The 72,089-nt window shown below is 40.8% G+C and overlaps 2 protein-coding genes across 12 annotated transcripts; one reads left to right on the top strand and one right to left on the bottom strand.

Moving 5' to 3' along the window:
• The first annotated feature begins 22,492 nt into the window (after window positions 1-22,492).
• On the top strand, window positions 22,493-67,568 carry LOC103696442 (ubiquitin carboxyl-terminal hydrolase 12-like). Of its 11 annotated transcripts, none has more exons than XM_026800893.2 (33): window positions 22,493-22,716; window positions 23,011-23,074; window positions 23,257-23,404; window positions 23,491-23,648; window positions 24,654-24,919; window positions 25,012-25,230; window positions 25,305-25,413; window positions 25,502-25,617; window positions 27,348-27,446; window positions 28,781-28,890; window positions 34,200-34,274; window positions 34,851-34,929; window positions 35,022-35,168; window positions 35,252-35,332; window positions 35,424-35,543; window positions 43,166-43,288; window positions 45,684-45,761; window positions 45,887-45,975; window positions 46,058-46,166; window positions 46,560-46,628; window positions 46,715-46,825; window positions 49,519-49,574; window positions 49,690-49,867; window positions 49,959-50,060; window positions 50,142-50,213; window positions 50,457-50,522; window positions 50,891-50,956; window positions 51,166-51,252; window positions 51,846-51,899; window positions 65,591-65,707; window positions 66,475-66,549; window positions 66,641-66,727; window positions 66,967-67,568. In XM_026800893.2, exons 1-33 carry the CDS (start codon window positions 22,687-22,689, stop codon window positions 67,006-67,008), a joined length of 3,402 nt encoding a protein of 1,133 aa, XP_026656694.2. In that variant the 5' UTR covers window positions 22,493-22,686; the 3' UTR covers window positions 67,009-67,568. The 11 variants fall into 11 exon arrangements, 10 of the variants coding, with proteins under 10 accessions (XP_026656694.2, XP_038987969.1, XP_038987968.1 ...); XM_039132041.1 differs by having other exon boundaries at window positions 49,654-49,867; window positions 65,594-65,707; XM_039132040.1 differs by having other exon boundaries at window positions 49,654-49,867.
• On the bottom strand, window positions 38,862-40,345 carry LOC113461213. The gene is made up of 2 exons (XM_026800898.2): window positions 40,143-40,345; window positions 38,862-40,054 (listed from the first exon to the last, which is right to left on the bottom strand). The coding sequence occupies exon 2, from the start codon at window positions 39,972-39,974 to the stop codon at window positions 39,114-39,116; it is 861 nt and encodes a 286-aa protein (XP_026656699.2). The 5' UTR covers window positions 39,975-40,054; window positions 40,143-40,345; the 3' UTR covers window positions 38,862-39,113.
• Window positions 67,569-72,089: the final 4,521 nt, after the last annotated feature.

Raw genomic sequence — 72,089 nt, 5'->3', positions numbered from 1 at the left:
CCAAACTCTGAAATTCTTGAGCTTTTTAAGCAAGTAAAAATCAATGTACCTCTTCTTGATGCAATCAAACAAGTGCCTTCATATGCAAAATTTTTGAAAGATTTGTGCACTGTCAAGCATCGTTTAAATGTCAAGAAGAAGGCATTTCTGGCTGAAAATGTGAGTGCAATTTTACAGCATAACATTCTTGCTAAATATAAGGATCCAGGTTGCCCAACTATCTCGTGTATCATTGGCAATTTTAGGATTGAGCGAGCATTGCTAGATTTAGGAGCGAGTGTGAACTTGTTGCCATATAGGTATATGAGCAACTCGGTTTGGGTGAGTTGAAGCCAACAACTGTGACCTTACAATTAGCTGACAGGTCAGTGAAGGTCCCTAGAGGAATTATCGAAGATGTGTTAGTCCAAGTAGACAAGTTCTATTTTCCTGTTGACTTTATCGTACTGGACACACATCCGGCTTCCAATTCACCATCTCAGATTCCGGTCATCTTAGGACGTCCATTCCTTGCAACTTCTAATGCATTGATCAATTGTAGGAATGGTGTCATGAAGCTTTCTTTTGGCAATATGACCTTGGAATTGAACGTCTTTAGTATAGGCAAACAACCCAGTGATCATGAAGAAAGTAAGGAAGTTGAATGGGTTGAAATCATTGCGGAAGAATATCTGTTAAAAGAAACATTTACTGAATCGGCCGACAATGGTTTGATAGATTGGTGTTCTGAAGGTACTGCTGATGATGTGGTCCCACCTGTTTTAGATAATTCGGATGTTATGATGGTCAATGGGTGGAGATCGAGAATAGAGGAATTTGAAGAGTTGCCACCTCGAGAAGCAAAGATAGTACCATCCCATGAACAAGCACCTAAGCTCAAGTTGAAACCTTTACCGAAGGAACTCTAGTATGCCTTTCTTGGACCCGAGGACACTTTTCCTATAATCATCTCATCTGATCTTGATCATGCCCAAGAAAAAAAATTACTTGGTGTTCTAAAGAATCATAAAGGAGCTTTAGGGTGGTCTATTGCCGACTTGAAGGGGATTAGCCCTTTAATTTGCACGCACCAGATATATTTGGAGGACAATGCCAAAACCACAAGGCAAATGCAATGCAGGTTGAATCCTACGATGAGAGATGTGGTTAAAGCAGAAGTCCTCAAGTTGCTTGATGTGGGTATTATTTACCCAATTTTCGATAGCAAGTGGGTGAGTCCTACTCAAGTCGTGCCCAAGAAAGCAGGTCTGACGGTAGTCAAAAATGAGCAGGGTGAACTAGTTCCAACTCGTGTTCCGACGAGTTGGCGCATGTGTGTTGACTACCGAAAATTGAATTTGGTCACTAGGAAGGATCACTTTTCCCTACCCTTCCTAGGCCAAGTTTTGGAAAGAGTTGCAGGACACAAATTCTATTGTTTTCTCGATGGCTATTCCGGGTACTACCAAATCGAGATTTCACCAGAAGATCAAGAGAAGACTACCTTCACTTGTCCTTTTGGCACATTCGCTTTCTGTCGGATGCCATTCGGGTTGTGTAATGCACCTGCGACATTCCAAAGATGCATGCTCAGCATTTTTGAAGATATGAACGAGAAATTTTTAGAAGTGTTTATGGATGATTTCTCTATTTTTGGCGACTCTTTTGATGATTGCCTCTCACATTTACAAGCAGTCTTAGCTCGATGCATGAAAAAGAATCTGATACAGAATTGGGAGAAATGCCACTTCATGGTGCCAAAGGGAATTGTCCTAGGACATATTGTTTCATCAAAGGGCATGGAAGTTGGTAGAGCTAAGATTGATCTAATCGCCAAGCTACCTACACCTAAGAATGTTAGAGATGTTAGATCATTTTTGGGTCATGCCGGATTTTATAGGAGGTTCATCATGAACTTTAGTGTCATAGCTCGACCATTATGTAACCTCCTATCCCTTGATACACCGTTCAATTGGACCGAAACCTGTCAAGAGGCATTCGAAAAGCTGAAGTCTATGCTTAGTACTGCACCCATCGTGCGACCACCTGATTGGTCATTACCTTTTGAGATCATGTGCGATGCTAGCGACTATGCGATAGGAGCTGTCCTAGGACAACGCAAGGATAATAAGCCATATGTCATCTACTATGCAAGCAAAACCTTAAATGATGCTCAAATGAATTACACCACCACCGAGAAAGAATTGCTTGTAGTAGTATTTACATTAGACAAATTTCGCTCTTATATTCTTGGTGCTCCTATTGTTATCTTTACGGACCATGCAATGCTAAAATATTTATTGGATAAGAAAGAGGCCAAAGCACGCTTAATACGATGGATACTTCTACTCCAAGAATTTGACATCACTATCAAAGATAAAAAGGGAGTAGAGAATATGGTTGCTGACCATTTATCACGGCTAGTTGTTCATGATTTGGTGCCACAGTTGCCCATCAAGGACTCGTTTCCTGAAGAGCAATTGTTTGCACTTTCTACTATGCCATGGTATGCTGATATTGTAAACTTTCTTGTCACGAACCGGATGCCGGAGCATTAGGGATCGAATGATAAGAATAATTTCTTGCGTGAAGTAAGAGTTATTATTATGATGCCCCCTATTTGTTCAAGTATTGCAATGATCAAATCTTTAGAAGATGCATACCGGATCATGAGATGCGAAGTATACTTTCTTTTTGTCATGCCAGTGCTTGCGGAGGACACTTTGTATCTAAGAAAACGGCAGCTAAGGTGTTACAATGTGGTTTTTATTGGCCTACACTATTTAAAGATGCCCACGAGTTCTGTAGGACATGTGACCCATGTCAACGTGTTGGAAGTCTAACTCGTAGGCAAATGATGCCTCTTCAGCCCATTACTGCTATTGAAATTTTTGATATGTGGGGCATCGATTTCATGGGCCCATTCCCACCATCTTTTGGATATGAGTACATTTTAGTTGGTGTTGAGTATGTGTCCAAATGGGTAGAAGCTGTGCCTTGTCGAACAAATGACCACAAACCAGTTTTAAAATTTCTTAAAGAAAACATATTTTCTAGGTTTGGGATGCCCAAGGTTATAATTAGTGATGGGGGAAAACATTTTTGTAATAAGCCTTTTGAGATCCTATTACGAAAGTACGGTATCACTCATAGAATTGCAACTCCTTATCACCCGCAGACTAGTGGCCAAGTAGAGTTAGCCAATCGGAAGATTAAACGAATTTTAGAGAAAACGGTGAATCCATCATGCAAAGACTGGTCTTTAAAACTTTCTGATGCATTGTGGGCTTATCGTACTGCTTATAAAACTATTCTTGGTATGTCTCCGTATCGGCTAGTCTATGGAAAAGCATGTCATCTACCTGTTAAAATAGAGCATAAATCGTATTGGGCCATTAGAAAATTAAACTTTGAATTGTCAGATGCTGGTTTGGCTAGAAAATTACAATTAAGTGAGTTGAATGAAATTCGTCGGGATGCGTATGACAATGCTAGACTTTGTAAAGAACGAATGAAAATTAGGCATGATAAATCAATTTTAAGAAAATCTTTTGAACCTGCACAAAAAGTTCTTTGTTATGACTCTCGCTTACATCTATTTCCTGGAAAGTTACGATCAAGATGGACAGGTCCTTTCATTGTAAAAACTGTTTTTCCACACGGGGCAGTTGAAATTGAGAATCCACAGGATGGCACAATTTTTAAGGTAAATGGACACAGATTAAAACCTTTTCTTGAGAATTTTGCAGATGAAGAGGACTTTTTTTTCTTAGAGGAGCCTTCTTATGACTAAGCATGACGGCCAAGGTATGTGTATATTAGTTAGAATTAATTTTTTTCTTTTATTTCTAGTTTTCTTCTTATTTTGTAGGTCTTCTTTTCTGGAAATCAATAGCTCAAGGTATTCTTCTTCTCTCTATTATTTTCTCTATTGTCTCTCATATATAATTTTTTTGTATCTTTTACATTGAGGACAATGCAATGTTTAAGTTGGGGGGAGGAAAATATTTTGATCAAAAAAAAAAAAAACTTGTTTTTGCATTTGATTTATTCTATTACTTTCTTTTTTGAGCAAATGCACATGTATTTTCGTATTGAGTTTGTGCAACTATTAAGGCAAGGAACACATGCATACTATGATTGATCAGAGACCTATTATTAGATCCCCACATGTGTACTTAATGATAATAGGAAAGCCTCAGGAGTTCACATTTGTTAACTGCATTTTTGTTAGCCTTATCCATAAAAGAAGTACGAGTATCCTTGTTCGTACCATAAGGTTCAGGATTTGGTTTTCACATAAAGATAGAGGTTGAATATCCCAGTTAGATTACTTAGGTGCCTTATGATCCGACTTTGGTTGACCTATAGTCACGATGCAGTCACATATACATAAAAAAAATAAAATACCTATATGGTTCAGTCTATCTTCTCTTTTCTTGCATAATTATAAAAAAAAACAAAAAAAAAATCCTTATGATGACAAGTCTGGCCTCATGGCGTAGTCTGGTTTGAGTAATTAAGCCCGAGGGGTGTTTCACCTAATGTCTTGAGCCAACTAGATCGGGGGTCATTAGCTGAAAGCTCGCTACATGGATCTTACTAGAGCCTAATGGGGTTGGACTATTGTAATCGTCATATGTATTTAAAAATAAAAATAAGCATGAATAGGGTTGGTCGGACTGAACCTAGTGACATGTGGTAATGACTGGTTTGACTCCATTGTTTTGAACCTCTATGTACCCGGGTTATTTAGTTGGGATTGATAGCTCTTTCTTTACATGCGAACCATTCTTGACAAATTTAGACAACATGTGATATTCTGAAAATTTGATGGATCAAGTTCTAATAAACTGTAGAAAACACTTGTGAACTTGAGTAGTGCACCTAAAACTCAGGCGGTGCCCTATTGTGGTGGAGGTATTAGTACTCTGAGAAAGTCATGCGATTTGATGCACACTACACTTTTATATTTCCTTGCTTTGACAGTTGCCATGCTTGAAAATATATATCAATTAATTACATGTGTATTAGCTTAAGATTTATTTCATATCTTTATTAGAATCTCAGGTCATATAATTCATGATGTTTGTGGGTAACATCCCTGAAAACCCTCACGAGACAACACTCGTCCACTAGGGTAACCTAGGGGTTTAACGGCTTGTTGCACATGCTAAGTGCAATCGTGATTCCTACGAAAGTGAGTGCTTATCTTAATTTTATGCAATTAGTTCTAATAAAATATCAAAGGATCAACCAACACCTTTTGCACTCTCATTTTATTATCTGCTCATTAATTGCTAGAGACTAGCAATAAGCTAGTTGGGGGGTGTGATGAGAGCACAAAAGTGCGATCTATACATCACTTAAATTAGTATTATTGCTAACAAATAATGATAGAAGTGCTATATTAATATTATATTTTTGTGGGGTGCAGGTGATCGGAAATCAAAGCTAAAATGCACATTGGGTCCAAAAATATGCATCACTGCAGGTGACCAGCCAACTGCATGGGTCGACCCCAGTTGCACACTAGAAGGAGGTCAAGTTCAGCCATATACTTCGTCGCAGCTTCATTCTTCTGCAAGCCCAAGCATCTATTCCACGTGTCCGCCCGCGTGGAAGAAACGAGCATCCTCTTCTTTTCCCCATTTCAAAGGCTTTTGGAGTTCATTCATCCCAGCAGTCACCCCCGCATCATCTGCCGCGTCCACGAAGCATCCGAAGCGTCCGAATCTAGTGATCCACCTTCCAAATCTCATCTTCCCCAAGTCCGCTTCTCCCGCGTGCAATCTTCCTGCTCTCAGCATTGGATCTTCCCAGCATCTCGCAGCCGTCCACCTCTTCTTCCGCTTCTCCCGCGAGTGATCCTCCACGTCCAGATCTCACGCGTTGGAGCGTCCCAGCCGTCCGTGATGGTTTCGTGCCTCACCCTCCGCGTCTCATCCCCCAGCAAAGTTCCTTTTCTTCCGCCGATCTCGTCCGCATTCCCAGCTTTCTCCGGTGTTCCCGCGTACAAGATCCAACCATCCCATGCTTCCGAATCGCACGATCTTCAGCCTTCCCCAGATCCCACAGGCGTCCGTGATCCACCTTCCAGATCTCAGATTCCCGCATCCAAGGCCCTTCTACCAACTCCTCCGCATCTCATCCCAGCAAAGAACCAGCTTCTGAGCCCGTGATTTTAGCATCCGTGATCACGCCCCGTCCGCTCATCCCATTGGCCTCACGAGTCACAGCTTCTCCCAGCCGTCTGCGTGCAGCCCATCATCCCGTGATGCATGCGATCGCGATCTTCCGAGTGCGTCCGCAATCTCCCGAGATCCATCCCAGCGTCCGTTTCCACCGCGTGCGAGGAGGGGGGGGAGGCTAGCTTGATATACCTCTCGGCTGGGAAGGGTTAAGGGAGAGCTCTCATTTGAAAACAAAGAAAAAAACAGAGAAGGAGAGAAACAGGGGAGGCCCTGTTTCCGAAAATAAAAAGAAAAAAAAAAGGGGAACGGGAACAGGGGAGATTTTTCATGTTGATGGCCGACTAATCCCTTTGGTCTAGGGTGATGGGAGAACCCTTGACTTGTTACTTTCTTGGAGTAAACTCTAAACTATTGTTCTATTCAATTTAGATCTTTTGATATGTTTTGGTTTCTTGCTTGCCTATGTTGTAGATAGTTCTTTAATGGTTTATATCTATTGATGCATGGATTACTTTATTATTTGATTTGTCGTAGACATAACCGGTACGACGAATGCTTAGAAATTGAGTTTGTGTGTTCAAACAATATATTCCATGATTAGATCTATCCTACATTTGAACTTTTAAATCAGAAACCGTAGAGTTTATATCTTGAATGTATTATTGTCAAGGGGGATTCCGGATCTCTAACCATCTCTTTATTATCAAACTTAATCTCCTGTTTCCAGGAGGGGTCAATTCCATCTCGACTCACAACTGACTACATAAGTACTTGACTGCACCTAGTGACCTTCCGTCACTGAATTAGAAATTTAGATAGTCTGGTACCAAAGTACAGTGAGTTGCTTGCTAGTCACAGGTTGCGATCTCAGGTCAGAGGGCCAAACTTATACCCATATCCACTTGGAACATCTCTTGACAGTAGAGCATTCCAGAATTGGTCACATTCAGTAAAATGTACTCCTACACTTCACCTGTGTGGCATACCAATGTCTCCACACTCCTTGGTTAAGAGGACAACCAACGTATATGTCACACAATGACCTAATCTCGATAATGCTGTCGTCCCAATAACAACATATCATTTGGTCGCGAACCAGTTTAAGGACTCAAAGATAAATCCTCCTTCATCATAACATAAGTCCTAAGGACTTCATCATATAAGAGTTCATTTGAAGATGAAATGATGAATAATGCCAAATAACACTTTATTAATTTGTCAATTCATTTACAAAATTCAATCATCAATATGCTGAAGATTGACATTTATGATACAAATTCCAACACTATTCATTTGGATCCTTATGGTGCAGATTGGCTGTAGTAGGTTTATTGTGGGAGTAGAGGTGCATCTAGATGGAATCTATCGGTCTTGATAAATTAAGAGAGATCCTATGTGATTTATGAGACTGAGTTCGTAAATCCTTGGCCAAGATAGTTTTTGGAAAAAAGTTTTTGAATCTCGAACTAGAGTCGAATAAATCTTTATATATGATAGATGATAGAGTTTGACGAGTTATCTATGACCTCTATCCTGTCGGAATCTACGATAGAGGGACTGTATCATACGTTAACTACATCTAGATGTTCATCTATTCCATTCTGTTGGGTAGTCACTACATGCTGCTAGGTGTTACTGGTGGATTATGAGACTCAAAGGCGTTCACTTGATGATCAGTGAACCCGAATGAGAAAAGTTGGAATTGTTCTAATCCATTGAAAGAAGTTTCAATGATATTATGATAGGGATCATAATATATCTCACTAGCAGACAGAATAAAATCTATGAGGTCATACACAATAAAAAATCTGATCGATCTAATGATTGGATTGTGATTTGGAATCACGATAGTTTGTAATTGTCAATTTGATTGATAATTGGTTTAACCCACTAAGAGTTAGTGAGTTGGAGAAGGAATTAATTGCAATTAGATTGCAATTTGATTGAATTAATTGGACTTAATTAATTGGGCTCGATCTTATATGATAAGATTCAAGAGTCCTAGTTGGAGTAGGACTCCTAGAGTTCTAATAAGATTAGAACTTCAAATTATTAGAGTCCTCCTTGGATAAGGATTTCTAAAGTCCTAATTGGATTAGGATTCCTAAAGTCCTAATTAATTTTGATCTAATAGATGAAGATGACTCCTAACTAGATTAGAATTGAAGAGTTCAATTGTGTCATGATCCAATTAGGTCATAATTAGATTAGAACTCTTACGGATAAGTTTTGGAGGCCACCTAATCCTCTTTAGAAGAGGATTCAACCATCCTAACTTAAATCAGCCGCACGCCCCTCCTAATTGGGATAGGGCGTGGAGCTCCTCCTAGTTTTTAGGAGGCTCCATGCCTAGGCTGAATGAAGAGGGGTTGGGGCGTGGCTCCTCCTAATTTTAAGGAGGAGGCCACGCCTAGAGCATCCATATAAAAAGGGACAAAGGGGCCGACCCCTAGTAGCCTTTCTTTTCATGTTGGCGGCCCTCCTCCTCTCCCCTTCTTCCTTCCACCGCAAGTAAGGGAAAAAGGCAGCAAGGCGTGGTCTTTCTTCCCTCTTGATTCCTTCTTCCATGGCAAAGAAAAGGAAAGAAAGTATTTTTTCCTTCTCCTTCTTCCTCCTCTTGAGAGCAATCAAGAGTTGATTGCTTAGAGAAGTTCTTACCATCAAAAGGGATCTCTGCAAGGGAGCTAGCACCCCGGTGAGATCACAACCTCGATTTATCCAGATTTTTGTGTGGATACCCATAGAGGTCAGACACTTGTGCGCCTTCAAGCGAACCCGACTTTCACGATCATCAGATAGCGGTGAAGATTTACCTACTCAAAGGTAAAGATATGATCTTTACTATTGCTTTTATGATAGTTTTTAAATTAATCAAGTTTTAATTTTAATCTTTCCTTTGAATTCATAACTTTTTGAGTTTATGAACTCAGAATTTTTATGAATTCTATCTTCTCTAGGACATTTATGTGATGAACGACCCCGCACGCGTATTTCTGCTGCGATCATCGCAATGCATGCGGGGGTAACCCGACATGAAGTACAAAGTCGACTCTAGCTTAGCAAGAGTCGACCTCGAACAAAAGCAAGTCGACCCCTAAATAGCCACAGAGAAGAGATAGAGAACTAAAAAATTATTACATTGGCGAGTCGACCCATGAAATTCACAATACGACTCCAGTCAACTAGAGTTGATCCCAAATATAGATGAATCGACCATATAATAGTCACAGTGGAAAGATAGAAAGTAGTAAAACTTAGTCCATTGAAGAGTTGCCTCTGAAAGCAATGAGTGGACCCTAGTTATCTGCTAAGTCAACCTCTGAACTGAGAGAGCTATTTCACAAGTGCTACAAATGAAAGATAGAGTGCAAAAAAATAGAATAAAGTTCAAGACGACTCAAGTCGACTTCTCTACACCTGACAACAGTAACAACTAGCTTTTCTATGAATCAGAATGGTTGTTTTCTTCTCACAACGACTCTATTATCTGTCTAACGGCTAGGTAAGTGTTCCAACTATCTCTAAAGAGTATAAATATATGCAAACACCAAAGAACAAGAAGAGCACAAGCATTATAATGATAATCCACTAGAGCTAAAAAAAGCATAAAGAGAGAGCTAAAAAGCAAAATGTGGTTTTTGAAGCGCGATTGATGCAAATTCTTCAAAGGGCAGGCTCAAATTTCTGATCCGGTCTGATCCTCCGGTGTGGAGTGATTGATTAAAACCCCATTTGATTTTGATGAGCTCAAAGCATTTGAGTATATCTTGTGATTACTAATGAATTCAATTGAGTGTTTCAGTGAAAATCCTATCCAAGTGTCTCTAGATTTGGTTCATAGTATTTTGGATAAGTTAAGAAGTCTGCTGAACCAAAGTCTGAGACTCGAGTCGACTTCCGAGTATCACGAGTCAACTCCAAGCGTATCAAGTTCACTGGCACGAGCTCGAGTCGACTCCAGACTAGTACGAGTCGACTCCGACTGAGAACAGAAAGAAGAACAGAAAGGCTCATCTCAGAACCTATCAACGAGTCGACTCCTGAAGTGCGCGAGTCGACTCGAATGATCAACGAGTCGACTCCAGGGTAGAAAGAGTCGACTCCAAGAGGTACACAAAGAAAAGTCAGAGAGCAGTTTTCGAGTCTGAGATTCGAGTCGACTCCCAGACAGCTCGAGTCGACTCCAAGACAAACTTCACGTCAAAAGGCAGAAGACCAACTTTCGGAAACTGAGAGCCGAGTCGACTCCAAGGAAGTTCGAGTCGACTCCAAGACTGGATGAGCCAAAAGACAGAGAATCGGGAGTTCGGGCTCTGAGATTCGAGTCGACTCTAAGGACAGTCGAGTCGACTCGAGTGGACAAAATTCAAAATTGGATCCACGGACTTCAGTGGATGAGCCGACTCCAAAATTGCCAGGTCAGCTCCAGAAGTTGGCGAGTCGACTCCGGGTCAAGACGAGTCGACTCCCAGTCGTGACGGCAACTTTAATTCAAATTGGAACAGTTGCCGAGTCGACTCCGGAAAAGCTTGAGTCGACTCCCGCTACAGCCGAGTCGACTCCTGATCGCGCGAGTCGACTCCAACCCACCAACGGTCATATTGTCAGGCTGCGCAGAGTGTGCAGAACGGGCAGAAAAAGCAGTGTAACGGCTAGTTTCCGTGGGAGTTGGCTTAAATAGCCACAGAAGACTGTAGCAAGGCAGAGAACATTCATTCCACTCCAACTAATCAAGGATTCAAGCTCTGCAACGTGCTCTTCAACGAAAAAGGGAAGATCTGCATTTACAGCTCCACCTACATCTTCCCAGCAATTAAAAGCCTTCTCCTCCAGCATTCAAGTCGACTACACATTCGAGAGGAGACCGGAGTTCAAGAAGCCATTCCTCTACTTCAGCTTAAAAGCGTTTGAGGGCTTCTAAACTCCTCTTTTGATTATATTGTTTTACATCTGCTTTTGAGAAGCTTACTTTCCTTTCTTTCTATAACTTGTATTACTTGGTTCAATCGGGGGATTGAATCAAGGGGATTAAGGTTGGTTGGTGAGCCAAGTTAAAACCAACGTGTGTAAGGGTTTGATTGTGAGCCCGGGAAAACAATCGGGGTTGGTTCTAGTCGGTGAGCCTGGGAAAACCGACCGAGTTCGTTGTGAGCTCGTAAAACAACAAGTTTGGTTGTGAGCTTGCAAAACAACCAGCTGTAATCCAAGGGGGTTATAGTGAATTCCCAAGAGAGACTTGGGGAGTGGACGTAGGAGCAAGGGGTAGCTCCGAACCACTATAAAACTCTGTGTTTGCATTGGATTGTCTCTTCTCTTCTTCCTCTCACATCACTCACAGCACTTAGCATTAATTAAATAACTTGCAATAGTTTTTAATTAATCATCCTTAAAGTTTTAAATATCTAAATTAATTTAAAACCCAATTCACCCCCCCTCTTGGGTTGTCTATCTGGGCAACAAGTGGTATCAGAGCCAAAAACTCTTCCACTCAAGAGTTAAAAGATCAAAATGACAACCCCATTTGGATCTTCTCACATTGAGGGTCAGTCCACCCAAAGACCCCCTTTCTTCAATGGATCCGACTACTCATACTGGAAGGCTAGGATGAGAATATTCGTCCAAGCCCAAGACTATGAGATGTGGACCATTGTAGTGAATGGCCCATACATCCCATCCACATATGTAGAGGGTGTTAAGGTACCCAAATTAGAAAAGGATTGGGATGAACATGACATGAGGAAGGCACAATTAAACTCTAAAGCTATGAATGTGTTTTATTGTGCCTTAGATAGAAATGAATTCAATAGGGTCTCTACTTGCAACTCTGCAAAAGAGATCTGGGATAGACTTGAAGTGACCCATGAGGGCACGAATCAAGTTAAAGAATCCAAAATTAATATATTGGTTCATAAGTATGAACTATTTAAAATGGATTCTAATGAGACAATCACTAGCATGTTCACTAGGTTTACTGACATTGTCAATGGCCTAAAAAGCCTTGGCAAGAGCTATACTAACAGTGATCTTGTCAGGAAAATACTTCGCTGTCTACCAAGGTCATGGGAAGCCAAGGTGACGGCAATCCAAGAAGCTAAAGACTTGAACAAGCTTCCACTCGAAGAGCTCCTTGGATCCCTAATGACTCACGAGCTAACCATGAAGCAACACAGCGAAGAAGAGTCCTCCCATAAGAAAAAGGTAATAGCACTTAAATCTACTTCATCTAACAAGGACTTGTCCTGCAGTAGCAGCAGTGAAGAAGAAGAACATGAGGAAGATGATGGTGAGGCTCTTCTTGTGCGCAAGTTCAAGAGATTCATCAACCACAAGAAGTCCTATCATCAAAGGAGAGGCCCCTCAAATTTCTACCGCAAGGACAAAGGTAAGGAAAGGGAAAACGAGGGGATTGGGTGTTACGAGTGCAAGAAGCCGGGTCACATAAGAGCAGAGTGCCCCTTACTGAAGAAGGAGAGTAAGTACAAGAAGAAGAAGGCTCTTGTCACTACACTATCCGACTCCGACTCATCATCCTCCTCATCAGATGATGAACAAGAAGAGAAGGCCAATTTCTGCTTCATGGCCAACGAAAACGAGGTAACTTCCGATACGCATCTTGATTTTTCTTTTGATGAACTTTATGATGCATTTAATGAGTTAATGGTAGAATATAAGACTATAAATCTTAAGAATAAAGAACTGAAAATAGCTAATCAATCATACCTACATAAATACGATAAATTAGTTAAGGATAAGGACTTAATCACCAAAGAAAATATTGAACTTAAAACAAGCAACCAACTTTTAACTCAAAAGACTAACACCTTAACTAAAGATAATGAAAAACTAACTAAGGAATTTTCAGAACTTAAAAAACATAAACAAACCTTAGATAAGGATCTTACAAAAGAACTTAATGATCTAAAAGCAGAAAATCAAACACTAACTAAAGAACTTAACAAATACAAACCCTTAGTTGAAAAATTTACATATAGTTCTGAAAAATTAAACATGATACTAAATAGTCAACGAGCAGTGTTTAATAATGCGGGTTTAGGGTATAAACCAAGAAATAAACAAAAACTTCTTAGTAACTTCTTTGTTAAAGCTGGAGAAACTAAAACTAAGAAAATAACCTGTTTTTGTTGTGGAACTATAGGACATAAGGCAAATGCATGTGACTATAGGAAAAGTAAAACAAAAAGGAAAATTAAAAGGGTATGGGTTCCAAAAGGAACCAACTTGACTAACCATGAAGGACCCAAGAAAACTTGGGTACCTAAGATGACATGATTTGCTTGTGTAGGAGTGTCTTGCAGCCAAGGTCAACAAAAACCGCTGGTATTTGGATAGTGGCTGCTCAAGGCACATGACGGGTGATAAAGATCAATTTTTCACCCTTGAAGCTAAGAAGGGAGGTGCTGTGACTTTTGGAGACAACAACCAAGGTCATATCATTGGTATTGGTAAAGTTCAAATCACCCCTTCTACTTTTATAGATAATGTTAGATATGTTGATGGTCTTAAGCATAACTTGTTAAGCATTAGTCAATTATGTGATATAGGATATGATGTTATGTTTAAACCATCACTATGTATTATAACAAATCCTAATGATAATAGTTTAGTTTTTAAAGGGATTAGACGTGGTAATGTATATGTTGTAGACCTAGATGATCTTGCAAAATATAACCAATATTTAGTTGTTAATGAAACTAAAGAAAATGATGCTAGTTGGTTATGGCACCGTAAGTTAGGTCATGCAAGCATGGACACAATAACTAAACTAGTTAAAAGAGACTCCGTGATAGGTTTGCCAAAATTAAAATTTGAAAAGAACAAAATATGTGAAGCATGTCAATTTGGCAAACAATCTAGGAACTCTTTTAAATCCATAAAATGTGTCTCTACCTCTAGGCCTCTAGAATTATTACACATGGACCTATTTGGTCCAACTAGAACAACAAGCCTAGGTGGAAATAAATATGGTCTAGTTATAGTAGATGATTACTCTAGGTACACATGGGTCATGTTCCTAGCACATAAGGATCAAGCATTTTCTGTTTTTAAGAAGTTCCATAAGGAAGTAACAAATGCTAGAGAGTCTTCAGTCATAGCCATTAGAAGTGACCATGGTACCGAATTCGAAAATCAATCATTTGATGAATTTTGTAGTAAAAAGGGGATAACCCATAATTTCTCAGCACCTAGGACACCACAACAAAATGGAGTTGTGGAAAGGAAGAATAGAACACTAGAGGAAATGGCTAGAACTATGTTATGTGAAAGTAACCTCCCTAAGTACTTTTGGGGAGAAGCCATTAATACCTCTTGTCACATATTAAATAGAGTTCTATTGAGACCCATTATAAAGAAAACACCTTATGAACTGTGGAAAAACAGAAAACCAAAGGTTAATTATCTTCATGTTTTTGGATGTAGGTGTTTTGTGCATAATAATGGGAAAGACAATCTAGGGAAATTTGACCCTAAATCTGATGAAGGAATATTCTTAGGTTATTCTACAACTAGTAAAGCCTATAGAGTATTTAATAAAAGAATCTTAGTCATAGAAGAATCTATACATGTAGTATTTGATGACTCTAGTGACATCTCCTCTAGTAAGAAAGTTAATTTTGATGATGATGTTGAAATACTTGAGGAAAAGATAGATGAGATGGGATTACAAAATGATAATCAAAAGTTGATTGAAGGAGAATCATCAAGCCAAGAGGCTATTGTGGATCATGGGCTAACAAAAGCTTGGAGGTATGCTCATGGGCATCCTAAGGAACTCATTCATGATGATCCATCTCAACCGGTTAGGACTAGAGCTTCACTAAGAAATCTAAATAACCATCTAGCTTTTGTTTCACACTTTGAGCCCAAACATATAGAAGAAGCCGAAAATGATGTAAATTGGATAAATGCAATGCAAGAAGAACTAAACCAATTTACTAGAAACAAAGTATGGGATCTAGTAGAGAGGCCTTCTGAATATCCAATTATAGGTACAAAATGGATATATAAAAATAAGCTAGATGAAAATGGAATTGTTATAAGGAATAAGGCTAGACTAGTGGCAAAGGGTTATAATCAAGAAGAAGGCATAGATTTTGATGAAACCTTTGCTCTCGTAGCTAGACTTGAGGCTATTAGACTATTATTAGCATATGCATGCTCTAAGGATTTCAAACTATTTCAAATGGATGTAAAAAGTGCATTTTTAAATGGGAATATAAATTAGGAAGTGTATGTAGAACAACCTCCTGGTTTTGAAAATTATCAATACCCTAATCATGTGTATAAACTGAACAAAGCACTTTATGGATTAAAACAAGCACCTAGAGCATGGTATGAGAGACTTAGTAAATTCCTATTAGAACATGAATTCTCTAGGGGAAATGTAGACACAACATTATTTTTGAAAAAGCAAAACAAAGATATGTTATTAGTACAGATTTATGTTGATGATATCATTTTCGGTGCTACTAACAATCGCCTCTGCGAAGAGTTTGCTGATTTGATGCAGAGTGAGTTTGAGATGAGCATGATGGGAGAGCTGAACTACTTCCTCGGGCTTCAAATCAAACAATCTGAAGGAGGCATCTTCATCAATCAAGCAAAATATGTCAAGGAGATGCTCAAGAAGTTTGATATGGAAGGAAACAAATCAATCAGCACCCCCATGAGCTCATCATGCAAATTAGATCAAGATGAATCAGGTAAATCTGTAGATCAAAAACTTTATAGAGGTGTGATAGGATCTTTACTATATCTTACTGCAAGTAGACCTGATATTATGTTTAGTGTTTGCATGTGTGCTAGATATCAGGCTAATCCTAAAGAATCACATCTAGCTGCAGTTAAGAGAATTTTTAAATACTTAATAGGAACTAAGAACATTGGGCTATGGTACTCTAAAGAATCTAGCCTAAACTTAATAGGGTACACAGATTCAGACTTTGCTGGATGTAAGCTTGATAGAAAAAGTACCAGCGGGTCGTGTCAGTTTCTAGGAGAAAACCTAATCTCATGGTTTAGCAAGAAACAAAACTCGGTTGCATTATCCACTGCTGAAGCTGAATATGTGGCAGCCGGGAGTTGTTGTGCTCAAATCTTGTGGATTAAACAACAATTAGAAGATTATGGCATTAAACAAGATAAAATTCCCATTAATTGTGATAATACAAGTGCCATAAATCTAACTAAAAATCCAATTCAACATTCAAGAACTAAACACATTGAGATAAGACATCACTTCATAAGAGATCATGTATTGAATGGTGATGTGACACTCCAATTTGTTTGTACTGATAATCAATTAGCAGATATTTTTACAAAACCCCTAAGTGAAGAGAGGTTTAGCGTGCTTAGGAGGGGATTAGGAGTGATTGATCCATCCTAGTGGGAGTTTCCACTAGATTAATTGATTTTGATGATTAGAATGCGGTTAAAATAGAGTTTACATTCAATGATCATCAAATCAGATCCCAATTAGGTGATTTTCCCTCATTTGGCACGGTTATAGCATGACTTTTAGGTGCGTGCCAAGGTTAGAGACGACTCGAGTAAGTTTCAGAGCCGGCTCCTAAGGGGGAGTCGACTCGCACATTTGCGGGAGTCGACTCGCAAAGATGGCAGCTGAGGGGGAGTCGACTCGCACATTGTCGGGAGTCGACTCGAAGTCTACAGGCGCATAAGGAGAGTCGACTCGCGCATATTCTAGAGTCGACTCGAGGTCGAGTCGACTCGCAGTCGGGATCCGACTTTTTAACCCTAGGTTTGTCGTTTCGCAAACACTTTTCTTTCAAGCCGCCACTGTTCAAAAAGCCCTAGAGCCGACTCCTAGGTCTTCCCCGATCGTCTCCAACCTCTGTTCGGTCGATTTTTCACCGGTTCTTAGGGTTTTCGTCCGTTCCTAGGTCGTCTCCGGTCCGTCCCGAGTCTCCTCCGTCGACCTTTCTCCGTCCTCTAGGTGTTTCTTCCCGTTTAGGTCAAGATGCCTCGTAAGACCGTGGTTAGGAAGAGGTCCCGTCCCGAGGCCGGTCCCGAGCGACGCTCCAAGGCGCGGCACGATCCCGCGAGGCAACCACCTTCGGCTCGTTCCCCGCCTAGGGCGGTTCCCGCGAGGCCATTGGCCGGGAAGGTCGTCTCCACCGGGAGGTATGTCGATTTCGACTTCCTCTCCCGGGAAGGGTTCACCATAGGTGAAAGACTTAGGGTCCAGGGCTTAGAGTTCTTCCTTACATTGGACCTCCCCACATATCCAGGGCTCGTTAGAGAGTTTTACGGTACCGTCCATCGGGGAGATGGGGGTATCGAGGGCACAGTAGCCGGTGTCCCTGTGTTTGTCACGGAGGATTTTATTGGCCACATCCTCCACCTTCCACTAGTTGGGGTGGCTCCCGCACACCCTGAGGATAGAGTTGAGGCCCTTACGGTCGTCTTAGGGCATCCACCTCAGTCCCCCCTAGACGAGGTATCTGCTAGCTCACTTCCTGTTGAAGTGAGAATCCTTTTGAGTATTCTGTCCAGGTCTGTCTTCCCTAAGACAGGAAGATTTGATTTTGTAAACGAGAGGGACCTAGCTATTATGTCTTACATTCTTCAGGACACCCCGGTCAACTTCCCCAAACTCATATATCGGTATATGTGTGAGCCCCTAGATAGACCTAGGCTCACCCTCCCATACGGCATGATTTTTACTCTTCTCTTTAGGGAGTACGAGATTTCCATTCCTGAGAGGGAACCCTCTCGTGCATTGCGATGGACAGATCGCTTGTGTACGGGGACCATGCACAGGATGGGGTTTCGGAAGAGAGAGGGGGTATGGGTTAGGAAGTCTACCCTCACCGCTCAGACCACCAGACCTTTACCCAGTCCTGAGCCCGATTCAGACTACCCAGACCTTCCAGACCATCCAGACCTTCCATCCACTCCTCCTGCTCCTACCACCTCCGCCGGACCTTCCTCCTCGGCACCACCCTCTATGGCGGTCCGGATTGATCCTGAGCAGCTCCGGGAGCTGCGACAGGAGATAGTCAGAGAGGTGAGGGATGAGCTGCTTCGGGAGCTCCGAGGTGCGGTGCCTGCTCCCACTCCTGCACCCGTATCTTCTCAGTTGGTCCCTTCCTTGACAGCCGTGACTGACATGACGGCTCATGTACGGGAAGAGATCTACAATGTCCGGAGTTTGGTCCAGGCCCAGTTCCACAGCATGAGTGAGGTCACGAGCTCCACTCGACAGATGCGAGAGGAGATAGGTCGTGACATGCACACCACCACCGAGGGGGCCGAGCGCTTGGCGAATGTACTCATCGACAAGCTGGACGCACTTCAGACATCGGTGACTGGGCTTCAGGCGTCGGTGACAGAGCTCTCCACTACACATAGCAGAGCCACCACGTCTATCATCACACAGCTTGGCCATGTCACAGATGCAGTCACCCTCCTCATGGAGCAGAGCCGATTGAGAGGAGGAGCCACATCCTCGAGAGGAGGAGCCACATCCTCCAGAGGAGGAGATGCATCATCGAGAGGGGGAGATACATCCTCGAGGGGGGGATCTTCATCCTCGAGGAGACCATAGATGTTCTTTTTGCTTTGTTTTGTATTGCTTTGCTTTACGTATTGTATGCTCAAATGTATTCACATTCATATCAATACAATGAGTAGACATCTTATCTTCATTTCTGTGCCATTTGATGATTGGTTGTGCCATTGATTGTGTGTGATTACCTCCTTTTTGGTATGATGACAAAAAGGGGGAGAAATATGTATACAATATGTAAAAGGGGAGAAATATGGATGAAATATGTAAAAGAAATCAATGGAAATCAATAAAAAGACACACAAATTTGTTCTAAGTGGATTCGGTACCTCGAGGCTCATTATCTCTCTTTTGGGGCTCCTAATGGAGTAATCTCCAGAATCTATTCAAGGGATATTCGGAGATTAGCTGAATCCTACTCAAGAACAAATTGACAGATTTTCCCTCTAAAAACAAAAAATTCAGTTCAGAAACTTCAAAGCATTAAAAGGAAATTCAGAGAATCAAAACATAGTTCATGTTGAGGGGGAGAATCTGAATTTTAATCAAGCTAAATCATTAATGACATATAAGCCAAACAATTGATTGCATAATATGAAGGCTTATATAATTCCAAATAAAAGGGGGAGCTTTAACTCCGAAATTTGCTGTTTCACTCCTTTCAAACTTGGATAAATTAAATTATCAGACATTTGAATTCATTTATGGTTTTTGTTTCATTATTTATTGAGCAAGTCATTTTACATATACTCAAAGTTTTGTCATCATCAAAAAGGGGGAGATTGTGGAGTGATTGATTAAAACCCCATTTGATTTTGATGAGCTCAAAGCATTTGAGTATATCTTGTGATTACTAATGAATTTAATTGAGTGTTTCAGTGAAAATCCTGTCCAAGTGTCTCTAGATTTGGTTCATAGTATTTTGGATAAGTTAAGAAGTCTGCTGAACCAAAGTCTGAGACTCGAGTCGACTCCCGAGTATCACGAGTCGACTCCAAGCGTATCAAGTTCACTGGCACGAGCTCGAGTCGACTCCAGACTAGTACGAGTCGACTCCGACTGAGAACAGAAAGAAGAACAGAAAGGCTCATCTCAGAACCTGTCAACGAGTCGAATCCTGAAGTGCGCGAGTCGACTCCAATGATCAACGAGTCGACTCCAGGGTAGAAAGAGTCGACTCCAAGAGGTACACAAAGAAAAGTCAGAGAGCAGTTTTCGAGTCTGAGATTCGAGTCGACTCCCTGACAGCTCGAGTCGACTCCAAGACAAGCTTCACGTCAAAAGGCAGAAGACCAACTTTCGGAAACTGAGAGCCGAGTCGACTCCAAGGAAGTTCGAGTCGACTCCAAGACTGGATGAGCCAAAAGACAGAGAATCGGGAGTTCGGGCTCTGAGATTCGAGTCGACTCCAAGGACAGTCGAGTCGACTCGAGTGGACAAAATTCAAAATTGGATCCACGGACTTCAGTGGATGAGCCGACTCCAAAATTGCCAGGTCAGCTCCAGAAGTTGGCGAGTCGACTCTGGGTCAAGACGAGTCGACTCCCAGTCGTGACGGCAACTTTAATTCAAATTGGAACAGTTGCCGAGTCGACTCCGGAAAAGCTTGAGTCGACTCCCGCTACAGCCGAGTCGACTCCTGATCGCGCGAGTCGACTCCAACCCACCAACGGTCATATTGTCAGGCTGCGCAGAGTGTGCAGAACGGGCAGAAAAAGCAGTGTAACGGCTAGTTTCCGTGGGAGTTGGCTTAAATAGCCACAGAAGACTGTAGCAAGGCAGAGAACATTCATTCCACTCCAACTAATCAAGGATTCAAGCTCTGCAACGTACTCTTCAACGAAAAAGGGAAGATCTGCATTTACAGCTCCACCTACATCTTCCCAGCAATTAAAAGCCTTCTCCTCCAGCATTCAAGTCGACTACACATTCGAGAGGAGACCGGAGTTCAAGAAGCCATTCCTCTACTTCAGCTTAAAAGCGTTTGAGGGCTTCTAAACTCCTCTTTTGATTATATTGTTTTACATCTGCTTTTGAGAAGCTTACTTTCCTTTCTTTCTATAACTTGTATTTACTTGGTTCAATCGGGGGATTGAATCAAGGGGATTAAGGTTGGTTGGTGAGCCAAGTTAAAACCAACGTGTGTAAGGGTTTGATTGTGAGCCCGGAAAAACAATCGGGGTTGGTTCTAGTCGGTGAGCCTGGGAAAACCGACCGAGTTCGTTGTGAGCTCGTAAAACAACAAGTTTGGTTGTGAGCTTGCAAAACAACCAGCTGTAATCCAAGGGGGTTATAGTAAATTCCCAAGAGAGACTTGGGGAGTGGACGTAGGAGCAAGGGGTAGCTCCGAACCACTATAAAACTCTGTGTTTGCATTGGATTGTCTCTTCTCTTCTTCCTCTCACATCACTCACAGCACTTAGCATTAATTAAATAACTTGCAATAGTTTTTAATTAATCATCCTTAAAGTTTTAACTAAATTAATTTAAAACCCAATTCACCCCCCCTCTTGGGTTGTCTATCTGGGCAACACCCGGGCTTAAAAAATGGCTCTGGCGGGCCGCCGGTTTGCGAACAGATGTAGTTCTGTTCTACATCGGACACTCCAGGGGTGGTTCTATATACACCCCCCCTATTGCTAAGGACACCCCCCAAAAACAAAAAAAAATACCCAAACTAACCTTTAGTGTAATTACCATATTGCCCTTGAAATTTTCTTAGTACACCCCCCCTTCCTCCTCCTCCGTTTCGTTTTGAAAAGAAAAAAAAAAACACCCCTCAAACCCCCCCTTAAACCCCTCGATCCATTTACATCGTTTAGGCGATCTTTGAAGGAGATTTAAGCCCCATTCGAAGCATGGACAAGCAACTAGTGATTTGGGACGAAGAATCGGCCGCAAAGGTACGTGTTCCACCTTGTTTCGAAATTTTTTTTTTCACGGTTCGTGCTCCGTTCGGCACTGGATCGCCGAACAAAAGGCTTCTGTTCGGCTGAACAGTGCCGAACAGAAGCCTTCTGTTCGGCAACCCTCAACCGAACAGAAGCATTAAGAGGAAGAAGGCTTCTGTTCGGTTGAGGGTTGCCGAACAGAAGGCTTCTGTTCGGCACTGTTCAGCCGAACAGAAGGCTTCTGTTCGGCGATCCAGTGCCGAACGGAGCACGAACCGTGAAAAAAAAAAATTGCCGGCGGGGGGGGAGCTACCTCGAGGTGGTCGTGGAGGCGCCGGCGAGGTGCTCGTTGCTCGGGAGATGGCCGGGGAGGTGGTTCCGGGAGAAGCCGGCGAGGTGGTCGGAGATCGGGAGAATGCCGGCGACGAGAGGGAGAAGGGGGAACGGGGGGGTTTTGGGCGTTGCCGAGGTGCTTTGGGCGGAACAGTTCAAAGGGAGACGGAGGGGGTTTGGCCGCCGGCGAGGTGCTTGAGGCGAGGTTTTTTGGGCGGAAGGGAGAAGCCGGCGGGTGTTTTGGAGGGGAAGAGCGGGGTGGGGGGGGTTTGGGGGGTGTAGAGAGCAATTTAGGTGAGGGGGTGGGGAGGGTAGGGGGTAATTTAGGAATTTTTAATTTTTTAGGGGTGTCCTTAGCAAATGGGGGGGTGTAGAGAGTATTTAATTTTTTTTTAATTTTTGGGGGGTGTCCTGAGCAATAGGGGGGGTGTATATAGAACCACCCACACTCCAGGTGTCCACCGAGGCCGTCAAATGCCTCAAATACCCCTACTCGGAATAAAACCTCGGGCCCTTTTCCGGAGCCAACTTCTTTCTTCTTTTCGGTGGCGTCGCTCGCTGCTGAGGGCCTTCGCTCTCCCCTTCTTCCCCCCCGCCTCCCCTTCTCTCTGTCTCGTTTTCCGTCCTCCGCCGCTGGTTTCCGCCCTCGCCGCGCCGCCGCCAGTCTCTGCCCTCCGCCGCGCCGCCGCCGCCGTCGCCCCAGATCGGCTTCTCTGCCGCCCCCTCCGCCCGCCCATCCATGACTATGATGACTCCTCCCCCTGTCGATGTACGTATCTCCCAAACTTTCTCCCCTCTTTCTCTCGATTTTTCTCGATTTCGTACTTCGACTGACCCTGCCCCTATCGCTTGGGGATCCCCTGATCGCGCTCTCTGTTCGATTCTCCTCCCTTGTTTTGCTGCGATCACCATCGTTTTCTAGGGTTTCGTGCCGGGTCGGGGCGGGTGAACCGGGCTCGATTGGTATCCATTGTCCCCGGGCTCGATTCTAGGGTTTCGATTGGGTTCTCTGTGGGTGGTTTTGTTGGATCTGAGCTCTGATTTTGTGCTTTGGCTTTCGCAGCAGGAGGACGATGAGATGCTTGTCCCTCACCCGGAGTTTGCTGACGGTCCTCAGCCAATGGAAGGTAAGCTCTAATCCCGGTTTGCTGCGAGCCGAGCTCTTATGGGATCCGTATAGATTCTTTGTTCTGCATGGTTTTGATGCAACATTGACTTTTTTGTACTAATTTTATTTGTTTTTGACAAGTCCTGGTTTTAGGGTTTTGATTTATTATATATGTTTTATTGTTCTCTTTTGCATTAACAGTAGCTCCAACCGAAACTGCTACTACTGCCGAGAATCAGCAAGTGGAGGACCCTCCATCGTCCAGGTTCACTTGGACGATCGAGAATTTCACTAGGCTGAACACCAAGAAGCACTACTCTGACACCTTTATCGTGGGGAGCTACAAATGGTATGTAGATCTTTCTCTTGGCCTTCCCTGTGCTTAATTTATCATGGGGGCTAATGAAAATCTGATTTTTCTGTTGTCTCTGACAGGCGGGTGCTGATTTTCCCTAAGGGAAACAATGTAGACCATTTGTCTATGTACCTGGATGTTGCGGATTCAGCAACCCTGCCATATGGATGGAGCAGATATGCACAGTTCAGCCTGGCTGTGATCAATCAAATTCACAACAAGTATACAATAAGAAAAGGCGCCTTTCTGAAACCCAGTGATTTTGTTGAAATATGGTTTCCTTTAAATTCACATTGCCTACTAGTTCACTCTGGAATTTTCCATCTGCTAAATCATAGAATTGCACACAGTTTTACTGTCCTCACATAATTATATGAATTGTTACGTTTTGCCGTCGGACCGCTACACTGTGCTCAATTGCATCAGCCTTTTTGGTCTTGTAATGGGGTCATCTCTTCGATGCAATGTGCAGAGGCAAAAGCTGTTTTAGAACTGTGCCTTATTTAACCATTATTCTGCACAATATTAGTATTATTATTATTATTTTTGGGCTCATTGTCTTCCAACTTGGAGGCCAAGGAAAGAAAGCAAGTAACCAGGGGCAAGGGAAATCTTTTTTGATTAGACATGTAGCTATTTTAAGACTTACAAGTGATCTTGTTGGTTGGTTGCACTGGACAGCATTGTGTTTAATTTTAGTCTTCTTTTTTGCACATAAGGTATTCTGTTGAGCTATAAATGAAAACTAGAGTATGTACATGCGATTAGTGTGCTAAGATGCTGCAATCCTGTGGAGAGCCGCGGAAATGTGGGGACCTAGTGCTTCACTTTTCACTTAAATAGTAGAATACATGTTACTTCCACGTGTAGTCTCTTTATTCTAACATGAAGTGGTATCTGACCCTAATATGGTTATCCATTTTTTTTCATCCGCTACTTGAAGAAGCATGCTTGTATGTATGAAATTCCAGGCTACATTGCTTGTAGATTGATTTTTCTTTTACCTTGTCTTATGGTTGCAATGCCTTTAATGCTCTTACCTATTGGGTGTTCATGATGTGGCATGCCTTTGTGTGAGCTCTCTAATTGGACTTGGGTTGTAATATGATAGGAGTTTGGATGTTGCATATGTGCTGTTATTGTACTCCAATTGGAAACATCATATAAAAATGTTGCTTCTCTGCCAGATAATCTTATTTATTTGATAAATGGAGATGATGTGGCCTTTTCTTCTTGCTTGCAGACACCCAACACCAATTTAATGCCCGGGAAAGTGATTGGGGCTTCACATCTTTCATGCCTCTAAGTGAACTTTACGACCCAACTAGAGGATATCTCGTGAATGATACGCTTGTTGTGGAAGCCGAGGTTGCAGTTCGCAGGGTGGTTGATTACTGGACTTATGACTCCAAAAAAGAAACAGGTTGTGTTGGTCTCAAGAATCAAGGAGCTACTTGTTACATGAATTCTCTTCTCCAAACTTTGTACCATATTCCGTACTTTAGAAAGGTATGAATTCTAACCTCATGCTTTCATGATTAGCTTGCAGTATGATTTTTCTTATTAAGAAAAAAAATCTGTTTCCGAACTGTGTTCTTCAGGCTGTGTACCATATGCCTACAACTGAAAATGATATGCCGTCAGGAAGCATTCCTTTGGCTCTGCAGAGTCTGTTTTATAAGCTTCAATACAGTGACAGCAGCGTTGCTACAAAAGAGCTGACCAAGTCGTTTGGATGGGATACATATGATTCTTTCATGCAGCATGATGTGCAAGAACTCAATAGGGTTCTTTGTGAGAAATTAGAAGATAAAATGAAGGTTTGACATTTGTACTAGGCTATTACACATCAATACTGGTGTGTACTTGCTAATTAATTATGTCCCTGTCCCAGGGAACTGTTGTGGAGGGCACAATACAACAGTTATTTGAAGGGCACCATATGAATTATATTGAATGCATTAATGTTGACTACAAATCTAGCAGGAAGGAGTCTTTTTATGGTAAATAAATATGGATAAATTGATATCCTCAAGTTTAAACTGCATGTTGTGCTAGATATATGTAAATAATGGACTACATCTTTTGTAGATCTTCAGCTTGATGTCAAAGGTTGTCAGGATGTTTATGCTTCTTTTGATAAATATGTAGAAGTTGAGCGTCTTGAAGGAGATAATAAGTATCATGCCGAACAATATGGTTTACAGGTTAGTTGGTTGTGTCTATTTATTATTGGATCTGGGATTGGGATTAGAGGTCTCAATATCCACTTTTCCCTGTATTAGTTTTAAATCATGCATCCTTGCTGTACTTTGCATCCTGTGGAGTGGATGGACTCATACAATTTATAAATATAAAGACATATGTATATATATTTCTAGTAAAATGGAATATGCAAATGATGTAGTTGAGCTTCATATGATGATCTTGTATGAAAGATGGTGCATCCCTTGCAGTTGGTTTCCTAGCTTCTGGGCTTTCTTGGTTGGAATTTAAATCATGATGGAGCTTTCATCATAGATTCTTGAATTGTGTTAGGCTTTGTTGTACTTATCATTAATGAATAAAAAACTTAAAACACAACTTTCTAAATCTGGACCTGCTTGGTTGTTGATGAACAACTAAAGAATGCTTATTTTAATTTTAAAAAATCAATTCTTCTCTTTGCATTGTAGCATATCCTTTTTTGCTATAACGTATTTATAGTGATTTATTTGGCTGCAATGAACTTGTGTTTTCTAGGACCTCTTTAACATTTTATTTTTTCAAGCTTACAGCCTTGGTTTCTGATTCTTACTTTCATACATATTCTCACTAATAATCAAGTGATGTCTTTGTTATGAATACTTTCTGAATTTTGTTGATAGGGACAAAGTGGTGGGGTAGCCTTTCTAAGATATAATTGAATATGATGTTAGTTGTATAACAGCATCCTGTAATGTACTAGTGCTTAGTGTGAAGCAAAGTTTCTAAATTCGGGTATCTCAACTGTCTTGGTTGATTACTGATTTTGAGATGAACTTGGGTATTGGCTTCTTTTGGTTAAAAGGGAAGCCGAATTGTTTGAACCTGGTGCATACCTCTGCTGTATATAATGATCAACAAGGTTCTCCGTACTGGTGCACACTATTCCTTTTTAGGTATACTATACCTACTAGTACTGAATTAAGACTTTATATGGGAGATGTACCGAGTCTCTATATGCCGAATCGACTCTCGTACTGGGCATATTGATGCTGTACTAGCATGGTGCTGGTACGGATCCGGTATTGAGATGGCGAGCTTTGATGACTAAGTTATCAGCGAGCTTTGATGACCGAGTTATTGGAATAGCCTGACATAGTAAAAACAAGATCAACTGATGTTTTATGTATGAATTTTATTCATTAATAATTAAGAGTCCATTAATGTAGTAAAAATGAAGAATAATCTCACTGAATATTGATATCACTTTCTGCTGATATTCTGTGATATAACAATGGATATCTGCTGAAATATTGGAGGCAAACATTTTATCTGTATCATGTCAACGAGTGCCTGACGCTGGTATAAACAAATCTTGGCTGAGATGAAACCATGGAATATGTATATAGATACAAGTCATTCTACATTATTTACATGAACTAGATTGCATGACCTCAAAATTTGTCATTAATGTACAAGCACTCACTGTCCAATTATTTCAACTATTTGCTGTATATCCGTACATGGACAAGAAAAAGAGACCTATAAATGGTATGAAATCCAATGCATTCTCTCCTATAGTTAAATGTGGTCTTTGCCTCTTTTTTTTTTAATTCAACTGCTTTGCTTATTTATTTCCTCCTTGAGTAATATGTTGCAACAGTATTGTTTGTTAAATTCTTATTTTGCAATCGAATATCTTAAGATCTTGAAGAACATTGCTTGAAGTCGAATATTTGTTCGTCTATTTTAGGATGCTAAGAAAGGTGTTCTTTTCATCGATTTTCCCCCTGTTTTGCAACTTCAGCTGAAACGCTTTGAATATGATTTCATGCGAGACACCATGGTCAAGGTTGGTACTAGTAAAATCCTCATGATTGTCCTTCTTTTGGTCACCTTTGAACTTGGTTATGATGTATTTTTCTTGAATTACATGTTTCCTATTATTTGACATTCTTCATGATTTTCTCAAAATGTGAATTAAGACTGAATACGTAGTCATAGAGAAAGGGGAGTGGGAAGATTTGTAATCTTGTTGGTCACAGTTGTTTCTTATTTAACTGCTACTGTAATATTTGCATCACGACTCATCTTTTGCCACATTGTTTATCATGGAAGTCTTAGGCCATATGAAGATTGACAATGGAGTTTAAACAGAACATATGAACAAATGTAAACAAGTCCATTACCTCTCTATTGCTAGCAGAAACAATGAAAGACCTCATATGCATCTTTCAAGAAAAGTGAAAAAAACTGACACAGAAGGCATGCATGTAGCATAAGCATCTTGATGCAATGTATATGCCTCAGTTTATTTCACCTCACGGATGAGTTGCAAGGTGTTCTCGGAGAGCTTTGCCTTGAGGCATTGATCCTCCATTGAACCTTCTTGATAGTTTCACTCAAGGTTCTTGCATTATTTTAGTTGAGATGGTGATAAGGATTAACATGAAATTTTCATATGCAATTCGTGGCAAGAATCTATTTTCCCCAAGCATAGATCATTTCTTGCTATGGGGAAGTTCAGAAGTCAAATTTGTGAAGGGTCGTTTGACAAGTTTAGTTTATTAGATGTAGTGTTGGTTAGAAGGTTGATGAAATTAGAAGCATGATTAACTGTGGTTTCCATTATTTTTTAAACAATAAAGAAAATCTGCTAGTGCAAAGGAACCAATCTTATTTGTGTTCCTGAGGTGCTAATGATATGATTGAAAGCCCTTTTACAGTGCCTGTTTTAGACATTAGCTACATGTGGGGTCCAGATTGTTTTGATCTCTCTGGTACATTCTTATTGCGAAATCTCCCCAATTTGCTTTGTTGGCGGAATAATTATATTTTTCTTACAAAATAATGTAATCTGATATGAAATTCTTGCCTCCTACCATTCTCGTCGGCATTGTGGCATTTTCTAAAGCTTAATGGTCATTATATAATAGTTCTGCTGGTGGGTCAAACTGCTGGGTGGTTGGTTCAATGGTTGCATGCCTTACTATGGCGGTGAGCCGGCCTGAGATATGAAAGATTCATAGATAAAAAGGAATATTTGGTCTATAAAATTGTCATTATTTTATCACTTTAGTTGTGTGAAGTTGACCTTTTCTCTTGAAGGCTTTGCTTGACAATTATCTCCTTTAGATTTTTTCCCCACTGATTGACTGCTTAACTGCCATATATATGTTGATGCAGATAAATGACCGATATGAGTTTCCACTGCAACTAGACCTTGATAGGGATAATGGCAAATATCTTTCTCCAGAAGCGGACAGAAGTGTCCGCAATCTTTATACTCTGCACAGGTAAACTTATATTGGAAATTGATATCTGTTAGAGGTATTCATGAAAATTATGCATCCCCCCTCTCTCTCTACTATTAATGCTATAAGTTTTCATCTAATTGCCACAACCACAACCAACATGCCTGGTCTCATCTGTGATTTTGGCTCTCCATGTATTAGATCCAAATTTATATGTAGACAAACCCCAGATGTAAATACTAATCTCATTTGCTTTGCATATGAAATAGATGTTGCAACAAAGATAAGTTGCTGTGGTATATAGTATTCAACTCATATGTATTACAAGCGTGCTTACATTGCAGTTATATGTAAAAGATACTCTCATTGCATTCAATTCATACTACTTTCTCTCTCTCCCAAGCAAAGACCACTGAACTGAGTACTGAATTGAGCCATCATCAGTAGCAGTACTCTTTGTTCTGACTATTAAAGGATAGTTACCTACATGGTTATAAAAAACACATGTTTAGACATCTAAACAACTGTTTAAACATTTTAGTTGCACTATTCTTATGGCTTTTGCTAAATGAACTATGTGTCTTTACGTGTTGTGTTCTTGTGCTTTTCATGAATTTATATTGTGTTAGTGAAGGAATTCTGGTGAGAACTATATGGTTGTAGGATGCTATGTGGAAATTTCATTAGAATAAGAAATTTGGTTAGAAAGAAATATATCTAGGTTTGGATAACACTGGAATAAACAAGCGACATGCTTAATTAAATATTGTGAATGAAGCCACTCTGTCATTTCATATAAGTATTTTCAAGGTGCCCATATCTATTATTGACATTGGGTGCTTATTGATGCCCAAATCCTGCACAACCATATTCTGATGATCTGGAGCTGTGGAGGGCATAGATCAATCCGCTTGGTCCACGGTGGTGGAAATACGAGTGCCAACTGCCGTGGATGGTTACGGAGATTTACACAGAGGAGAAAGGCCCGCTGGGGTGGCTCGAGCCGAGCCTTCTCCGATGCTTAAGTCAGGCAGTGCTTTAGAATAATAACATGAAATAATTAGAGAATAAAAAGCATTAGAGTAGAGTGATCTTTTTGGATCATTAAGCCTTGAGTGCCTGGCTTGGAGTATTAGTGCTCAGCATGGGAGCTTGACTTGGAATGCTCGAGGTGGGAGCTTGGCTTGGAGTGCTCGTCATGTGAGCTTGACACGGGAGTGCGACTTGGGAGCTTGACAAGGGAGCATGATTTGGTGGCTCGACATGGCTTTGGTCTCGATCTACAGTGATTCGCATCCTGGTCTCCAAGGATTTGTGACTGGGAGCTCAGCCTCGGCATAGCTCTAGTTGACAGTCGCTCGTCCAAGTCTTCAGGGGCTCGCGTTTTGGTCTCCAAGGATGCGCGGACTAGAAGCTCGGCATGACTCTGGTCAGCGGTTGCGCATTCCAGTCTCTAGAGCCTCGTGTCCTGATCTCGAAGGATGCATGGACTGGGAGCTCGGCATGGCTCTGGTCGGTTGATGCATGTCCTAGTCTCTAGAAACTTGCATCTTGGTCTCCACGGATGCGTGGACTGGGAACGCGGATTTGGAGCTCGGCCTAAGAGCTCGACATGGCTCTGGTTGGCGGACGCGTCTCGGTTTCTAGGGACTTGCATCTTGGTATCCAAGGATGCATGGATTGGGAGCATAGATTGAGAGCTCGGTATGGCTTTGGTCAGTCGACGTACGTCCCGATCTTCAGGGATTCGCATCCTAGTCTTCGAGGATATGCAGAATGGGAGCACGGACTGAAAGCTGGACCTAGGAGCTCGCAGACATGTGCCTTGGTCTCTAGGGATGCGTGTTTCGGTCTCTTGGAACTCGCATCCTGGTCTCCAAGGATGTGTAGACTGGGAGCACGTCATGGCTCTGGTAGGCGGTTGTGTCTTGTGTGCACGGGGCTCGCATCTCGGGTGGCACAAAAGGGTGGCTTCTAGGGAGTTGCATCTTGATCTCCAAGGATGCAGGTTCTGTAGGCACGACACTTGAATCTTGGGTGGCAGGGAAGGGGGCTTTTAGGGACTTGCATTTTGGTCTCTGAGGGTGTGCAAACTAGGAGCTCGGCATGGCTTTAGTCGGTGGTCGCATGTATCGATCTCCAGAGACTCGCGTCTTGGTCTCCAAGGATGCGTGGATTAGGAGCGCGGACTGGAAGCTTGGCTTGGGAGCTCGAGATGGATTTGGTCTGCTGTTGCACGTCCAGTGTGCACTGTGCTCGCATCTCGGATGGCATGGAAGGGCGGCCTCCAGCGACCTGCGTTCTTGTCTTTGAGAATACGCGGACTGGAAGCTCGACTTGGGAGGTTGGTATGGCTTTGGACGGGGGTCGTGCGTCCCGTTTGCATGGCGCTTGCATCTCAGGTGGCATGGGAGGGCGGCCTCTAGGGACTTGCATCCTAGTCTCCAAGGATGCACGAACTCAGAGCATGGATTTTTGAGCTCGACATGGCTCTAGTCGGCAGATGTATTTCTAGGTCTCTAAGGACTTGCATCTTGGTCTCCAAGGATGCGTGGACTGGGAGCATGGGCTTGGAGCTTGTCCTGCGAGCTCGGTATGGCTCTGGTCGGAGACATGTGTCACGGTCTCTAAAGACTCACATCTTCGTCTCTAAGAATGTGCGGATTGGGAGCCCGGCATGGTTTTGGTTGGCGGACACGCGTCTCGGTCTTCAAGGACTCATGTTCTGGTGTCCGAGGATGCGCAGATTGGAAGCTCGACATGGCTCTAGTTGGTGGACGTGCGTCCCGGTCTCCAGGGACTCGCATTCTGATCTTTGAGGATTTTGAGACTGGAAACTCGATATGAAAGCTCGACATGATTTTGGTAGGTGCACTCACGTCTCGATCTTTAGGGATTTGCATCCCAGCCACTTGGGACTCACATCCTTGTCTTGTCTCCAAGGATGTGCAGACTGGGAGGGCGGACTGTTTATGGCCAACGGACGCATGTCCTGATCTTCAGGGACTCACGTTTTGGTTTCGAGGATGCGCGGATTGAGCGTGCGGATTTGGAGCTTGGCTTGGGAGCTCGTCATGTCTCTGGTCTCAGGGACTCGCATTCTAGTCTTCGAGGATGCGCAGATTGGGAGCGCGGACTAAGAGTGCGGATTTAAAGCTTGGTATGACTCTAGTCGGCGGTCGTGCATCTTAGTCTCTAAGGACTCACATCTTGGTCTCCAAAGATGCGTGGACTGGGAGCGCTGATAGGGAACACGGTCAAAGAGCTCGGCATGGCTTTAGTTGGCGGATGTGCATCCCGGTCTCTAAAGACTCGCATTTTGGTCTCCGAGGATGCATAGACTGGGAGCTTAGCCTGGGAGCTCGGCATGGGAGCTTGGCCTGGAGTGCTCGTCATGGGATCTCGGCATGGGAGTGTGACCCTGTCTTCAGGAACTCATGCCTAGTCTCTAAGGACGTGGTTCCCATACACATGATGTTTGGATTTTGGGTGGCACGAAAAGGTGGCCTCCAAGGATGCGCATCGTGATACCCAAAGATGCGCATCCTGTCTGGAGAGGAGATAGTATGAGGGGACGACGATGGAAGAGGAGTCAGGTGTAGCTATGAGAGCTTCTCGCCATAAGAGCTTGTCACTATGAGTGCTTGAGAACCTCTTCGTAGGAGCTTTTTTTTCGTTTGTGCTTCAGAGCCTCTTGCTATTCCTCTCTCCCCCTTTTTTGAGTTGGCCTTGTTTATATAGAGGAGGGAGTGTAGATCCGTTATGATTTGGAGGTGAAAATGAAGGGATTGCCATAACTTCCTTCCTTATCTGGATTCAAATCTATTGTAATCTCCTTGTTTGAATTCCACCAAGATTTCAAATATTGTCAAATTCAAATCTTTTCGAAATGCTCACCACGTGTCGACCTATGATGGCGGATAAGATTTAGGCCACATCAGTGCCCTTTATTTCTTTGTTATGGGAACAACATTGTGTGACAGCATGACAACCTTAGATGTGAGGATGTCTTATCTAGAAGCCTCTTGCATGTAAACATTGTGCTCCTTGGGTGGTGTGAATCATGGTTATTTTGTCAGTTCATGTGGGAGGTCATGTGATGTGAGTTTGTCATGCATCCATCGTCACTATTGTTGTTGTTGCCATGTGCTATATGATATTTACCCTTTTTGGGCATATGTTTAGTTGACGGCCTAAATAGGCTCCAAACCATTTAAAGTATGTTCAATGCACTTGTAATACAGAGTGTCTAGGTGCCCACTAGCCATCTTGACAAACTTGGTCACCTTTATCCATCAAAAATAACAAATCCAGAATGGATTGGTAGTAGTGTTGCTATATAGATGCATAAATTCATATCATAACTAATGCAAGAAATTCTTTCATCTATAAATGTTACATTAGAGGATATGGAAGAACACATGGGAGCAACGTTGGCGGAACCATCCCAAATCGCCCTGTTGGGGCGTACCGAACCGTACTAGTCGCAAACCAGGATGGTTCCAACCTCTAGATCGAGCAACCGACAGAAGGGGAGAAGGAGAAAGAGCGAGGAAGAGAGAGAGAGGCAGCGGTAGCCGAAAAAGGGGTGGAGCCTTTGTTTCGAAATGAAATAGGGGCTTTCACCCGTTTTTATATATCTTTTGAATTTTTTAAGTGAAGTCAGTAGACACCGCTGGCTTCATTTATTATTATTTTTTTCTGAATTTTTTTAAGTAAAGTAGCTGCCGACTTCACTTAAAAAATTCAAAAAAATATAAAAAAGGGTGGAAGCCCTTGATTTGTTTCGAAGGCCCTCGCTTCCCCTTCCTCACCCCTGTTCTAGCCTTCGCTCTCTCCCTCCCTCCCTCTCTCTCTCTTTTCATCTCTCCCTTTCTCCCTCCCTTTTGGTTTTGCTTGTCGGTTCATGTTGGGACGGTACGGTATACCGGTTTTGCTTGTCGGTTCATGTTGGGACGGCACGACGTGGGGGCATACTGTACCATCTTACTAGCTAACCAGCACGAATGCCGGTTTTTTTATTGGCTTCTTTGCATGAGAGAATGTGCCGACAAAAATATTTAAGAGCTGTTAAAAAATTGTGAATGATATGTTATGTCATGGATTGTGTTTAATGCATAATTATATATTTTTGGTAAGTCTCACATTTGCCTATTCTGATCATTTTGTGCACTGTTAAATTTAATACTTCCAATATATTATTTGTAGACAAATGTTGCTTACTTTATTGTTGGCAATCAGCATGAGTTATTCTGGTCTGTAGCATTCAAGGCATCTGCATATGCTATGTTTATGCATCCTTTTCTGTTATTTGACTTTTGAAAATACATGATAACTTGTGTTTCATGCAGCGTACTCGTTCATAGTGGTGGGGTGCATGGTGGCCATTATTATGCTTTTATTCGACCAACTCTTTCTGATCATTGGTAGGTAGCATGTCCCTGTCAACTGTGTTTGTTTCTTGTACGTACAATACTGTTGCTCATAAGCCTTGTGGAAAACTCCTAAGAGCAGCTTTTGCAGACAGATACTGTTAATTGTATTCTCAAATTCTTCAATGGATCACTTTATGTGGGACACTGATAAAAGCTTTAATGTGTTCCTTCTTTGTTTCTGTATTAAACATACAATTTCTGGCCACTGTGCCACCCTTTTTATTTTTCTAAGTTGTGTTTGTTATAGGTAATCTTCCTATGTTTTGCTTATGAATAATGAAAGTATGTTTGATTAGATGTGATATTTTCTATCTGTTTATGTGCAATGCAGACAATTTTCTTTTGCCTTCTTTTGTTCCTTATAACTTTACATAAAAATAGAAAATTTTAGGTACCTTTCTTGATTGATGTGCCCACCACCAAATACCCCCTTTTTTGCTATAGACATAAGTTGTGCTCTCCTACGAAAAGAGGGAGTGTATTTATTGGTGGTCTAAAACAGTTTGCATTATATTCAAGGGGGTGGACATGACTTGAAGTCGGTAATTGAGAATTCTTTTTCTCCAGGTTTAAGTTTGATGATGAGCGGGTTACAAAAGAAGATATGAAGAGGGCACTAGAGGAGCAATATGGTGGTGAGGAAGAGGTGATTAATTTTGCCATTGCAAATTCAAGTGCTGTATCATGCTTCTTGTATCATTCTGACTTTTCTTTTTTTCCCTTGCTGCCTAATTGCAGTTGCCACAGACAAATCCTGGCTTCAATAACGCTCCATTTAAATTTACAAAGTATTCAAATGCATACATGCTTGTTTACATTCGTGAGAGTGACAAGGAGAAAATAATATGTAATGTAGATGAGAAAGACATTGCTGAACACCTCAGAGTAAGACAATTGTGGAGTGATTAATTCTTGAATGGTTTCATTACTTTGAAGGATTGCACATAATATGCAGTGTCTTTTTCCAGATAAGATTGAAGAAAGAACAAGAAGAGAAAGAACACAAGAAGAAGGAAAAGGCTGAGGCTCACCTTTATACCATCATAAAGGTGTGATATATCTTACCTGACTTTTATGGTTGACCCACATTATCATTTATGCTTTTACTGGTTGTCAATAAGTCTTTTTGAATGTGTTTAGGTTGCTCGTGATGAAGATTTAGCTGAACAGATAGGAAGGGATATATATTTTGACCTGGTGGACCATGATAAAGCTCGCAGCTTTCGTATTCAGAAACAAATGCCTTTCAATGCTTTCAAGGTAATGCTTTCTTGCAATCTACTGCCTCAGATTGAATAAGTTGCTGATGCTGGTTTATCACAATCTTTCACTACTGCATGTGCAAAAGTTGGCAATAATTTCTTATGCCTGCATGCAAAGGATCAGTGTATTTTATTGTGATTTGATGATAGGTCCCAGCCCGAGGAAGAAGAAAGGTGGGCAAAGAAATAGAAAATAATTGATTCAAGACCTCTCTTCAGGTGAGAGAAAACCCATCAAAGCAAAAGCTCTACTTTGGGTGAGAGTAACCCATATAGACCAACAAAACAAAGTGACAAGACACCCTCATGCACACAAACCCCAGGAAATAAAAAAGAACACCATGACCCCCTCTCTCTCTTACTCCCCCTCTCATTTTCTCTCCGTGCACGACCTTTGATGACTAACCCACGAAAGACAACCCACTTTCTCTCTCTCGCCTACAAAAGACAACCCACTCTCTCGCTTCGGAGCCCACGTCCTCCCACGTCCTTGCTTCGGAGCCCATGCATGGCTCTTCCTCTAGCATTCTCCCACTTCTAGCTTCGAACTTCCTCCCACTCCCAACTGTGAACGGCTTTCCACTTCCTGTGTCATGAACTTCCCGCTAGCCACGGAACCCACGTGCATGGCCCGTCATCGTGCTTCCTCTCGCTCCCAGCCCCATCGCAATGTGATCTTCTTCCTCCTGCGAACTTGATGCTGCGTTCCACGTGTCGACCATGCGGTCGACCACTAGGGTTGTCTCATGCGCACTTTCTTCGCGATCTCTTTCTTGAGTCCTCCGATGAAAGTGCCCAGGAGCGCATCCTGTGGCCAGCCCCGGACTCGGTTAGCCAACTTCTCAAACTCCTATTGATACTTCCTCACCGAGCCTTATTGCTGAACACGGGAGAGCTTTTCGTTGAAGTTCACATACTCGTTGGGGCCGAATCGAGCCAACAACTCTCGTTCAAATACCCTCCAAGTGATGATGGCTCTTTCATCCTGGTATGCCCTCCTCAACCACTACCACCAGTGGTTAGCCTTCTCGTCGAGATAGAATGAAGCGGTGGTCACCCGTCGGTTGGCCAGAACTCCTTGGCCGTCGAAATATTGCTCTGCACAGTCCAGCCAGACAATTGGGTCGTCTTCAGTGAACCGTAGGAAGTCCATTCTCGGACGACATTGGACCTCTACGATTTCCTCCCTTCGCTCGAAGCCTCCTTCTCGAGGCGACGGTGGAAGTGACGCGGCCTGCTCTAGCGGTCTTGGTGGCGAGAATGAGATCTGAAGGTGGCGAATGGCCTCCAAGACCTCCGTGAAGCGCCCCTCCACTCGAGTCTTCCAGCTGCGCAACTCCTGCATTGTGCACACTTCGGCTTCAAGGTGCGCTATTCTCTTCTTGTTCGATATAGCCTGGCTCTGATACCAGATGATAGGTCCCAGCCCGAGGAAAAAGAAAGGTGGGTGAAGGAATAGAAAATAATTGATTCAAGACCTCTCTTCGGGTGAGAGAAAACCCATCAAAGAAAAGCTCTACTTTGGGTGAGAGTAACCCATACAGACCAACAAAACAAAGTGACAAGACACCCTCATGCACACAAACTCCAGGAAATAAAAAAGAATACCACGACCCCCGCTCTCTCTCTTACTCCCCTTTTCATTTCGTCTCCTTGCACGACCGTTGATAACTGACCCACGAAAGACAACCCACTCTCTCTCTCGTCCACGAAAGACAACCCACTCTCTCTCTCACCCAAGAAAGACAACCCACTCTCTCTCTCTCGCTTTGGAGCCCACGTCCTCCCACGTCCTCGCTTCGAAGCCCATGCATGGCTCTTCCTTTAGCGTTCTCCCACTTCTAGCTTCGAACTTTCTCTCACTCCCAACACTGAACGGCTTCCCACTCCTTGTGTCACGAACTTCCCGCTAGCCACGGACCCACGTGCATGGCCTGTTGTCGTGCTTCCTCCAGCTCCCAACCCCATCGCTACGTGATCTTCCTCCTGCGAACCCAGTGCTGTGTTCCGCGGTCGATGACTACCAAATAGCGGGATCCATCATTTGACTACAACAATTTATCATTACCTGTTATCTTGGCTTTTTGATTTCGGCCTTTGACATTTTCTTGCTCTTCCAATATTGAAATTTTGATGGATTTGCTAATTGGATTAGTTTAGACCATGTGGCTGCATTTTAGATTGAATAATTGACATACAGGACTTCTTTTTCTTTTAAGGATGATAACCACGTTGCTTGTTATGACATTTCAAACCTGCAGTGGATGTGGGATTCCTATTGAATTCATAACCTTTTGACTGGCTGTTCTAATGCTTTCAAAATTTCGAGCCCCCAGTGTTATGGGATTCTTGTTTTGATTGGTAATTCTCTTTATGCAAGATGATCAATGTTCTCATTGACCAGCTTCAAAATGAATTGCAAAGTTAAATTGATGTTTAGGTTTTGATTGCATTGCAGACTAATAATTTTGTATGCTTTTCTTCCTTTTCTCTAGTTAAGTCTCAAATGGGTGAGGCCAAATGAAGCTAATTTGGGACTTAGTTCATTCGCTACAATAGGAATACAGTGCATCCGGTCAAAATTAGAAGAAAAGAAACATTTTGCGCATGCTCAGATTAATATTGAGTAATTGTGCATTTAAGAATGCACTAATTCTAGAATGTAGGACACTATTAATTGCACATATAGCATTTAAAGTGGTAATTGAGGTAGATAATGCCAGATGCAAACGAAAAGCTCACGAGTCATGAGAAGAATACATATTTTCTTTGATTTTCAAGAAATGAAACTACTGTTGTTTGATTTAGACAAAACCCGGCATATTTCATATGAGAGAATATTTTCAATTGAACCAATCATGTTTCTCTTGATGGCCATAAAGTTTTTGAATAATTGATAGTGAACAAATCAATCCTCTTGGGTATGGTGGGCCAAATCAGAATCTAGATACAACACATTGTTGACAAGAGTATAACCAAGGTCCGCCGTACCGGTACCGGTCGGCGTACCGGTGGCCGGCCGGACCGGTACGTACCGGTCCGGACCGGTCCGTACCGGCCGGTACCGCGAGCCAAACATTTTGATTTTTTTTTTAATATTGTCTCTGTTGGATCTTAAATTAAGTGAAGATTGATGTTTTTTTATTGCTTTTTTTATGATTTTTAATGTTTTTATATTTAAATTCAGGGTTCAAATTTGAAACATAGATGATGCATGTTATGTTTTCCTCCCGTTCCAAATAATAAAATGATACACATAAAATATCTTCAAATTAAGATACAATCATTTACATACATTTAAAGTACTCTAGGATATCTAAAATCGGGACGAGTGCCGATGGCTCTCGTAGATATCCGGATCATAAGTATAATCAGGAGGAGGCAAATCAACCCAATCAGAAGGAACGCGCGCCAGGTTATAAGAACTGTCGGATCTCTCGCTCACGCTCTGGCTCTGAGAGGTGTCTTCTGATTGTGTAGGGGCCCATCCAAATATGGCGGAAACAAAATCCAATGCATCATATCCATATTCGTCAGGCTGAGGCTGTGGATAATAGAATCCGTATCCTTATGTTGTCGGATCTGCAGTCGTATTCTGTCTTCCTGAACAACCTCGAGGAGCCCGTCTTCTATATCCAATGATATCCTCACGAAATCTATCAGGTGGTCGACCGTGGTCCGTATCCTGTGTAGCATCCGTAAATTGGGACTCACCGGTGAAATAAAGACCACCCTCCGGCTGTGTCTCATGAGTACCATACTGTCCTCCGCTCCCTCCATGGTTAGAAGATCCATCATCACCAGAACCTTCATCGCTGCTAGTCCAAGTCTCTTCCTCGACACTCTCCATTGGGACCCTTTGTTTTTCTTTCCTGGCCCTCTCTGTCTGGCTCCCCTGTGCCTGCGACTGATCAGCTCTGAGAGTGCGTGGAATATTGCGCTCAGCCCATTGCTTTGGATCGACCCCAGCTTCGGTGGCTATGAAGGTAGCCGGTCGTGGAGGCGATCCTGGCTCGTCAAGCTCGGGCTCCTGCTGCTGGCCTACAAGCCAGCCGAGTAGTGGATCATCGTTATCAGCGGTGAAGGTTCCGTAAATCGGATCTGTATACTTGAGCTCCACTTCCTCTTGTATGCACTTTAGTCTCAACCGCAAATTGTAATGCACATAAACAAGGTTGTTGAGGCGCTTTTGCGTCAAACGGTTTCTTTGTTTGCTGTGGATAAGGGCGAAGGTGGACCAATTGCGCTCACATTCACTAGAGAAAATTGTTTGGGAGAGGATTCGGATAGCTATCCGCTTTAGATTTCTCACAGATCCGCCAAAATGCACCCACCATTTAGTTGCAAAAATATTTATGAAAATTACATGTATGATAGTTCCATAATAGTAACTAAAAGACATCAGGTGAATGTTTTCCTGATGTGTCATATACCTGAATTCATATTGTGTTTGCTGACGACAGCCGCTCGTTGGCCAAAACTGTAGCTGCCTTCTCTAAATAATTTGCTCTATGAAAAATAAGCATAAGAAAACCATGTTAATAATTGAAGATGCCGATATACTTACACATGCCGGTAATTACTAAATCATAATTACCTCTTCAAGACATAGGGCCGCTTTTTCTGGATCATGCTCCATCTTGTAAATCACATTACGCAAAGCATCCAGAAGTGTTTCATCCATACTAATTCCATCTATACTGTACTGAAACCGGGGGTTTAGGTAGTATGCTGCACATATACGAGACTATCTTAGCATAATTATATAATTACATCACTATAATTGTCACTATAATTATATCATAGCTTAACTGCTAGATGTAATTCCGTACCCATTTGCGCTCCCCACCGTTGCTCAATGATGTTGATGTACGACTGGTCATGTGCTGGATCTGCCTTCATAATCTGATCCTTTGCCTTGACCATCATGTGATACAAAAACCCATCTGGGGGTAGATCTCGCTATGTACGGCCCGCAGCACTTCATATAATGGTTTGATAGCCTTGACTATTGTAGTAGCCCGCTGTCAGAATGGCTGTCTCGTCACCAAGTCTTCTATCTTGGTCCCTTCAGTGCCGGCATAAGAATATCTACTATCATACCACTCGGAACTGGCAAACATCTGACGCAGGGCTCCTCTCTTCTCGAGTATGCTATCAAGTGCGATGAAGTTGGTAGCAAACCGTGTGACTCCTGGTATCAGAATCTCTCCCCCTGCATACTTTCTCATCAGTGAAAGAACCAGTTATGGTTATAAATATACCTGGTAATGCGTTGTGCTGTCTCCACCGTTTGTTGCACCCTACGGATCTTTCCAATGTCCATCAACATAAGATCGATACAATGTGCAGCACATGGGGTTCAGAAAATATGTGGTCGCCGCTCCATCAAGACCTGTCCGACAGCCTTATATTGCGGCCCATTATCAGTGACGACCTGCACGACATTCTCCTCTCCTACCAGATCAATCACATCCTCCATAAGTTTCAGCATGTACGAGGTGTTGTGCACATAAGCCGAAGCATCAACCGACTTGTGGAAGGTCTTAGCATCACAGTATGTCAGGAAGTTGATGATGCTCCGCCTGGTCGGACCGGTCCAACCATCGCACATGATGGTTAGTCCATATATGAGCCACTTGCTCTTGTAGGAGTCAATCCAATTCTCCAGCTCCTTATTGTTGTCAAGAAGCTCACCGTATATGTCCTTCGGGCCTGGAGGAGCTACACCAGGACCGGCAGCTTGTATGGCGGCAATGGCAGACCTGTAGTATGTATTGTCTGCCACATTCGCTGGGATGTGGCTGAAGTGAAACTAGGATCCAATAGCTCGCCACATAGTTTTCTTCTTATTCTTCATCCACATTGTGTCTACCCTCTGCTGCCTTGAATCTCTACTGGGAAGAGCATGCGGATCTACATCATGAATTGTCGCTTCTTATGGAATTTCTCTAGATGACTTCTTTCGGCTACCCAAACTACCCAGCATAGATGCAATCCGGCCACGTTTTTTGCCGACGCCCTCCTTGACTGAAGTTGTCCTCAAGAACTCTGGATCTTGTCTAATGCTCCCAGAACCGCCGCCCGACTCGTATGCAGAGGGCCCAAATCGAGCCCTATGCCTGGCCACCTCCTCTTGCTGCCACTGATCATCCAGGCTTGCATGCATGGCCGCCTGAATATCTGCCTCCTCCTCATCTAGATCCTCGACCTCCTCTGGCTCCCTAGAGTGATAGGAAGGTGGCTCTGCCGCTCAGCGATCGACCTCCGCCCTCTTCTTGGAAGCCATCTCCTTTGCTTCTTTGACCTCAGTGAGATTCTGCCTCATCAGCACACGAATTTCGTTAGGACAATTTGGGCACGTAGCAACCTCACCGGAATTTCCGGCTAAGTGTTGCTTCAACCTGGTTACCCCTCCTCCCTTGAAAATCTTGTCGCAAAACTTGCATTGAAACTGGTGTCGTTGCCCCTCACTTCCAAGTCTTCGCCCATAAGACTAGCCAATATCACGCTTTGCAGGGTTCGTTTTTCTTGATGGCTCCATTTCTATCATAAAAGGACAACTTATCAAAAAATTAAGCTAATAAAGTAAATTTTTGCATTATCTTATTATTTAAGTAATTTATAAACTATTTTTTTAAGTTATTTATTAACAAAATTAATGAAATAACATAGGACAAAAAAACCGCACCTTAAATAGTCTCCGCTGGATTTTTTGGGCAGGACATCCTCCTCAATTTGTGGGCTATCTCTCAAATCTTTCCGTCTCTGATTACTCTTCAGAGGCTCACTCCTGGATTTTAGTTACTCTGGCCTCTAGAGTCTGGCTATCTCTCAAATCTTCTCGTTCGGTTTTTATAACCGAACGAGGCAACGAGCGAGGAAGAAGTGGCCGAGAGGCCACTTCGTTTCGTGCTGTCAACTCAAAAAAAGAAGTGGCCGAGAGGCCATAGCTTTTTTTTTTTTTTTTTTTTGATGGGAAGGAGTGGCCGTGGGCCACTTCTTCCTTAAAACCACGTGCGGCGCGTGGTTTTTTGAAACCACGCCACGCGGTGGTTTCAAAAACCACAGCGCGAGGCGCTGTGGTTCCCACAAAAAAAAAAAAACGTATCGGTTCGCACCGGTACGAGGCCGGTACCAAGCGGTACCGGCCGGTACCGACCGGTACGGGCTCCGTACCGGCCGGTTCGCAGATGAAAATGGAAAAATACCGGAAAATACCGGTTTTCATCTGTTTCCGGTACCGGTCAAGGACTGGACCGGTACGTACCGGCCCATGTCATTATAAAAGCAATTGTTTCTTTTGTTTATATTGTAGAGCAATGCACACTGTTGAGTCAATGGTTCAACCTCCACTTTCTAACTCGAGATCTGGTGTTTCACTCTTTCTGTAAGCATTCACATGACTTTGATGTGTTTAATAAAGTTCCCAGCTGCTTCCTAGTGAACTCTTGGACCTGTAGATTCTGGGGTGTGTGTGTATGCGTGTGTGATTTTAAGGTAACTGATATATTTTTGTTGGAGCATTGTTGTGCAGTAATCAGTCTTCATTGTGTCATAGTTCGTATATTCTCATACCTTTTGGTAGGATTTTTACTTCAAATTTTAAATGGTGCACAGGAGGAGGTGGCGAAAGAATTTGGTATCCCAGTTCAATTTCAGCGTTTTTGGTTGTGGGCTAAGCGGCAGAACCATACCTACCGTCCCAACAGGCCATTGAATCCTCAAGAAGAAGCACAATCTGTAAGTAATTTGTTACTGTTTTCTTTTGTTTTACCAGTATAGGGGCATGTGTAAGGACAGAAATAATCACTTATTTAAAAATAATAATCTACCTTTGTTCAAATATAAGAATAATAATTTGCAACCTAGTTTATTTTATGCATTTTCGACATAATTTATGATACCAAGTGAATGTAAAAGAATACAATGGATGGGAATAAACTTGATTAATTCGATAAGCTTTCTTATGTATGATTAGGTGTGTGTAAACTTGTAGAGTACACCTTCATATAAATAATCATTTTTTTTATTAATTATTCTTGCATTTTATGTTGTCCTGTGTTCACAGTAGGTTATTTCACACAGGAAAAAAAACTAATAGTGATAAAGTAATGATGTTAGTAAATTACTATTGGCAAAATTAATATTAACATTTGAATTGAAAAAAAATTGTTCAATGCATGCATATCATGGCTCCACATATGCTCATGAGTTCTTGTATATAATCCAAACGCTTATACTATGTTCTTGAAGTTTTGTGAAGTGCTGTTGATCTGACCTTGCTACCCACTTATCAATTTCTTTTCCAAGAGACAAAGAAACAATAGAGGTGCACATCGCGTAATTTGATGCTTGTTTATCAAAAACAATAAAATAAATTGTGAATGTGCATCCTACACACCAACCTCTGGTATTAATGAAAAGTGAGGTTATAAAAGATAAAAAGATCATAAATTAATGTTCATAGTAGCTTGAAGTGGTATTAAATGATCATAAATTAATGATCAGAAAAAGATAAAAACAGGAAAGAAAAATAAATTGTATGTTCATGAGATTTACTTAAAAAATGCCATCATGGAATCATTTAATGCCACTGTTTTAAATGATAGGTCAAAAATACTGGCCATTATAATGGTTCAAGAGTCCTCTCAATATGACAAAATGCATTTTAGTAAAAATTTCAATTTACCTATACTTTTATTATAGTAGCCATTATATAAAACAAAAATATAGCTATTCAAAAATAATATTTTTCACTTTTCTAAATACAACAATATTTTAAAACTAAAAAATTATAGATTTTTTTAATTTTGAGATTGATGACCTCATCATGTAGTTTGTTAACCACTATTTTCTGGTATAACAGTTTATATACCTTCTTTTTTTAATATTATTATTTGGGATTGATGACATAATTATGTAATTATTTGTTATTGTTAGCCACTATTTTTTAGTTTAACAGTTTATATGCCTTCTTATTATAATGTTATTATATATGTCATAAAATTTCTCCCAGACATCTGGGATTGCCTGGACTTGAACTGAGAGACTTTTGGGGTGCGTTAGAGTGAGGTGATAACCAACTACACCCTAACATCTACATCATAATATAATAACCAACTACACCTCAAACCCAAGAAAACAAACAAAAAGAAAAAACAACAATTGCCCCAGTCTAACTGGACTGAAATCCGTGCTAAGATTAGGAACCGGGAAGGAATATTCCCTTCCTGTTTTTATGTACAGATTTTTGTCAGAGAAATACTTTGTCATTGGGCAAGATGGGAGAGCATGTTTTTTGGGCTATTTTTTAACCTTCTTCCAGCGGTTTACCAAAGATCGCTCGCTCGGTGTAGTAGCGATGTTCCGAAATGCATTTTGAGCTGCTGCATATGGTCTTATGAGCCCACTAGATGCAGGTAATTCATAGTGGCATGCGGTATATATGATATTTGGGATCCATATAGTTTTTGTTCCATAGATCTTGTTGTCAGTGCAGATTGTTTTTGATGGATATAATTTCGCTTAAATGTCACTGTATATTTGTGACTCAAAACTGCATTCTCTGGTGGTTAATTCTTCTGTTTGTTGGTCAGAATTTGGTTGGTATCCTTAGCATACTGGCATTTTAAGATTTGCATGGCTTTGGAAACCTGCATGTACATTGAATGTGCTTTAATGCTTTCTAATCTTGTGCACTAAAAACTCAGATCATTTTGTAGATGTTGACCAATCTTGCACATCTATCTAATTTAACATAATTCATTTGATATTTAGTTAGGAATGATCCTTGGCAATAGGATTTGCATTTTGAATGTGTATTATGACATTGCAGGCGTCAAGGGGCGATTTGTTTATTCAAGTGGTTTTCTTGTCTTATCTTTCTTGTATATAACATGATGTAATACTTGCTTATCTCTTTTTCTAACCTGCTCTCTCTTCCATAAATAATATAATATCATGGGGCATCTTATTTATTCAAGCAATTTTTCCTCCCTTGTTCTGCATTTCTTGTAATGTGATATCTAGAAATCTCTTTCTTCCTTTTGTTTTCTTCATACTTGATTTTTCCATATGCCTTTTTTTGTCCATTAATCAGCAATTTGGCATCTTACAACGCTCCATTTCTTTGTAGGTTGGACAGTTGAGGGACGTATCCAACAAGGCACATAATGCAGAACTTAAGCTGTTTTTGGAAGTTGAGCTTGGACTGGTAACATTATTGGCTGCTTGTCCATGTTTACTTCTCTAAATTTCTATATTTTTCATATAATACATGTGATAATGACAGACTTCAACCACCTAACCATCCACATCCTTTTTCTTTTGATTGTTTAGGATTTACATCCTCTTTCTCCGCCTGACAAGACCAAAGAAGATATACTACTTTTTTTCAAGCTTTATGACCCTGAGAAAGAACAGCTTCGGTATTCATCTGTTTTTCTTGCCATTAGTTTTATTAATGTGTGTTACATTTTGCTTTAACTTTTTTCTTTTTAACAAAAACAGGTATGTAGGGAGACTATTTGTGAAGGCTTTAGGAAAGCCATCAGAAATACTGACAAAATTGAATGAACTGGCTGGTTATTCACCAAATCAAGAAATTGAACTTTACGAGGTCTGTATTATGTCTGTTGTAAAATTAATTACTTTAAAATTCTCATATACTGCTTAGTTTTTCATTATTTGTTCGTCATAACTAGCTTGTTGCAACTACCATATTCTTAGAGTAAGTACAAACATAAATGCAGAACCAAGATTTGATGAGAAGTGTGTAGTCCAACTCTATATATTGCATATGTATGCAAAAGATTCATGCCTGTTAGCTCTTGGGTTTGTGCATGCCTAGTGCTTTACCATTCCAAAGTGACACCACCTTGTTGGTATGGTCACTGATGCACGCCAGATGGTCAAAAAAATGTTAACTCTTAAACTGAAAATTTTAACAAGAAATGTGTAATCCAGTTCAGAGAGTTCTGAGTCTTTTAACCTTCTCTTTAACATTGTCCAGGAAATAAAGTTTGAGCCAAGTGTTATGTGTGAACATATCGACAAAAACCTTACTTTCCGTTCTAGCCAGGTTTGTCTAGCACATGGATATGATCATTAAAAGATGCTGTTGGTAAAGTGTGCCACTGGCCATTGACTTTTGTTTTCTTCTTATAGCTTGAAGATGGTGACATCATCTGTTACCAGAAATCTCCGGTAGTAGAAAGTGATGACCAATTCCGCTATCCTGATGTTCCTTCTTTTCTTGAATATGTTCGTAATCGGCAGGTATTTTTGCTGAATATAGAACTTTATTAAGAAAATTTCATCATTCTTTTGTAAGGTCCCTTCACACTTCATCACTTATATGCATATCTGAGTTGTCTCATAGTTATTCTTAGAATTTTAAATTGCATATTGTGATACATCATTGACAACAATATTATTTGCATTTGAAGCTGATTGCTAATAAATATATTGAAATATATTCTCAAAAATGACATTCTTCTGGTTACTGTTGTAGAAAGAGCACTACTATTTTTATTTTCTGAGTAAGTTATCTAAATGAATTTACTTTTTCTTTGTATTGTTCAGAAGATAATTTTGGAGCTCAAAAATGAGCAAAGATTGAGGCTTTGTATGAACTTGTAAATTGGCTGTCCCGATATATGATTCGGATAGAAATAATGTATTTATTATTTTGTTCAAACTGCCCTAGCTTGTCCTAGGCTGATGGGCACAAAACTAGTGCGTAGGTATTTGGTTCAGCTTCACCTTACAATGAAGAATCGCAAACCGCTGCAACATCAGTCTCTGCTAGTGGACCTCCTAGCTTTGGATGGATATAATGAATTAAGAACACTGTATGTACAGCAAACTTGAGGATATAAGTTCTAGCTTGAATTTGTTTCTCGATGTCATGCTTGTGACCAACTGTTTAATTATCCTTCCACTTGCTAAACAGGATTCTGGTTTTAGACCATGAGGCAAATAACTGTTGAATCTATATAATTACTCTTTGGAGACTTTGACCTAGGTTTCCCAGTCTGTCGGTACTGCTGCAAGCATCAGTGTTTATGAGTGACTATATGCATGATGTTTATGCACTTTTCTACTCTGATATGTAAAATCTTTAATCTATTTCTGGTCCTTGCCAAGCGCAAGTGATTAAATCACCCCTAGTGCCAGCACTTTCTCTTATGATTTGGGTAGCATAGGCAGATTGATGTTCTTTATCATCATACATCATGTTTTAAATTTTATTAGGAATTTAATGCTTTTTGGTCCATATAGTTCATGTCGCTAATTTTTCTAATAATTTACATGTTTCTTACAAATTATTCTTGTAGCCTTGCTATCTAGTACCTTTAATAGAAGTTCCATTGGTTGTTAATGGGTTGGTTCTTCTGAATACTGCTCAAGGATCTAAGAGTGTTGACAACTTTCCCTCTGGATGATTTTCATAGAAGAAAAGAAAAGAGTGGGGGTTGGGGATGAATATTGACACTTGGTGGAGACTGCCATGTTGTCATACATGTAAATTGGAAAGTGGGGGGCTAAGAAGCTGGCATTGCTGTACTGTATATGGAAATTTGTATGAATATAAGTTGTTGTATGGAATGTATAAAGGTACATAAAGCAGTATTTTGTGACAATATAATCATGAGTTTTATCCATTCTCGTTCGATCACGGCGGGGGAGCAAGTCTCTCTTACATCCTAGTCCCCCGCCTCGCTTCTCTTTAGAAGGCCCTTTGTCTTACTTCGATTTCATTTCTTCGACCAAAACAACTACTTGTGAGGAAAAGTCCCAACATCTAGCTAGGGGGATATGGGTAGACCATAATGAAAACGCAATTTCTGTTTTTCTTCTAGACGAATACGATATTGCGATCTTTTCCTAGAACGCAATTGGTTTTTAAGATCGTAACAAAAAAAAGAAGAAGTAGGACCAAACCGAGAGTTAGCAGCATAGACAAGGATGGATTTGTGAATGAGAAATAAAAGTTGCCTATCTTCATAAGAATTAATGGGTGAATGGAAAATTGCTCAAGTGGGCTCATTCGGGTTGCCATTCAACTCTTTGATTCAAAATTGTTCTGAAAGGTAGCCCCGAGGCCTTCTTGATCAAGTTCTTTGTTCACGCGCATTCCTTGATTCTGGTGACCAATTGAATATGGGAGAAGGTCTTGTTCTATCCTGAGAGAGGGGACAACCAGACAACAGAACTGCTTTTCGATTTCTTCTTTTCACCTTAGACCAACTGCCAGTACAAGGCAAGGAAGACCACGCAGACTCATTCTGCACAGTCTGATCCAACAGTTAGGAATGGGCCAATGAGAAAGCAAACCCACTTATTGAGCTCCAAGACCACGAAACGGAAGCACGCTTGGGGGCCTGGTCAACTGCCCGGCCACCTCTTTAGCTCATCTCTTGTCAACGCTAGCACTTTTTAATAAATGATGCCATTCCCGACTCGCGAAGTGAAGCTCAATCTCTATTCATTAGTTCAGCGCTAAGATGTAGAACTGGATCGTATATGGGTCAAGAGATCTTCAATCTGGAATTCTCTGCTTCAAGTGTTGCTAACAACCTGGTAATTCTATGTGACCTTAGACAGGAGCACTGATTATGGGTTGATCAGATTTTATATGGAATCATTGTTTTCTTGATTTCTTTTCTCCAGATAATATATTTTCTTCAATGACTAACAAGATATAATTATTATAAAAAGATTAACTATCTACAGTTCTTACTTTAGTTGCCGACTTGTAAAATTAGCAATAATTTGGGTTTCCATTTAAACTTATTTTATTTAGTACGTTCTATCTTTACATATTAGACTGCTGCCAAGCTCACACATCTAATATATTAGAAAATACCTTGTTGGAATTTGCTCTTTTTGGAATCTGGCATATGTTGAAATTGTTCCTTTGATGTGATTCTGAACCTTCATGTCTAAGCTTTTTATCTTATCCATAGGTTGTGCATTTTCGGTCATTAGAGAAGCCAAAGGAGGAGGATTTTTGTTTGGAACTGTAAGCATTCAAGACCTATCTGCTAATTTTACATTTGTGAAATTGTAATAATTAAATAAATTCACTTGTTTTAATTCAGTATTCTGATTGGTGGTTTCCTTGTTCTGCCTTCAAGATCAAAGCTTCATACGTATGATGATGTTGTAGAAAGAGTTGCTCGCCATCTTGGTCTGGATGATCCATCAAAAATTCGGCTTACATCTCATAACTGTTACTCTCAGCAGCCTAAACCCCAACCCATCAAGTATCGGGGTGTAGAGCATCTCGCAGACATGCTGGTCCATTATAACCAGGTCTTTCATCATATTTTTTGGGTTAAAGCTAAATCATGTATATATTAATGTTGAAATAAGGGCCTAACATGTATTGCTTTATTTGTGACAGACTTCTGACATATTGTATTATGAAGTGCTGGACATCCCTCTGCCGGAATTGCAAGGCTTAAAAACTCTTAAAGTTGCATTCCATCATGCCACAAAGGATGAGGTAGTTTGCTAATCATGGCTATCATTGTATTATTGATTATATTTAACTCGATGATTTTTTTTAAAACTTGTTGATTTTCAGGTTGTAATTCATAGTATTAGACTACCAAAAAATAGCACTGTGGCTGATGTGATTAATGACCTGAAAACAAAGGTGACAATTGTAATTATTGCACAGTTTTTTTGGTTTTCTTTTCATTCAAATGGGAATTGGGGTTCTATTCACATTATTCTAGCAACAGTGTTTTTATATTAGCATTGTAAAGTCTAAACAACCTTCTTGTAGGCAGTGAAACTTTCCAATATGCATGTATCATACTTAAGTTTTGTATTTGTTCTCATGCCATCTTTGATAAAAATTTGGTGCCTTGACTCCATTTGATTTTGTTTTGAACAGGTTGAACTGTCTCATCCTAATGCTGAACTCCGGTTGCTAGAGGTCTTTTATCACAAGATCTACAAGGTATTATGGTAGCCACGTATACAAGTGCCATAAAGTTCAATTTTCCATCTCGACAAACTTGTATGTCCTCACAAATTGCTTAGGTCAGTCATAAATCAGCTATGATTCTGCTGAGCCTGAGAATCCTATTAGAGAACTGAAAGAGTTGGAAATTAGTTCAACTGAAATTTTATGTTTCTAGTTCCTCTCTGGTGTTGCAACTTTGAGCAGTTCTTTGACAGTTTAAGATGAACAATATTTTAACCTGAATACTTCATATGGCTATTCAAGTTATCTTCAAGCATTTGAGATTGGGGAGAGTACAATGATAACTTCATTAGTTTTTAATTTGATTAGCTGCCCGATCATCGTTGTATACTTCCTTGCAGATCTTTCCACCCAATGAAAAGATAGAAAATATAAATGATCAATACTGGACGTTGCGTGCAGAGGAGGTAAGTCGTATGTCACCATTCTGAGTGAGTTGTTAAACCAGACGTACCTGTTAAAATATAAGTCACCTCTGAATCATATTCTGGATTACCTACTGGCATAGAGAGGCATAGGGTTTTGACCGGAGTATGTTTTGATTCATGATACATGCTTTTATCTAAGTAATCATGTCAATTTTGTTTTAGTTCATATTTTTTGCTCATGCTGACAGGTCCCAGAGGAAGAGAAGAACCTTGGTCCACATGATCGCTTAATTCATGTTTACCACTTCATGAAAGATACCAGTCAGAATCAGATGGTAAGTATTAGAAACTTTTTGGCTTGCTTGTTCATTTCTTTTTTAGTGAAGATTTAAATATTGAAACAAGTGCTTCAGGATCTCAAGGACATAATATGACCTATCGTTAAAATAACTGTAAACAACAAATGCGGTCTGCCAGTTTTTGAGACAAATATCTTTTAAGGGTAGAACCATGCATTGCAAGTCATTTTCATGTTAGTAATAAATGCAAGAAATGCTGAACTGGGCTAAACCACTCGATTCGGCCCCTATTGAGCCAACCCGGTGGGAAATCGGGTCGGTTCCCACCGGGTCGGCTCGAACTTTGGATTTGGTTCCGGCCCCGAACCAGCCGGAATTGGTTCCTTACCGGCCGGAACAGGTCCCAAACCGACCAGAACCGACTAAAAAAGGTCTGAACTAGACCTTACCAGTGCAAACTGGCCTGGAACCTGCCGGAACCGGCCGATTCCCTTCGAACTTGGTTTTGAACCGGGCTCCTTCCCTTTTCTTTGTTCGGTGTTAAAATGATGTTGGGAAGGCCTTCTCGGGCCTTCCCACTTACATTTGTAAGCGGTGGAGAACTTTCTGCCCCTTTCTCTTTCCACCAGGTCAAAAATCACACCGATTCAGCACTTCAGAAGGAAGATCCAAGCTTAAATAAGGTGAGCTTCCTCTCTCCTATCTCATTCTCTCTTTTTTTAGCTTGAAAAAATAACTCAAAAATTGCAAATAAGAAAAGATCATGTCAAAAATTACGATTTGGCCTTTGATTTTATTATATGCTGTAGATCTACGGACGATCTATACGATGACATAAAAATTTTAATTTTCGGATTATATATAATTTTTAAAAATACAATATATATATTTTTGAATTAAAAAATAAAAAAAATATTTTAGAAAATAAAAATAAAAATAGTAAAATTAGAAGCATATTTAGGGGCATGCAAGCTAATCTATAGCAAAATTTGGTGTCTATATATTCAAGTTTTGATGTGTCATGTGCATAGTAGCGTAAGCCTAAATTTGAAAAAAATGAGAAAATAAGTAGCCTTTGATGCATGCTCGAGGGATTGAAAAAATATATATATTATCCATTATTGGGTTTCACATGGATCTGAGCTGAAATTAATTTTTAAAATATTAATATTTAAATAATATTTTTTAATCAAAAATAATTAAAAATATATAAATAATACCAAAAATTATGAAAATTTACTAGTACGTATTACATAATTTAGAAGTAAATTTTAAGTAGAAAATATATATTTTTGAATTTATAATATTTAAACATTTTTAAATTTAAAAATTATTAAAAATATATAAATATATAAAAAATATAAAAAATTACTATTATATATTAGATAAATCAGATATATTTTTTGACAAAAAAATATCTTCATCGTAACGAAATTTTGCTATTTTTAAAAGCATTGATACATCAACGTAGTTGATAAACCTGCAGGAATGAAGCATCAAGAAAAAAAGGAGCTAGAGCGTGACATTAGTTGGGATCATGGGTCAATGCTCTTGAATTGACATCATTGAAAGTGCAACTGGTGCAACATAGAGTTCAAGAAAGAAGAGATAACCAGGTTGAAACAATACTTAGCTGGTGATTATCCTGATGTATTTATGTACTGAAAATACCCACAGAAGATTTGGCAACTTTTGAAGCACTTTACTAATTTTAGAGCAGCAAAAAAAGGGTTTCCAAGAAGGCGGAGGTGGTCCGCCGAGCAGTAGAGCCACTTTTCTCACTCTAAAAAATCAGAGGAGGCGTCCGCTCTAGAATACGAGAAAGCACAGATCCAGGCTGCCATGCAGGCGAGCTTGGATGATTAGCGATAACAGAATGATGTCGTAAGGTATAAAGCTCGATTTGTACCCTCGTACTACGAGTCAGGCTCCAATTCTGCGAGCAGCAGGGCAGATTCAGAGTTCAGGAGAAATTTCTCAGTTAGGGAGGTCGTTAGCAAAGGTGGTGGCCGTATTACATCTATGCTAGGAGCTTTTGGTAGCAAAAAAAAGTCATCTAAAGAGATTCTACCAGGAGAAGCAATTTATGATTTAGATCTACATGCCTCAGCAGAGATTCGAAGTAGTAGAGGGTTGACTCAATGATGAAAGATATGAAGGATATGTAGTGAGCTATTGGATTTTGGTTCCACTTCAGTGACATTTTAGTGAATATGGAAAACAATACATACTATAGGTTTGTCATTTTCGTCATAAGGTTGCTGGTCCCGGTATAGATCCTTCAGGTCCGAAAGACATCTACGGGGAGCTTTTTAACAGTAATAAGGAGCTAGAGAAATTGATTGCCTTATACAAGAGCAAGTAGCTCACATATGGACTAACAGTGATGTGTGATGGTTAGACAGGTCCTACCAGGCAGAGTATTATCAACTTTCTGACATATTGTGATATAAAGACTTTCTTCCACAATTCGGTTGATGCTTCTGATCAGGTGCACGATGCCATGTACATCCTTAAATTGATAGAGGTGATTGATCAGTCAGGAGAGTGTTGTGCAGGTCGTCATTGATAATGGGTCATAATATAAGGCTGTCGCAAAGATCTTGATGGAGCGGCAACTATATTTTTTGGACCTAATGTGCTGCACGTATCGACCTCGGCGGCCACATTTTTTGGACTCCATGTGCTGCACGTATCGATCTCATGTTGATATACATTGCAAAGATTTGTAGGGTGCAGCAGACAATGGAGATAACCCAAACCATCATCAGATATATTTTAACCATCCATGGGTTCTTTTACTAATGAGAAGATATGCAAGAGGAGAGATCTTGAGATCAGGAGTCAGTTTTCTACCAACTACATTGCACTTGATAACCTTGAGAAAATAATGTCAGATGTTTCAGTCCCGAGTGGTACAAAAGTAGATATGCGAGGGCCAATACTGAAGGAAGCATTGTCGAGGATTTGGTATGAGACAGACATTCTGGCAGTGGGCCACTGCGATAGTGAAGATTATCAGACTATTGTATGAAGTGCTTCGAGCCGTGGACATCGAGAGATACCTTCAGATGGGTTTCTTGTATCATATGATGGAGAGAAAAAAGATTCAAATCATGAAGGCAGATTTGACGTTTGCCCATGAGTACATTAACAACATTAAGCGGTAGTGGGACTACTAGATGAGTAGAAACTTGTATCTAGCAGGTAAGCAAGAACATTGAAAATTAGACTACTCCTGTACTTGTACAATTTTACTAAAACAATAATGAATTTTATCTGCAGCATGCGACATGAACTCTCGGTTTCAGTACACTGTAGCTGGAATTGATATAGATGGATTTCTGGCCGCTCTGAGTAATGTGATTTATAAGACAGCTTGATCTATAAGTCGCGACTTTATGTCTAGAAGATGCAAGTTAACTTAAGTAATGTATACTCATGGCTTAGTTAATTGGTATCTTCAATTATTAATATAGTACAATACGATTCTTTTTCATAGATCAAAATATTTAAAGAGGGCATTGATAACTTCGGAGTTTCGGCAGCTGTCATAAGAAAAGTTTGAATCTAGTTATGTTACACATCAGAACATTTATTTGATGTTAGATAGTTACTAATATAGTACTATTTTATATGTAATTTTTCTTCAATGTTTTTGCAGCTGAATGGTGGATTCATTTTGGGTTGTCTGAAAAAAAATTTAAGCGGTTAGCTATCCAGATTCTCTTTCAGACGATCTCCTCGAGTGACTGAGCATAATTGGTCCACCTTCGTCCTTATCCACAAGTAGAGGAATTGTTTGACACAAAAGTACCTCAATGATCTTGTATATGTTCACTAGAATTTAAGGTTGAGGCTGAAGTGCATTCAGGAGAAAGTGGAGCTAAAGTACACAGATTTGATCTATAGTGCTTTCGTTGATGAGGATGATCCTATGATCGGATGGCTTGGGGGCCAGTAGAGGGCCAGAGCTTGATGAGCGAGGATCGCCTTTACGACCGGCCAGTTTCGTAACCAACGAAACTAGGGTCGATGCAGGGCAATAGACAGAGAACAATATTCCACATATTCTTCTACCTGGTCAGCCACAGCCACAGGGTAGTCGGTCACCACATGCTGTCTGAAACATCCTCATAAAGATATGATTGAGAGATGCTTAAAAGATGCTACTATGCTATCCGGTCAACTCAGTCAAGGGGTGACATACATCCTTCCAACATAACCAGGCAGAGAGGTACGAAGGGTAAATAGGCAGCGAGTGGCACGAAGGGTAAGAAGGCAGCTGTTGCTTAGCACACCAAAAAAGAAAAATAAAAGGTATCTGCAACCCTATGGAGAGTGTCGAGGAGTCAGTTTACTCAGATTCAGAAATCAGGAGTAGCAGTTCTGGTAGTCATGGATTTGCTGGCCATAGAGAGTGGTGCGGACACCAGTGCCAGGTCAGCCGGTGGCCATAGGATCCAGCCAGCTCAGCAGGCCCGGCCAATTTATTTTGGATTGATTTATTTTAGTTGGGTTTATTTTATGTTGATTGGGTTTATTTGCATATTGTCATTTGAGGACCTTTTTAGGATTGTTTTATTTGTAGGGGTCTTTTTGTTATTTTGTGACCCTATATATATGAGTCTATGCACTTGTTTAGGGTGAATGAATGAATGATGAATGATTAGCCTCCTTTTTCTTCCTCTTCTTCGTCTCTTCTTCCTCTCCTCTCTCTTTCTCCCTCTTTTTTCTTGCTGTCCTGCGTCAACTTTGGTATCAGAGCGACGGCTTTACCCCTGTTGCCAAAGCCTCAATCCCTCTTTTCTCTTCTGTCTCTCGATTCTCACACAAAGAACAGAAGGGGAGAAGCCCCTGCGCCAGACCCTCCCCACCCGTTGTCGCACCTGAGCCCACCGCTGCCATCAATCGCCGCCGCTGCCTCCCCCACCTCGCAACACCGTCGGTTCGCCACCGCAGACCGCCGCATCCCCACGAACACCGCCGCCCCTGAGTTCCCGTGTCTGACCGGCCTCCATCCACCGCCGCATGACACGAACTCGCAGCCGTGACCGCCACCCTCCGCCCGTGACCACACCACCATGCGCCAGGTTCGGAGGAGAAGCCCCATGCGGCCGTAGCGCCCCCTTCCCCGAACCCTACAACAACAACCCGAGAGGTTCTTCGGGTTGTAGAGGGTTAGCGGAGCGAGCCACGCCCATTAACCTAAGTCCGGTAAGAATCCCCCCCCAAAAAAAGAAAAAAAGGAAAAAAAAAAAAAAAAAAAAAAAGAAAAAAAGAGAGAAAATGAAAAAAAGAGAAAAAAAGGTACCTGTCATCATTTTCTTCCTCTACCCGCACGCCGCGCCTCCACCGCCTCTGTCTTCCTGTTGCCGCCCGTGCTCTGCCACCCTCCTCCCCTTCCACTGCTCACCTTCTTTCACCGCGGCCGTCCGTAGCACCGCCCGTCCTTTCCCCGACCGCCGTTGCCGCTCCACCACAACGCCACCTTCGTCTTGCCGCCCTCGCAACCGTCGGTCCGAGCTTTTCTGCTGCAAAGCTTCGCCATTCTGTGCCGCCAAAGCTCGCCGCAACGCCTTCTCCTTCCTTGAGCCCACCGCCCCTCCGCACCGGCCCGTTGCACTATTCCCCAAATCTTCGCCGCACCCCGTCCATCTGCCGCCTCTGTCGCGACTTCCACCTCTCCCAGCGCCCCACCCCAACCTATCTCCATCTTCTCCGTCGAAACCCCACCTCCCGTTGCCCTTTCCCTTCTTTCTCACGGGCCCGACTCCATCAGGCCCACTGCCCACTTCCGCCTCGTTTTCATCTTCACGGGCCAAGATTTCAGGCCCGCACTGCGACTGCAGCCCGCCTCGACTTCTTCCTCACGGGCCCAAGCCCACAAGCCTGCAACGCCACTGCAGCCTGCCTTTCTCCCTCCTTCCTTTGTACCACGGCCCAGCAGGCCAGATTTGCGCCGATTAGCGAGCCGGCTTGTGGCACTTGGGTCGTCACCCTCTGTCGGATCAGGTTTATCCTTCCCTGGAAGTTTAGTTTGCTTATTTAAATTTGGCATTTAATAGTTACTTTTTGTGCTTGGTGGTTTACCCCGAAAATTCTAAAACACACGCTTCACACACCCCATGAAACAAACATAAACCCTAATAGTAGCCCTCTTTATTATTAGTTGTAGAGCTAAACCTTCGTTGGGAGACTTACGAGGCTCTGTGACTCCCGACAATCTATAGGGACTCGTACTACTTGACTGTAGCTACTTGCTGGCTTACGTCATTTACTAGTTCCCAGTTTGAAATATTTTCCTGCTACGAATTAGCCTGGAGTTTATATTGAGCATACATATTGACAATTAAAATTCATTGCATGCATTAGGTTTGCATCAGAGGTAATATTGTCCTCATTTGATAGGATAGCACATAATTGAGTCATTCATCGTATGCACCTTCGTAGTGGTCGTGTCATCCCGCATTCTGAATCCCAATCTATCATGGACGCCCGCATCGAAGCCCTAATGAAGGCGATCGAAGACTTGACCACTCGACTTGGTTTAGTCGAAACCTCCTTACAAAGGATCAATGGATCCAAAGACGATAGTGTCGCCCCTTACCTCGGTCTAGACCTAGAGGATGAAGCCCTAGATCCACAAGGCTCTGTTCGGCAGGATAATTTTGACAATATACCTTTCCTAGGCCACCCCCATGCGAACCCTCGCCCCAGAATACCTACCCTTAAGCTATCAGGATGACCTCCTCGACCAATGGAATAATTTGCGACAGGGTAATCGGTCTGCTACAGATTACATCGCCCAGTTTGACGAATTTATGATGTGATGTAATGTTGAAGAAAACGAACGGATGGTCTTGAGTCGGTTTAGACGAGGTCTTAATGATGAGCTTAGGAAGGAACTCGTCCTTCGAAAAATATCCACCCTCGACTAGGCATACACATTTGTCCAGAATTATGAGCAGGTAACTAGGTCTACATTTGCTTGTCATTCTGATCCTCAAGGGCCACCTGCTTGTCTCCCTTCCGGGTTCCGACCTTCGCTTGGATCCACGCCTTCTAGACCAGTTTTTGCCACCCCTACCCCTAGTCGGGACATTAAGGACAAGGGCATTCTTGGTGAAGCACCCAAGTCTAGTTCTAGATCTCAATGTTTTAAGTGCCAGGATTTTGGACATGTTGCCTTACAATGTGCAACTACATCTCTTGTCATTGAGGCACAAGAACAAGAGGGTAATACCGGCAAATTGGAAGAACAAATCTATGAGCCAAATTTAGACGACATCCAAGACGTCGATGATGACCGGGAAGAACGTCCAGACAATTTAGGATGTATCCGCACCATGCCTCCACCAGTTGTAACTGAATCTGATCAGTTCGCTATGAATATAGTAAGGTGTGCTTTCGCTCAACCTACTAAACATGATGACTATGTTAGAAGTATACCCTAAAAGCCAATTTGGCAGACACATTGTATTAGTTTTGGGACAAATTTGTACTTGACCTTTTTATTAATTAATAAAATTGGGCATTCATTTCATTCATGTTATTATGTATCCATGAATCGTTCAAGGAATTAATAAGAAGATGACACATATTGTCAAGAGTTGAGAATTTAAGACATGTGTCATTGGTAATTAATTCCTGATTTGCTCCTAATCGATGGATCATCACGAAGAACGGTGATCGATCCGATGAGATTAGTGCACTGATCACTTGCTTTGATGGATGAGTCTTGAGTCCACAGTGTGGGAACACTAGAGTGATTGTGCAAGTGCTTGTTAGAGAACAACGGTACTGAGTGTGACCAAAACAAGAAGTCACTTGGATGTCTATCCACTCGTCAGTGATTTGATGCTGCAGTTGTATGACTGGTACATAGACTTGTGATGCCTCAGCTATTCACGGTGAGGTTGCTGTAGTTTAACGAGCACATGAACATGGGTTTTATCCATAAGGGTCCTTGTTGTGCAGATTGGCTGCAGTAGGTTAACTGTCAGATTAGAGTTGTATCTAGATGTGATCTATCGACCTTGATAGATTAGGAGAGATCCTATGTGATTTATGAGATTGAGTTCGAAAGACCTTGGCCAAGGCATTTTGAAAAAGAAGTTTTCCAATCTCGAACATGAGTCAAATAAATCTTGACATATGACAGATGATGGAGTTTAACGAGTTATCCATAACCTCCGTATTGTCGGGATCCACGATAGAGAAATTGTATCATACGCTAAATGCACCTAGAGGTTCATCTATTCCGTTCTGCTGGGTTGCTACTACATGCTGCAAGATGTCACTAGTGGATTGTGAGACTCAAAGGCATTCACTTGATGATCGGTGAACTCTGAAGAGAAGAGTTGAAATTTTTTCAACCCATTGAAAGGAGTTTCAATGATATTGTGATGGAGATCACAATATATCTCACTACCAGACAAAATAGAACTTATGAGGTCACACATAAGAGGTTTTGATCGTTCCGACGGTTGGATTGCGATTTAGAATCGCAATAGATCTTGATTGTCAATTTGATTGCTAATTGGTTTAACCCACTAAGAGTTAGTGAGTTAAAGAAGGATTTGCAATTGGATTGCAATTTGATTGATTCAGTTGGACTAAATTAATTAGGTTTAACCTTATTAGATAAGGATGGGAGACCTAATTGATTAGAAGTCCTAATTTGATAAGGAACTTAGTTCATAAAAGTCCAAATTGGATCCTAATTGGGCTAGGATTCATATGAATCAAATTGGAGGATATATTGGGTCCTAATTGAATTAGGATTCAATTAATCAAGAGGAACCACATGATTCCTAATTGGATTAGGAAATCTAAGCATGAAAAGGACTCTCCCTTCCTTCATGCGGTGAAACAAGGGAGGGGGCGTCCGCCCCTCTTTCCTTCTTCATTCCCCCATGCCCAAGAGGAGGGGCGTCCGCCCCTCCTTTTCTTGGCTTTCCACATGGCACAAGGAGATGCCATGTTGCCTCTCCTTGATTCTCTCCAATCCCTTTTAAGTAAGGGATTTGGAGGGGTGAATCAAGGAATGATTTCTCCAAATCCTTTTTCTTGTTTAACTAGGCTTGAGATGCCTATACAAGGAAGAGGGAGGTGTGAGGGCTAGGGCATGCAATTAGAGATTATTGAATCCTCTGCTTCAACCATAAGAGAGTTGGCGGCCCTCCTTTCTCTCATCCTTCTTCCAGCCGCAAGCAAGAAAAGAAGAGAAGAAAGGCGTGGCCTCTTCTTCCCTCTTCCTCCTTTCTCTCAAAACAATCAAGGAGTTGATTGAAATAGAGAAAATCAGCCATCAAAAGCAATCTTTGCAAGGGAGCTAGCATCCCGGTGAGATTCAAAGCTTGGAGCGATCTGTACCTCGAGTGGATACCTGTAGAGGCCGGACACTTGTGCGGCTTCAAGCGAACCCGAATCCCTCGATCATCAGATAGCAGTGAAGATCTACCTGCTCAAAGGTAAAGATAGGATCTTTACAATTCTTTATTATAGGATTAAAATCAATCAAGTTTAATTTTAATCTTTTCTATGTATTCATAATTTTTCTGAGGTTGTGAACTCAGAATTTTTTTGAATTCTACCTTTCCTTGGACGTTTATGTGATGAACGACGCGCATGTGTTTCCACTGTGATCGTCACGTGTGCGGGGTAACCCGACAGTGGTATCAGAGCCGCGGTTTTGGGATTAAGATTAAGATTAATAGGCTTGATTAGGATTAGATTAGATCTGAAGTTTAATTTATGCTTGCTGAAATTTCTGCGTGCTGAAATTTCAGATTTCAGAAATTTTAGCATGCTGATTTTTGTTTAAATGATCTTGTATGTTAATTTTAAATTACAATGAGATTGCAATAATTAAAATTATGTCTTGCATGATCAGAGTTTCAGTTGGTAGCATATTTTAATTAAAATTTTCAGATCTAAATTATATGCATAAGATGCATGTGATATGACCCAATTATGGATTCATGATCATCAAAGGTTATTTTTGTTTATGCCTATGCTTAATAATAAATTGATATATGCATTAGATGTATATATATGCTAAGCAATTTTTTACATGAGATGTGAATAAAAACCTAAAGAGATAGGTCATTTATATAAGATGTAAACCTAAACAAATATGTCATTTACATAAGATATAAACACATAATATATGAAAGGAGTTTCATATTCGCATAAGATGTGAGCAAGGGCTAAACAATTTGTCATTTACATAAGATTTAAACCCTAATCGAGATCTAAATAAAATTGAATCTCCTCTTTCAATCGTAGTGGAAGATACTTTGAGCTAACCCATTATTGATTAATTGATCAATTGGTGTTTAGAAAAGTATTAAAGGTGGTTACTTAATTAGGACCCTGCTTGCACGCGGAGCCTCCCACCTACTTACCTGGCCAATTGGGTTAATTATTTTTATATATGGCTTAATATTGAAATCACTAGTCTGAAAACTTAATATTAAGTCTAGTGGTCTTCCACCGTAGTAGAGATGCTAAGATCTTTCCGGCGTTAATTTGTCTCGGCTTGATACAGTGGGCGAGTTGCATCGGGGGATCGGACCTCTTTATTGGCATGAGATGTTGTGGGGGTAAAGGTGGGGTTGGGCGTCAATAACTATTAGGTGAGGATCCAATGATGACTTCTGCGGAAAATATGGTGGGTCTGACTTAATCAAAGAACGAGACCAATAACTATTAGGTGAGGTCCTTGTGATTTGGAGACCAAGTTGGCTACAACTTACTTGAGAAACATTGTACAATGAGTTGTACACTCATCGTTTATGTATCACCAATAACTGTTAGGTGAGGTGGCATGTAAATTGGTGGGACCGTAGCACTCCACTTGAAACCTAGAGTCGCAGGTTTCCGTTTCTTTATCAGAGGAGTGTAAGAGATTCGAGAAAATAGTGGAAGGTGTTTGTTTTAAAAACAAATAGAAATTCAAGTATAAAATTCTAATTAGAATCTTTACTCCTACAAATAAAATGTCAGCATCTAATCTCTTGACCCGTATTCTTGAGAACAACCGATTGACCGGATCCAATTATAAAGATTAGCGCCGCAACCTGAAAATTGTTTTAAGTTGTGAGAAATTAGGGTATGTGCTGGACCATGACACCTCTGTGTTACCAGCCTGTCCGACTGCTGAACAGCACGAGACGTATGCTAAGTGGACGGACGACGATAATAAAGTTAGGTGCTACATAATGGCATCCATGTCCAATGAACTATAATGCCAGAATGAGAGCATGAAGACTGCCAGGGACATTAAATCATCTGCAAAAGTTGTATGGTGAACAGAGTCGCATTGCTCGGTTTGAAGTGTCCAAGAAGCTTTTCAAGGCCAAGATGTGCGAAGGGCAGTCTGTCCATGATCATAGTCTGACCATGATAAAGGACTTGGAGGAGCTTGAGAAGCTCGGCATGAACATGCACGAGGAATTGCAAACTGATTTGATTCTGCAATCCCTTTCTGCTTCATATGGGCAGTTTATAGTAAACTACCATATGAACAAGATTGAATGCACCAAGACGAAATTGTTAAATATGTTGGTAACTACGGAAGGGGCCTTGAAGAGTTCAAGGGGCATAGTTCTCGTTACCGAGTTGACTTCCACTTCCAAGAGAAAGTCTACCTGAAAAAAGAAGTCTGCAAAGAAGCAGAAGTCTGAGAAGAAGCCGAGAAAGGATGTTCCAAAGAAAAAGGCTGATGACAAGGGAAAGTGTTTCTATTGCAATGAAGACGACCATTGGAAGAGGAACTGTCCTATCTATATGGGGAGTATAAAGAGCAAAAAGGGTGACACGTCTTCTGAAGGTATGTCAGATATGCCTATTATTGAAACTAATCTAACGGTTCTTCTACTTCCAGTTGGGTTATAGATTCTAATTCTAGTGCTCACTTGTACACTACTATGCAGGGTCTAAAGGAAAGTAGAAGGCTCACGGAAGCTGCGATAACCCTTCGGGTTGACAATGAAGCAAGAGTTGCTACTGTTGCTATGGACACCTATCCTCTGAAATTATCGTCTGGATTTAGTTTGATACTTAGGAACTGTTATTTTGTACCTGCTGCTAGCAAAAATTTGATTTCTGTATCTTGTTTAGCACAGAAAAATTTTGAATTCAATTTCAGTAAAGACTACTGTTCCGTTTATTTGAGAAATAAAATGGTTGCACGTGGTTTTATGATTGACAGTCTCTATCACTTACATTTGGATGTATCTGTGAATGTATCTTAGCAAACAGTGAGTACCATAAGATCCAAAAGATCTAGAGATGAGATAAATTTAAAGTATTTGTGGCACCTTAGGCTTGGCCATATAGGAGAAGACAGAATAAACAAATTGGAGAAACATGGGTTTCTGGGCTCATTGACTTTCGAGTCATATCCAATTTGTGAATCCTGCTTTCAAGGAAAGATGGCAAAATTATCCTTTGTAGGACATGGGGAGAGGTCCACTGAAATACTTACCCTAATACACACTGACGTGTGTGGCCCATTCGATGTGCATGCTAGGGATAGCTATTTTTACTTCATAACATTTACCGATGATTGCTTTCGGTATGGGTATGTGTATCTTATTAGATACAAATCTGAAGCTTTTGAAAAGTTCAAAGAGTTCAGATATGAAGTAGAAAAACAAATAGAAAAACTTATTAAGATTCTTCGATCGGATCGAGAAGGTGAATACCTTAGTGGATAGTTCCATGATTATCTTAAGGAGAATGATATAGTTTCACAATGGACCCCTCCTAATACATCTCAGCTCAATGGGGTGTCAGAGGAGGAATTGGACCCTATTGGATATGGTCAGGTCCATGATGAGTTTCACTGATTTACCCTTATTCCTTTGGAAAGATGCCCTACTTTCAGCAATTTACATATTGAATAGAGTTCTCTCTAAGTCTGTTCCTACCACACCGTATGAAATATGGCATGGTAAGAAACCGAGTTTTGGTTATTTTAAGATTTGAGGATGTTCAGCCCACGTCAAGCGACAACAGGCAGACAAGTTAGAGGCTAGGACAATTAGTGCTCGTTTTGTTGGATATCCTAAAGAGTCATTAGGATACAATTTTTACGTTCTGGAGGATCACAAAATATTTGTGAGTCGATATGCTGCCTTTCTGGAAAAATAGTTTATCCTTGATAGAGGCAGTGGGAGAAAAATTAAGCTCGGAGAGAGTCTCTGAAGAGCAACGAGCCACTGTGCCTATAGAACATATTCATATCGAGCCAATACATGTAGTACCTCTTTCACGTCGTAGATCTAGTAGGATCTTCCATCCTTCTTAAAGGTATTTAGGTATGCTTACAGAGGAAGTAGAGAAAGTGTTCCTCATTGGAAATAGGGATCATAGTAAGAATCCCAATACCTACAACGAGGCGATGTTAGACATCGATTCTGAAAAATGGGTGGAAGCAATGAAGTCAGAGTTGGACTCCATACATTCCAACCAAGTCTGGACCTTAGTAGATCCACCAGAAGGTATAGTACCTATTGGGTGTAAATGGATCTATAAGAGAAAATTAAGTTCGGATGGCAAGGTAGAGACCTATATGGCAAGGCTAGTGGCGAAAGGTTATAGTCAGTGCAAATGCATTGATTATCAGAAAATTTTTTCACCTGTAGCCATGCTGAAGTCTATTCGAACATTGCTTGCTGTTGCAGCATATCATGATTATGAGATATGACAGATGGATGTGAAAACTGCATTCCTAAATGGATATCTTGATGAAGATATTTATATGGAGCAGCCTTTGGGTTTCACTTCCAGTGATGGTGATCACAAGGTCTACAAACTGCAAAGGTTCATCTATGGAAAGACTAAATCAATTCGGCTTAACCTTATTAGATAAGGATGGAAAGACCTAATTAATTAGAAGTCCTTATTTGATAAGGAACTTAGTTCATAAAAGTCCAAATTGGATCCTAATTGGGTTAGGATTCACATGAATCAAATTGGAGGATATATTGGGTCCTAATTGGATTAGGATTCAATTAATCAATAGGATGACATGATTCCTTATTGGATTAGGAAATCTAAGCATGAAAGGAAGGGACTCTCCCTTCATGCGGGTGAAACAAGGGAGGGGGCATCCGCCCCTCTCCTTGATTCACGCCAAGAAAAGGAGGGGCGTCCGGTTCGGTACCGGTTCGGCAAATTGTGATTAAATGTTTTCTGTTACATCAGCTATTTCTTGACTTGGAGACATCCTTTTTTATACCCTACCACCACTCAACCAAATGCTCATTTCCTTTCTATCTGTTATAACATCATTTATATGTCTTCCTGGATTTAGATTTATTTAACAAGATTTGAACAATTTTGTTTTTCATTTTAACAGCAGGTTCAGAACTTTGGAGAGCCTTTCTTTTTGGTCATTCATGAAGGTGAAACTTTAGCTGAGGTTAAAGTACGGATCCAGAAAAAACTTCAGGTCCCAGACGAGGAGTTCTCTAAGGTAACTTCATCACCTTTTAAAATACCATTTGAGTATGTTTGCATCTTAGCCTAAAAGCTTTGTTTGTAATTGCTTAGTTCTCTTCAGAACAAAATAGCACAACCTCGTGGCTTGCAATCATTACCAGTGAGAGATTTCATTCATTGCACTTTTCCTTTTTCCTGGCTACTGAACACCAGAAGGGCATGCACACCTAATTTGTTGCCAGAGGCTGTCTTGTGATGGCTTTCAGCTTTATGTTGGGTCTCATGAATTAAATTGAAGGGCGAGTGTTAGTCTGCCATGTATCCTTTGCGGTGTCAGTTAATTATCCTTAAGTGAGGGAGATGCGGCTCCAAATTTTGCGGTCTTCTAAACTACGGAAGTTCAAATTATTGCAATAAAATGTTCTAATAATTGAGTACAATTTGAAACATAGAAGGGTTAAGCTAACTAGATTGCAAGATGGAATGATGTTATAGATTGTTTTGTCCTTTGTAATTTATATCGATCTACTTGCACTTTTTTTATGAAATACAGTATTAGCATACAATTCAAGAACTTTATGCATTATGACGTATCATAGATAGAATATAATGCTGCTGTCATCGGGCAATTTTATACCTGAGATGGAAAGACATTTCTTGCACATACAAAGAACCAAAGAAATAGCATGTAGCCTGAATTTCTGATGCATTTTTTAGATTGTGCGTGTTAATTTCTTTTATTACCTGTGCCTAAGACATTGAAGTTGCTGGTATATACTGATTTTAATTTCATTTGATCAGTGGAAGTTTGCATTTTTGTCGATGGGCCGCCCTGAATACCTTCAGGATTCAGATATTGTGTCTAGTCGTTTTCAGGTATGTGTTTTCCATTATAACTAATTTTGGTTCCTTTATTCTGTTCTAAAAGCTTCTATCTTATGTTCTTTAACTTGTGTTTATTGTATAGAGAAGAGATGTCTATGGAGCTTGGGAGCAGTACCTTGGATTGGAGCACTCAGACACTGCTCCCAAAAGGGCTTATGCAGCAAATCAGGTAAGGTGCTTCCTGTGTTTATGATGTGGTCATTTTGGTGAAAGTGTAAATAATGGACAATTCTGAAAAAGATTACTGAAACTTCATATTTGCCTTTCGCACTGGGAATTATTATCATCACTTGTTTGATTGCATGTGTGCACAGCAAAATTTCTTCTGATTCATTTTTATTGCATATTCAGTAGGTGAAAAATATCTATAATGTGACTGATTTCCCTGACTTTTCTTTACCTTTGCAGAATCGTCACACATTTGAGAAGCCAGTGAAAATCTACAATTAGAAGTCAGCTAACCAGCCTCGGGCATTTTTCCTGAACATATGCCATTGCATCTGTTCCTGCAAATTGAAAACAGGAGGATGAAATGTTGATCATTAATTACAGAGCACCGGCTGAGAACTGGGGTTGCAAGTTCCTGGCTTACTGATTTTGTGGATGTTGTAGTTCATTTAGATGCTTGTTCATGGGGAAGTCTTTTGGACTGCATGATAGTGTTTTTAATTGGTGATACTGCCCACTTTGGTTTTTCGACCTGTTCTTTAATCATGGCCCCCACTAGGATAGAGGTTGCCTTTATTTCCAGTGTAATTTAGTACGTAAAAAAGATTTTGGATTAGGGCCTGTATACGGGGTATAGTTGGTTCCGACTCTTCTGTTGTTCATTCTTGCTTTTCCGGCCGTCTTGTTCTGCTTCTTTTTGTTAGGCAAAATGGGGGTTGTATAATTTGGTGATTGGTGTTTGTGTTTCATGGCTTCCGAGTTTATCAGGTATTTTGTGCAAAAGAAAACCTTCTCCCCCTTGAAATCAAATGCTAGCCTGTACTGGCCGTTTATCCTTATTATTATCTGTGCTGGAGAACATTTTCCCTTTCTCTTGAATTTGACGAAGCTTGGATCACGGCAAACATGGCCCTGTGAATAAACTTAAACATTGCTTTGTACTTCATATCTCACAGCGCCAGCCATTAGTCGGGTTATTTGGGTTCTGGCGTGAGTGTATTTAATTATTGAGCTCTTTAATTGGAAACTCAAGCAACAGGATTGCTTATACGGATGCTTTGTATTGGTGAGGTAGATAATTGTTTGTTGGCTCATCAAGTGTTGAACTAGCTCTAGCTGGTGGCTATTTTGTAGTGAGTTTTTTTTTTACCCAAAAATTATAGTTTCATCCTCTTTTAGTTCGGGCAGCCTGTAAAACACTACCTTGTTTTTAAAATTTTTCAAAGTAGTTTTTTAATTTTACAGATTGTTTCAAAGTCATCCTTCTGTTTATCATTGTTAATAGATTGGTAGTAGTGGTCATCACAGCACAAAATAGTAGGATGAAAATGCCTTTGATATCAGTTATTTGTGGTGGAGTTTGGATGCTATGGATATCGCGGAGTCATGTGAGGTCATCATTTGTTTCTAAATAACCATGGGTTCTTTGTGTCCAAAGAAAACCCTAAGGCAAAGGTAGGAGGGAGAAGGAGAGGGGGGAGGAAGGGGATCATAAAAGCCTTTTTTGTTGATTTTTTCCGTTGTGAAAGAGGGGCCATGGAGGACATCAAGGGTCGGTACAAATCTTGAGCAATGTTTCTCTAGAAGCAATGTTGCCCATTTGGTCTTCCATATTTATTCTCCTATTTTTGCTTGCAATCTCCAGTCTCACCTTGATAATCTAGGTAAATTATGGTGGTTGTTACTTCGTTGCCATGATCCCTTTTCAAATGCTAGGAGGCTGAACGAAGACTCGTCACGATAGGTTTGAGGCTGATCGAGTCCAATTATTGGTTTGATAGATCATATAGTACTTGGCCGTTATAATATGGTTTTCCCTTTCTTCATATTGTTCGGATGTGCTATGGAACTCATTAGCAGAGAGAAAGGGTGACAAGCCTGATGATGAGGTAGATGTGCATGAGCCTGCCACCAACATCAAATCACTTAGAAAGATGACAATTGAAGGGAGGATAGAAAGCAGCATGGATCCAGATATCTTGATTTTCAAGAACTTTTGCCACCATCATACAATCATTTTGAAAGAGATGGATCTAGATAAGGATAGGGGTATAGCATTAGGCTACGATAGTAGAGACTCTAAGTTATAGTTACTCCTAAGGTAAAAACTACTAGTAGATTAAAATAAGATAAAACACATAGATTTGGATTGTCGAAGGGTCTTACAAAGTATAATTTTCACTAATTTATACAAATAGATAATAATTGCACACTCTGATGGTTGTCACCAAAATTGGCCTCCCTTTCCATTTGTTTGGATAACTGATGTCAATTATCCTCCACTTTATATATTTGTTGGCATAGTTGCTTTGTACTAACTATCATGCCGATAATCATATCTTTTCAACCTTGGACTTCTAAGACATCTTATATTGACTGTCTTCCTTTACTCTATCCTATAATATAGTTTTCCGCACTTTGGAAATGTCTTAGAGATCGATTCAATCACCTCAGCCTACTCTTGCTAGCTATTTCACTTCATGTGCTTTGTATTGTGATTGGTTTGTCAGGCTACTGATTAGCACCATAGCCGAATTCTACTTCTTCGGTCTATGCCTTATTGCTTGGTGAAATTTATCATGGCCGTACTCTTATCCAGTTCAGCAAGAGTCACATAACTCTCACATAAACCTCTCAGCTTCCAGCTGGATTGTTGACATGGGGTGTAAATGATGCCCCTTACTTCTCATTGATCGATAATCAAAAGGCTGACGAAATGTCTGATATCGTCCCCTAGTATTTGTAGAGTTGAAAGTCCACGATCTTGGTCTAGATCCCTTGATCGATTGCTGCCCTTTTCTCGAAATGCTACTTTTGCTCTTGGTAGTGTGCTCATATCTTTTCAATTCTGCTAAAGTCACCACTTTTGCCAAGGAATACTCTTGCGTATTAGGATAGCTTGCATATTACTCAAATGATCTTCAATACTGATGGAGATTCGACATTATTCTAGACTTTCATAGGGATTTCAATTTATCTTTTGAAAAGGCACATGTTTTCCTTATAAACAGACCCTGCATCTTTCTCCTTATCGCCCATCTTTCTTCATGATCCTGATAAATCATGCAGCCCTGATCTTTTTACTTATCATGATAGGTAGGACTGAATACTAGGTAGAGCAATCCGTTTGTTTTGATTTATCAATTATTCACTGGTTTGCTGAATTGGAGTACCATCACAAATTGGAGTATCATCACAAACAAGTGATATAGCCAAATTGGAATACCCTCATTAGAGGCTTGCTATTTGGTTTAGGGCTTTCAAATTGGCAAGTCAACATCTTTTTAACTGGCCTTTGGCCAACCCTGCGTCCTCAACTTCTTTGGGCTATTTTAGGTGGACCTTCTTCCATTTCTTCTTTTATCAACTAAGTTCACACTTAAGCCCTGAGCTTGCTGCACTCAATCTACCTCTGGTGTAACTGATGATGATATACGATGAGTAGACTACAAGATTGTCCTGAAGCTCTGGTGAGAATGGTGAAGGATCTACTAGCTTAGGTCAGAAGTGGAGTGAGCATCTTGAGGGTATTAGTTTAATCAACTTTATACTCATACTTGTGGAATTGTAGTAGCCGATAGTCATAAAATAGACCTTCTAACTTTTTATTTTCTTGCATGCCTCTCTCAATGTAAATTTCTCACTAATGGCTTAGGCATCGACATTCTTCATCATTTGGTCTTCCCCTTGATAATTCAAGCCGAAGATCTTCAACATTGGTGAGAAGAGCTAGATCGAGCTGTTCGTTCTATTGACTAATGTTTGCTAAGGAGTATGACTTTGGAGAAGCTTGTGAATTGGTGTCCAAAATTCTCCAAGAAGAGTGGAAGAAACTAAAAAGTTGTGAAAGTTCTATAGAATGGAATCTATCATAGTGGAGCATTATTATCTGTATTGGCCTCTTGGCCGAAACTCGTGCACTTTTTTCCTTCTAGATAATATAATATAATTTATTTATTCCACTTTCAGATTGAATTTATCACTTCTCCGATCTTTCAATGGCTTTTTTGTATAAAACTAACATCCAAGCTGTCCATAATTCAAATACTAGTATTTAATTATACAGACCACTAAGTACCAGGTTGAATTGACTCGTGCATTATCATTGCCCTTCGACATATATACTTGGGATACGCATCACATAGAAAAGCTCTGGAAATACCCTTTGAGTAAGTTGCCCCGATCCCTCATGATGCTTATGGTGGGTGCTATAAAGTTGTTATAATTTTTCCTTTCACTCTGGGCAAATAATCATGAACAACTATCGGCATGGATTTGTGGACTTCACTAGTGATCCTCTGCAGCTCATCTCGGTTGACAATTTCTGATATTGGCCAGGTATTGACCAAATCAGATAATCAGGTATGTTGAAAAAGCTCTCTATTTTCATTGATTGCATAGTGAACTATTATGACCTTTGACTTTTGTGAAGGGAGATATCTACTATATATATCATAATGCATAGTCCTTACAATATGTTAATTCATACCATGCATGTGATTATTCTCATAATGTATCAAGCATATATTTGGAAGGTATCATATGTACATTGGTAGCCATACATATATAAGAGTTGAATAATATAAAATGTATATTAAATTATTATGATAGGATTTTTAGTACAATGGAGCCTCTTATAAAGAGGAGTCTCATGGAGCCGAGAGAAAAAGAGAAATTGTAATGGTCTTCCACCAGTTGTAGCACTTGAAAAAGAGTTAAAAGGATAACTAATATAGAAAATAGAGAGAGAAAAGAAAAAATAAACTAAAAATTGAAAGGGGCTGGTGATTTAACAAAAACATAAGTGGAGCACTCTTGAGGGGTGAAGCCCTAACCCCCTCCACTAAGAGATTTGCATCATAACAATAGAAATAAAATGAGACATATAGTCAATTATATGCACCTTTCTGAAGATGTAAATCTTCAAGTAGAACAATCATTAGACCTACTATGGACATATTTGGCAACATCAGAAAAATCTGAATAAGATTTGAAAGAAAAATTTGCCATATCTAGGATTCAACTACAAACCAAAACATCGAGATGCCATCACTTCTAATTTGGATGTAATTTCACAGTGCAATAAAAGACAAAGTTATTATATGTATTGAGATCTATTTTTTTATATTTTTTAATTTAGCAATACCCTTTGAGTAAATCGGTCTATTAGTTTTCACTAAATAGTGTCAGGGTTTTCAACATATCTGATATTTGATTTTGGCCAAGCAAGAGAATGAGGCCAAAGAGTATTCGGTGGAGTTTCCGAAATTCTCAGACCAAGATAGAAAAGTTATACCCATGTAGAAGGGATCATACCGGACCAAGAGAATCTATACTTGAGGCAAGAAAGTCAGCCACCCCTT

This window comes from Phoenix dactylifera, chromosome 11 (assembly GCF_009389715.1).
Source record: "Phoenix dactylifera cultivar Barhee BC4 chromosome 11, palm_55x_up_171113_PBpolish2nd_filt_p, whole genome shotgun sequence".
NCBI lineage: Eukaryota > Viridiplantae > Streptophyta > Magnoliopsida > Arecales > Arecaceae > Phoenix > Phoenix dactylifera.
Note: the sequence above shows the minus strand (reverse complement) of the source record. Positions and strands in the feature narration are given on the sequence as shown.

Bases quoted from the DNA above. Each gene is read 5' to 3' on its own strand.
- LOC103696442 (XM_039132040.1), top strand. From the start codon at position 22,687: ATGACTATGATGACTCCTCCCCCTGTCGAT. The intron at 34,930-35,021 runs GTGATTAATTTT...GCCTAATTGCAG, and splicing joins AATATGGTGGTGAGGAAGAG to TTGCCACAGACAAATCCTGG. The intron at 66,550-66,640 runs GTATGTGTTTTC...TTTATTGTATAG, and splicing joins TTGTGTCTAGTCGTTTTCAG to AGAAGAGATGTCTATGGAGC.
- LOC113461213 (XM_026800898.2), bottom strand. From the start codon at position 39,974: ATGACACATCAGGAAAACATTCACCTGATGTCTTTTAGTTACTATTAT.